The sequence below is a fragment of the Erpetoichthys calabaricus genome, chromosome 1, assembly GCF_900747795.2.
Source record: "Erpetoichthys calabaricus chromosome 1, fErpCal1.3, whole genome shotgun sequence".
NCBI classification, from domain to species: Eukaryota; Metazoa; Chordata; class Cladistia; order Polypteriformes; family Polypteridae; genus Erpetoichthys; species Erpetoichthys calabaricus.
Window position 1 is genome coordinate 70,984,380 of NC_041394.2, and position 66,589 is coordinate 71,050,968.

Here is a 66,589-nt window from a genome sequence, read left to right on the forward strand (position 1 = left end):
CTGTACAGCCATAACAGACGCTCCCTCACAATGCAGGTAATGTGCCACAATCGGGACTCCGTAAGCAACCGTTCATTCAACACAAAGTCAAACCAGCGACGAGACATGGTACTTATGGTAGATCAATGTACAGTCTTTAAAACATACACAGATATCATTCTTAAGTAAATATGCGTGCCTTACAATAAATTAACAGCCACCAATTAAATTTTCTATTACAGGGTCAGAAAGAGCCAGTACCTATCAGGGCAGCAGGGCACAAACATGCACTATGAAACAAACTATGAACTATCCCAAGTTTGTGTTGTGTGCAGCAAAAACAATCTGTATTTAGTATATCACTGTGATTTATAGCTTTAAATGGCTATACAGATATTATATATACAAATATATATATTTTTGCCATATTTATATGTTTACACATACAGTAGACATAACATGCTTACCTACATATATACATAAATACTGTGGGATATGGCCGGCCATTCATCCCGGCTAATACCCCCAGGCCGCTAGATGGAGCCCTCCTTGCAACGTGGAGATGCCCCAAATTCCAGCAGGGCATCATGGACTATGGAGTTTTAATACACAGCCCTACTGGATAACGTTGGGGTTGCCAGCGGATGCTGCAGGGAGACACAGAGATGTTTATTTTCCATACAGCCTGGAAGTAAATCTCAGTCACATGGTTGGAAGAAATAAAGTGCTTCCGGGCTGATGAAGAAAAGGAGAAGTTTTTATCTGACCCGGAAGTGATAGAAGTCACATGGACTGAGGGACAGAAACACTTCTGGGTCACGGACTATAAACGACTCTGGGAAATCCCAGACGGTCGAGCTGAGTTGGGAGGCAGGGTGGCTAAGCGTCTGGGAGTGGAGGATTATTGTGATTATAGAAAATTGTATTGTTTATTGAGTATTGTGGAGTGGAGGGTGCTTTGTGCACATTATTATTGTAATAAATAATTATTGGACTTTTTATCTGGTATCTGACGTCTGGTCTGAGGGTTCAAGGGGTCGACAGTGCTTCTATCTGTTATAATACACAACATTTTGCAGCTTACACTATGAATATGAACTGCAAAACAAAGTCCTTTTTGAAATGTAAACAGAAAGGCATTAAAAAATCTAACTTGCTAGAAGATGCATACAGTATATGGAATTGTCTCAATTATTGGGTAAATATAATACTTGCACAATACAATAAAAGGGGGGACTTTAACTGATGCCATGGGTTACTGTTTGTCACAATGGTTTAACACCCAAGTTCTGTGTTGTTGGAAGTCACCAAGCCATCCATCCAATTCAGCCTTATGGGTGTGGCTGGAGAGACAAAACCTGAACCTCTGACAGGATCCCTTGTTCCACTTATACTAATGAACCTTCTTTGCTTATGTTGATATGAAGCCTGCACAGCTGTTTGTTTCCAAAAATTAAATTGGCAATAAAAGTGTTATTTTTTCCCGGTTTTAAAATGGAAATTTCAAGCCAAATTTCCCCCTGGGGACATATAACTATCTACCTATCTGTTTTGTCCTTTACTTCCTGTTTTAATGTTTATCACGGTTAGTTATTTTGGTCTAGATTTAAGCAACAAGATAAAATACCTTGTTTTTCAGGGTGTTTGTGCTCCCTGCAAAGCACAGCAAAGGAAGGCACTCATGGACAGAAAGACAAAGTGCAAAATTCATACAGACAGTGACAGGGACAGTGGGTGACTCTTTGACATGGGTTTTAAATCTTTAAGGTTCCCAAAGTCTTGAACATTGTAAATAATACACAATTTTTTTGTTAAAAAAGGATAGCACAAACTGAATACAGAGTACCAGCAGGCCTCAGCAACAAAAAGAATGAGCTATTACAGTAACTCCAAATGAGCAGATGTGAAAAGTTAAAGCTTCTCTCAGCCTCAGAAACACTCGTTATAAAAACCACTGGTGTATGTCACCACACTCCATTTATGTTAGGTAGAACGCCTAGTGGGGGCTGGGTGGTCTCATGGCCTTGGAACCCCTGCAGATTTTGTTTTTTTTATTTGTTTGTTTAATCTGTCCTCCTTGGCCATTGTTCTTTGTTAATAAGTATTGAAAACATGCTATATAAATAAATGTTGTTGTTGTCATGGTATGTTCTATAAATATTTTGTAATAGTTGGGATGACCACAAATATTTTAAAAGATTTTATTGTTCAGAAAATAAATAATCAGAACCACCATTACTTTTAGTTCAATAGTAGACAAAGCGATTACAGCATATTGCTCCAGCTTGAGTTGCATTTGGCTGTTATGGAGTGTATAGTGCAGCGCACTGGCATCCCATCCAGAGCAACTTAAAGGTCTAATTGTATTATGTTCTGGGATACCATCACTGTGTCCAAGATAAATAATTTACCAAATGGATTGATGAATAGATTTATTCAGATTTGGAATATCTGAAAAACATTCAAAGCAGATGTCACTGAAGTATATCCACTACTCTGATCATTTTCCAAACATCTTTTCCAATACTAGGATGGAGGAAAACCAAAGCCAATCCTGGTAGCATCAGGTATCAGGTAGGAACCATCCTTGAATGGAATGACCACACCTCAGATGCACATCTGTGGAATGTAAGAAAACAAGGATACCAGCAGAAAACAATTTGGACATTGGGATAACAAATCAACTCTATATAAGTAGTAATTAAGCTAAGATTAAAACTGCTCTAGTTTATAAAAGCAGTGTTGAAAAATATGTTTTGTAGGTCCTTACAAAAAGTGGGAATTAATTACATTTATACTTTTATAAAAAAGACTTACCAATTCAATTCATAGAACAATATTTTTCATTGATAAACTTTCAGGTTAAATCTCTCACATATGAAACTCTATTTCCTCCTCCATTTGTGAGTCCTATGAAAAATTAATTTAAAAATGTAATATGTAAACTTTTCAAATAAATCCGCTATTATTTTTTATAAATTTCAGTATTTTAAAACTACAGAATGCCCAGTCACAAAAATATAGCATTACACTGTAAGCTACATTCTGCAGTATATGGCAAGGGTTGTCTCCTTTCTTGTGTTCCTTTCTGGTGGACTTGACCGTGGCTCCCAGAGATGTTGTATTGCACAAGGATGGTTAAGAAAAGGGGTGAAGAGATGAATGCTAAATAGCGCCATGTGTATATTTTACATGCTGTTGTGTTAATACTGCACAAATTAGGATACACAGGTTAAATAACTATAATATAATGCATTTCACTGTGTTTTGGCAGGATGCAGTAAGAAATTAGGGAGAACTCCATAGTAGAAAAATAAAGAGCAAAAAAAGAAGTTACAATGGAACAAAAGAGCCATATAAGAACACCAGTAAAAAATGTGGGGCATATGAGAGCAATGGTTGAAAGGGATATTAGGAAAGTTAAAAGGCAGTTGAAAAGAAATACTGCAGAAAAGGCAAAAGATGACCCAAGAAGATTCTTTCAATATTTTAGTAGTAAGGAGAAGGTGAAAAGAATAAAAAACAGTAAAGGCGTGCTAGAATATATATAGAAAGAGAGACTGAAGGAGTTGAACCTTTTCAGTTTAAGCAAACGTAGATTAAATGGTGACAAGACTAAAGTGTGTAAAATTGCAAAGGGAATTAGTACAATGGATTCCAGCTGTTGCTTTAAAATAAATTTTTCAACAAGAGTGCAGGAACAAAGGTGGAAACTTGTTAAATGCAGATTTCACAAAAATGTTAAAACATTTTTCTTCACATAAAGAACTACAGACAAATGGGATACATTCTCAAGTAGGACAGATGACTTAGATGGGCTGAATGGCCTATTTTCATCACAATTGTGTTAATGTTCTAATTAACTGAAAAATAATGCAGTAGATACATTGAAAGGCTGTGTGCTATGCCAGTCAGTTAAGTCATACCAAACTACATGAATATACAGTATGTGTATGTTCTGTCCTGTATAATATGCTGCAAAGTATATTTCAAAACATTAAAAGCTCGATTATATGGACTTTCTTTACTTTGAGAAGTCAGGATCAATTTAAAAAATAATGTGTCAATGCAAACTCCCAAATCATTTCTAGAGTTAGCCAGGATTATCCTTCAACTGCATGAATTGGCATTTAGTTGGCAAAGTTGTTTTTAGGGCTTTAGGTTTAACAATGTAATGTTTCTTGTGAATGGTTCATTATTCTACTTGTTCTTTGTGTTTTATATACCCAAAGCACAGTGAAAATTACAAAAAGGAACACAAGTACTTGCACCATCATATTTCTTGTTGATGCACTTTTATCTTAAAACAAAGCAGTAGAATAGCATGTTTAAAATTTAAAACAAAGAAACACATACCTCTTTGTCTTTTCATCCAATAGACCAATCCAGTTATGATGATGGCTATTATCACCACAGCAGCAACTACGACTCCGACTATGATTCCAGTAGAAGAACCTTAAAATAGGATTTATTTTTTTGTCAGTAACATTAACATACTGTATTGTCCATTCATCAGTCCACTTGATCTAAACAGAAAATAGCTATGGGCATGCTGTTAAAATAATGTGCTTTCAATAAATGCAATATTGTGAAGCTTCCATGCATATATATTTTTGTTTAGTTTCTGCTTGCTATGTATTTGGTAAATTATTCATGGATATGCATATTGTGGTGGATTGTCGGCATTTTACTCCGGCCCTCACCCCCAGGCCGCCAGGAGGAGCTCTCCTGACAGCATGATCGTGCCCCGAGTTCCAGCAGGGCCTCATGGACTATGTAGTGTTTATACACAGCCCTGTTGGATACCTTGGGGGCCACCGGGAGTCGCTGTAGGGGGGCTAGCGGGCTCTTATGTGCCCTATAACCCGGGAGTGCGTCATCATCACGTGACAGGAAGGAACGACATGCTCCCGGGCTGAAGAAAGGACTGTTTAAACTGAACCGGAGGGAATAAGGACTTGTGGGTTTGGCCAGGAACCACTTCCGGGTCAGGGGATATAAAAGGACTGTGGGAAAGCCCAGACGCTGAGCTGAGCTGGGAGGTAGGAGGGCGAAGTGTCTGGGCGAGGAGGATTGGTTAGTGAGAGAGAGAATTGTGTTTATGAGTGTGGAGTGGAGGGTGCTTTGTGCATGGTTTAATTATAAAATAAATAGTAATTATACATTCACCTGGTGTTCAGAGTGGTACCTGAGGGTTCAAGAGGTGGACCACGCCTCTATCTGTTACAATATGTATTGTGAACTGCATCACCACATAATCCTCATTACCTGAAGATAATCGTGTACATGATTGTCCTGTTTACCTCCAGTTTAAAATGTGAGAACACGCTGGGTATTTTATAAAATTATTACAAATACTTCACTTTAGAGCACAATTTTAAATGGCAAATTATTAATATACCCTGAATATATAGAAATAACTTTGATTTACCAAACTTATCCTTTAAGCAATTACTATTGTGGAAGTAACCTCCGAGGAAGACAGGAATGGTTCAATCAATGAGCTTTATTCAGTCACAGATGAGTACATGGATTCATGCTTTGCAAGGCAGAAGAGCGCAGTTTCCCCTTTTCGGTTGGCTTTAGTATTTTTGCTCCCTCCCCCTTCCCCTTACTTATCAATTAGCATGATATTGTTTATCTAAGCATTTCATCTTATATTGCGCAAATCGGCCAACCGTTTCTATTTTGTGTACGTGTCAGAAGGGGTCCTAAAGAAAGAAAGGTCATCTTTCTTGTGTCTAACAGACACCTTCCTAAAGAGGAGGTTGTCCTAGGTCAGCTTGTCTTATGACAGACGCCTGTATGAATAACCTGCCATTATAGCAAAACAGCTTTGTCAGCTTTTAACCCTTAGTAACTTGCAAGCAGTTAGTTACTGTACCAGAGAAATCCACCCCATCCATTTCCAATCTCATATTTTTCTACTATATTTGCTAGGAAATCTACCCCTGAAGCTATTGATGGGGCCAATAGCATATTACATTGAAACACTAACACAGCAGCACTCGCTCCAGTGTAACTCAACAACACCAGTCCTATTAGTAGTTTATTTTTGGTTTATAGTGGAAACCTCAAAGTAAGATCTCTAAAGTAACAAACTCCATTCAGAAGGCTCTAAATAGGGCACCGTCACTAAGAGACAGCAATTCAAACATCTATGCCAGTTGATGACCAGCAGTCAATCAAGAGACCTAACTGTTAAAAATCTGAACTTTATTTTGTTCAATCAGATATTCAAACCTGACGGCAGATTTTGGCACAGAGTCAATTAGTTCAACTGTCTGTAAAAAGTCCCTCAAAGTTGTTTTGCTAGGAAGAGAACTAAAGTAACAATGGGGCGATTAAATCAGTTTAGGTGTGCAGTTCCTCTACCTTTACTTTAACCTAATGTTCATAAGTTAACATCTCACTGACCTCAAAGTACTTCACTGATAGTTCTTCACTGAAAACTAAAGTCACAACTCATTTTTACAATATTTAAATTGTGTTTTTGACAGAATTAATTCTTTAAAGAACATTACGTTTTTGACATGTTTCTCAATGTAAATAACAGTATGCCATTAAGAACATACCCAGACATCTGACAATTTTATAAATTGATTGATAAAATGTAGATCATTTTAATAGAATAAAAGATAATTCATTAGACTTGCTCAATTGAACTCCTACCTTTGTAATTCCAAGGGACAATGAGTTTTCTTGGAAGGCTGGAATGATTCACCTGGCAGGAGTAGCCATATTTTTCAGCATCCATGAAACTCACATTTAGTACCTTCCTGACCTGGTAGGTGTTATCATCGTTCAATAAAACATCACCACTCAATGCTTGTACAGCTTGTCCTCCATCTCTGACCCACTCTACATCAATAAGTTGAGGGTAGAATCCGGTGACAAAACAAGTGACCTCTGTTTCTAATAATTCAGGAATGGTTTTCTGGAGGAGAAATACGCTGGGTTGAACTGCAGATGTAATAATAACTGTCAGAATTCAGAAGATGAACAATCAACTTCTTTGACATCTACCATTGTTATAAAATCTTAATATAAATGTAATTTTCAATACGAGGAGGAACTACGAATGTGCCCTGTAGTGGATTTTTGTATCTCACCCAGGTTTGGCTCCTGCATTGTACCCAACACTTCTAGGACAAACTCCGACTCTCCACAATTCTGTAGTGAAAAATGTACATGCAGAAAATGGATAGATATATGTATGAAAATGTTACTATCCTATAACAGTGGTTTCATGATTACAAATATAAATATCTAATAAGATAAACCAAAATTATCAGTGTTAATAGATTCTATTGTACAGCTAAAATGCAACATGGAGTTCAATTCCCAGTCCAGTCAATATATAAGTTGCATACATTTGTTTTTCCTGGATAATTTAGTTAACTCCCACATCCCAAAATTTGTATTAGGTTAGTTGATTAGCGTAACTCAGCCGGCTGTCAGTGTGCTTAAGCATGGCCTGTCACAAATGAAAAGTGAAGTGAGTGAGCCAACAGAAGACCAACTAAGTCAGGGCCTCAAACGCCAACCAATTTCATTCCAACAAGTTGCTTAATTCTTGTTGTTAATTAAACCCATTCTTTAATTCCATGGTTTGTTGCTGCTCTCATTGTGCATACATTTCCAAAATTGTTGATTTTCTCTTTTCTAAGACTGTTAAAATGTTTTGGGAACCTGAGCAGATCAGCATTTCTGTGACCTTCACCTTTCTTTATTTTCAGATATCGCATGATGGACACAGTTTGCTGGTCATGTTTTGACTCATTTTTTTTTTATCTCTTTATCATTTGGCTGCTAATTAATGAAAAGGAAACAATTAAGGGGTCTTAGACTTGAAGAGCAAGTTAAATATAATTAATTCAAAAGAAGTTAATTAGCAGCAAAAACAGGTCACTAATTAAGAAAAGACTTAGTATGAAAACCTGCAGCCCTCTAGGACCGGAGGTGGGAACCCCTGCAGAGTCTAGCAAGATATTTCTGAGAAAACTATAAACTTTATAACCAGTGTGATGAGGTTTTTGAACAACACTTGTAGTATTCGGCCATGTTTTCCACTTTCTTTAAATCAACAAAGGCTTGTGTGCCACACTTTAGTCTCTTACCTTGCCTATTCAGGGTTTCTCCTCCATAGAAAACAAATTCACTTAGCCAGCCAGAGCATAAAGTTTGAAAAATCTGCACAAAAACTTTTGAAATAACACAGTTGTGTAGAAGAAGGCTTGCCTGTTCTTGTGCAATGATACATTCCAGGGTGGTCATATTCAGAATGATCAGGTCCTCTCCATCATACCCTACTATAGCAAACAAACCTCCAGTCAAATCACAACCAAACAATCCCTGGAGAGTGTGAACTCCTGTATGAACAAATCCACAAAAGTAGTTAATAGTAAATGCTATAACTTAAAACTTTCTATGTGAAATATTTCATGAGATCATCTATTTTGTGAAGCCACCCCATCCCATACAGGTCTTGAAGAGCTGAATACTACTGCATGACAGCAATATGAGAAGGGCTGCCATTTTATCACAAGACACACTCAGGCACACACCTGTGCTGAGCCAATTAAGAGTCAACTTTTAAATTAATGAGGATATCTGAGACCTTCGGAATAAACCAGAATGTTCAGAATAAATTAGAAAGGACATGGGAAGACGGAGTACTAGGAATCACACCAGCATCCAGATACTGTGAAATGAAATTGGGGGAACATCTTTATTGTAAACTGTTTATTTCTGACTCAAGTTGTATTCCACAGATTGTCAGCAAACAGAAAATATCACACAAAATTGACCAGGAGCCATGCAAACAATAAATAAGCAATACAAATCTATTTATCAATCTTTTGTTTTTGAATTCTAGTTTAGTTTTTTATTTATAATTAGGATTTTGATGTTAGTACAGTTCTAAAATGAACTAGTATAACAAACCTTTACTTGAACTTAGACTGATCATTTGTTTTCTCCTTTAAATAAAGATGCTTGTTTATATCTGTTGCCCCTAAAATAACATTCAGTCCGATTAAACACTTCCTCCAGCCTAAGATGAACACAATTTTCACATACAGCACCAACCAAATAGTTTCATCTGGCGTACAAGCTTACTGATCATAAACAGCTCAAGCAAGTCATTCATTATGGTGTCATCATTACAGTGCAACCTCCGAGAAGCCAAAAGAGACAACATAAAAGAACATAAACATACTTAAATGACTGTAACCCAGAACAGCAGAGTGCTCTTCTTTTGTATACATTTAGCAAACAAGTGTTTTTAAATATTGCATTTTTATTTTGGGTAGTGTAGTAACATATTGTAGTGTTAAATGATGAGCCTTACAACCCCAGTGATCCATCCTGGTCACTGTCAGCATGGATTGATTGTTAGATAGAGAAGAACTTTATTAGTCCTAATGGAAATTGCAGGGTTACAGCAGCAGACAAAAAACAAGCCACAATTATACATACTGTAGAACTGTAATAATCTTAAGTATGCTAACAAGGTGTAGGTATTTATAAAGTGTAAACTGTTTAGAATTGCACACACTTATCAGTTACAGTTTCACAGAACAGGATGAACAGGATATTATTACAATATATTGTAAATAGCACCATTATATGTGAAGATGTCTACTAGACCTGCTCAGTTCCATTCAGCACACAGGGAACAATACCACCTCGGCTGAGGGGTGACTCATTATAGACCCTGATGCCTGAGGGTAGAAACGGCATCACATAGCGCTCCTTGGAGCAATGCAGTCTTCTCAGTCTGCTGCTAAATTGCTCCTCTGTTTAGTCAAAACCTCATACAAGGTAGTCATTTTAATCAGTTTATCACCATTTCCCTAGCACACTATTGCATAGAAAAATACACTGGCCACTACAGACCAGTAGAAAAATACACTTGCCACTTTCTTACAATTCCTCCAAAACTGTGCCATGTGTGAGTGAGTTTAGGCAAGTGAGTCTGTGGGCTCTGTGATGGAGTCTCATCAAGGCCTGGACCCTGTATTGCACTCAGTATTGAGTAAGTGTGTCCTCTGACTCATTGACATCATGTCCACTTTTGGTTTCTTCCCCACACCCAGTGCAACTCTGGCTTCCCATGAACTTGCACTGAAAAAACTGCTGACCCCAGAACATGCAGGATGCATTGATTTTAATTTGATTAATTTATTCTTTCAGAATGTGTTTGTTTTGCCTCATCACTTCCACCACACAGTATATCAACTGAACATATATAAATGAATATGCTTACCAGATATTTGATTTAAAATGTTCATTAAGGGCTTGATATTAGTAGCACTGGCATTCAGTAGATAATCTGAAATCTCCTTCTGGGTTGATAAGAAACTTGGACTCTCAACATTTTTTAGCCACTCGTATTGACGGATCCATATCGTAGTATTGGAGTTATAATAGTAAATCTCTATGTCATCTATGAATTCTTCCAATATGAATATTGGGAAATCACTGCTGTTTAAACCAGTTGTGTAAACAGATCTGAAAGAAAGTGTAACTAAAAAAGGAAAGCATGAGAAAAGTTAGTGGATTCCATAAAATGTGTCACCATTGCATGGATTCTTCAACTCCAGAGTCATGAAAAGTTCAATCATTCATTTGTTTCAAGCAGAGTTGACTATTCTGATATTTTATTGTCGAGCTGTTAGAATAATTCACTTGCTATTCTGCATTTTGTTTAAACCATGGCAGCAAGAATTACAACTAGAACTAAGAAATAATGACCACATAACTTCAGCTCTTAAATCACTTCACTGGGTTCCATATAAGCTTACAGCTGATTTTCATTCTCCTCATATATAAAGTTGTAAGTGGTTTAGAGATCCTTACCAAATGTACATACTGTAACTTATTAATGTCTATCCTTAAGGGCACATATTGTGATCTCAAGGGAAAGCCTCCCTTCTCTTTACTTTTTATTCCAACAATGGAGTGATCTGCTCACCAATATTAGAGAAGCCCGCTGGTCTCAGCATTTAAGTCAAGGCTGAGTGTACCCTTGTTTGATTCAGATTATTCTCTCTCACTGATTTTTAGTTATTGCAGGAATTAAGCATTTATTTTCATTCATATGTAAATAAGAATTTATTTTTATCTCAATGGTAAAAACTTAGGTGGAAGATAATTAAAATCAAAAGCATCTTTATATATAATCGGGGTGTATATATAATAATGAGGTGTATGTTAACTTTAAACAGCAAACTATGCTGGTGTTCTGAAATGACACCTGAGCACTAGTGTTGATTACCAAAGCGTTATTTGCTACGAATTGGCTGTGTTCACGTTTTCTCTCGTTCATTGAATTATCTTTCTATATAATACGCTACCATGGCTGTTCATTTGTCTGTCCAGGATTTGAAATCACCTGTAGCTTGCAAACCGTTGGACCTATTGACCTGAAATTTGGTACACATATACTACATGATGTCTACTATCTGCTTTCAGGGTGATGATTGACCTCCAAGGTTATTCCTCTTTTTATTTTTATTTTATTGTAGAATAAACGCTCGACAGTGGCCAGCAGGGCGGCCTTGCAGTATATGCGTATGGGCTCCGTTCTCATCCCTACCACCTTCTCCATCACTTCCCCTACCTCTTCATATCTTAAATCATTCTTGAGGCAGATTGACAATTTAACTGCCAGCTTAAGTGAAAAATTAAAGAAAACGTACTAAGTAATTGCATCACAAACACTGACTTAATCAGTTTTAACACAAAAATATGCCAACGAAAGAAGAAAAGAAGCGGGCCACTAGGTCCAGCACAGGGAGAATCTGTGAATCTTCAAATTCACTAATTGGTAGAACCTCCTTTAGGAAACAGTCTCAATCAATTGCTTCTTGTAAATGCTAACAAGACCTCTTAGGAGGTGTTTTGACATCTTCCTCTGTAGAGAAATGTTTCAGTTCGTTTCTGTCTCTGAAATGATTTCATGAATGGCTTGCTTCAGATCACATTACAACTCTGTGTAATTTCTTCTATTTAAGCCATTCTGATGTTAGTTTGTTCAGGTGTTTGGGGTCATCATAATATTGCATGACCTATCTTCTTATGAGTTTCATATTACAGGCAGAAGACCTGATGTTCACCTTTAGAATTTGTTTCCTTATTAACTTCAAGCTATTCATGGCCTGTATCTCTACACCATGATGCTCTCTTCATTATGTTTCGGAACTGGGATAAAGTTTTGGTGTATTGTGTTTTGTGTTCTCCAAACATAGCATACGCTTTGCCACATTTTATTTTCAGTGTGGTATCCATCAATCATCCAACTACCAACTAACACTCATAATATTGTCAGTAATGTAAGCTAATGTACCCCTCAAATGAAAATACTGCAATATGGCAAATTTCCAGGAAAATATTCTTCAAACATGAGCACCAGTGCTGCACAAAATGCATTGGTGAATTTAACCAATCAACACAAGTACTCAGGTTCTTCAGTTTGTACTCCATCTGCCTGACTGTGGATTGATGGAGGTTTAGGTCTAGAAATGCCCGTGTTTCTTCCACTTTATGAGCTTTTAACGTTTATTTTCTGAGGTGCTCTTTTAATGAGACTATGTTGTGTGATTCAAAGCATTTCTGATGTGTAGAGAAGAAAACAAAACTAATGTATTTTTTATATACAAGATAGTTTATATTTCAAATCCCCATCTGAATGTTATCTCATTGATTGTAGCTCAAATCACCTCCTTCCTATATGTTCACATTTCCAATGCTCGGCCTCCAATATTTAAACAATACATTAAATAGATGACAATATACAGTACAAACCTGGTAAGAGCTTTTTGTTTAATTTGATTATCTTTATCTATTATAATGATTTACTTGAAGACCATATCAGATTTCAGGAGCCATTCATACAAGAATTTAAAAGAATTACTAGGGTTGTCAAATTAATTTTGACATTGAGCCTATATTAAGAACATCATGACACTACATTACATAATATAGCATAAAAACCTACAAGTAATTTCAAGTGAAAAAAATATTAGTGAATTTAAAACTTACCAGCACAAGATACATGGAACCCATAAGCTATTCCAAATACCCTAAACCAAAACATAGCTGAACAAATTTAACAGAAGTGCTTCTAAAGGATCCGAAGGTATAAAATAAATACACTGCTGTGTGTCACATATCATATTCCACTGCCACAAGTGGGTTGAGCGTTAAGTTCTTTAGTTTCTCACTGAGCCAGTTTGACAGGGATTGGCACAGAAGCAGACATTTTTCATTAGTTTTGTGTTATTCATTTCTAATGGCGAGAGATTCCTGACTCCTGAGAGTATGTCTAGATTATTTAAAGGTATTATCTGTGAAAAAACAACACAGTATAAAACAAAACAAATATGTTTTTAAACCCAAGCAAATAAAATTATGTTTTTAATTTTTTTTGAGATGGCTTGTCAGTTATTTTTTCTGTTTTATGTCTTTTTAGATACATTTTTTTTTCTTTCTTCCCATTATAACTTAAAAAGGTACTGGGTAACACTGGATATTAAAGGTTTCTTATTACAGTGCACTTACACTGTAATTGCTCTGTAATTACCGATGTCACTGTAGTAAAACTAGTCATTATTAATGTGTACTAAATATAGAATCAGAGTGTAGATTGTGTGGCCTCTGACTCTATGTGGTTCACTTGTTTTTTCAGAGTTTGTTATTCAAAATTAATGACTTCAATTTTAATAATTAACTTTTCCATTTCAGGAACCCACATTTTAGTAATTTTAGTTTGCTGCGTGAGACAGAAAAGGATTTTAACGATAAGGATGAGTAAATGAAACATAGTCAGTTAACAAGCCAAAACCAGAGCCATAAGTCAAATTGAACAATCTGCAAGTTTAAATTAATACCTAAAAATCGAGGTACCAGAACGCAAGAGCTGAGTTCTAAGACAAGGAGCATAATTATCAACTAAAGAATCACGCACTAAGACAGGAATAATGCACAAACACAAATGAGAACATGGTCACCAGTGCCAACGTTTAAACCCATTGCATTAACAACATCAGATGATGCTACCTCCTAGACCACATCCCAGGCAAATGAGAACAACATCTCTGCAACAAGACTCACTAAATAACAGCATCCATATACAGCTTTGAAACTACTCGTATGCATGATAGAATCCCAGCTCATACTATGGGTTACCTATCCCTGACTGATGTAACTTGTTAGTGCCATTACATAGCCTTCATTTTGAAGTCGCTGTCCGCAAAGTCCACTTCCAGCTCCTTGAAGCAGTGCACGACTCTTCAAAATGGCATGCGATCTTCCCTCCCAGTGTGGATGTGCAGCAGGACAGGCAAGGTTAATGATAACACAAACAGAAACATGAAAATTAACTGGAAACAATCAGCAAACTTTATAGAGATGGGTACCATGGTCAGATTACAGTGTGTAAAAGAATTTATGGGCTACAAAGTAAATCCTAATCCAATTTCATTAGTTTTTTATCTCTTCTTGATGAACTTAATGCCTTTTATGTATACTTTGATTATGATAACAAGCCACCCAATATTTAAATTCCTGTAGCACCACATGATTCACTCAGCTCGCTTTCTGTATACATGAAGTAATCAGAACTTTTAAATGAATTCATTTCCATATGACATACTGTCCAGCTGAAATTTCAGTGCATGTTTTAAAAACTTGTGACAACCACTTACCTGATATCTCCATTGATGTCTTTGATATTTCATTGAGAAAATCTATGGTTGTGTGCCTGCTTCAAAGGGACAAGGATTATCCATATGACTAAGAAAATAACTGTGTGGGAATCTTAATACACACAACTATTTCATTTGTAGTATCAGATGTAGTATCTGATTCTGAAGGGCGATATGTAATGGTTATGGATAATTTATTTATTTGTAAAGTGATCTGATAAATATCTACTCACCCAATCCATCCATCCATTTTCCAACCTGCTGAATCTGAACACAGGGTCACGGGGGTCTGCCGGAGCCAATCCCAGCCAACACAGTGCACAAGGCAGGAACCAATCCCGGGCAGGGTGCCAACCCACTGCAGGACACACACAAACACACCCACATACCAAGCACACACTAGGGCCTATTTAGAATCGCCAATCCACCTAACCTGCATGTCTTTGGACTGTGGGAGGAAACCGGAGCGCCCAGAGGAAACCCACGCAGACACGGTGAGAACATGCAAACTCCACGCAGGGAGGACCCGGGAAGCGAACCCAGGCCCAGGTCTCCCAACTGTGAGGCAGCAGCGCTACCCACTGCGCCACCGTGCCGTCCACTCACCCAATGTGGATGATAGAAATGTTTTTGCACCCATTCCTAATGTGAAAATTCATAACAATATAATGGCCAGAGACTTTAATTGTGTTTTAAATTCAGACTTGGATAGGTCTTCAGCTATAGTAGTGATAACATATAACACTGCAAAAACAATTACACAGTTTGTATTCGATCATAGCTTGTCAGAAACATGGAGATTTCTAAATCCAAACTTTATTCCTTCATCTCACAAGTACATCACTGTTACTGAAGTATTGATTTTTTCTTTATAGATAACAATTTTCTGCCCACGATCAAATCCTTCAAGTATGACACTGTTGTTATCTCTGACCATGACCTCTGATCATGGAGCTCAAATCACACCACATACTTATCTTGCAGCTAGTGTCCTTACCTCCTATTATTACATGACAAGAACTGTACAGAATTTATATCCAAGCAAACTGATTATTTTTTGAGACAAATACATCCTCAGAGGTCTCTGCAGGAATACTCTGAGAAACTCTAAAGGCATTTTTAAGAGGACAGAATATTTCATATTTCTCACACAAAAATAAATTGGAAACCAAGGAGGTATCACAGTTAATCAGTGAAATTACCAGAATAGATCAAGAAAATGCCAAGTCTCCAAATTAGGTACTTTATAGGAAAAGACAGTCTTTATAATCAGAATTCAACCTCTTGACAACAAAAGAAACAGAACAATTCATTTTTAAATCTCACAATTATCATTGTGAACATTTACAGAAGGCTAATAAGATTTTAGCTCAGCAAATCCACAAGCAGGAGGTTTGCAATGCAATATCAGCAATTACCAACACAGACAAAGATAAAATCATTGACAAATTTAGAGAGAACTATAAGTCCTCATGTTCTACTCAGTTTAAAGAAGACAAGACACAATCTAATTCGTTTTTTGATGTATTATAGATACCACAGCTAGACACTCTCAGTCAGAGGAACTGGATAAACCTCTGACACTCTTAGAATTACTAGACATTATAAACTCACTTCAGAGTGGGAAAGCAGCAGGCCCTAATGGATACCCTACTGAATTTATAAGTAATTTCAAGTAAGTTTGCGTCCTTATTATTAACAACATATATAGGATCCAGAGACCATACAATTCTACCTCAAACTTTTTGCCAAGCATTAATTTCTGTCTTTCCTAAGAAAAATAAGGACTTATTACAATGTGCATCATACAGACCAATCTCACTTCTGAATAATGACGTTAAGATAGTCTCCAAAGTTCTACCTAGAAGAGTTGAGAAAGTGCTTCCTTTGGTTCTATCACAAGACCACACCGGATTTATTAAAGGCAGACACCTACCTTCTAAACTTCAATGCCTGTTTAATGTAACATATTCACCCATAAAGTCTAACACCCCAGAGATCTCATTATTTTTGGATGCAGAAAAAGCATTTGATATGGTTGAATGAGACTGCCTATTCACCACATTGCACAAATTTGGGTTTGGATCAAACTACTGTATAGCAGTCCAGAAGCTTCAGTTTGTATTAACTACATTATTTCAGATTACTTCAAACTAGAATAAGGCACTAAACAAGCATGCCCCTTATCACCACTGCTCTTTGCAATTACCATTGAGCCATTGGCTGTTCACTTTTGAAATGCATCTGTGATAAAGGGGATTATCAAAGAAGGGCTTGAACAGAAAATATCACTATATGCAGATGATATGATACTGTATGTATCAGACCCAAAAAATTCTGTACAAGCAGTCTTAGCAGCACTAGCAGAAATTCAAAAATATCTGGATTCAAAATTAATTTGAATAAAAGTGTGCTTTTTCCAGTGAACTGTCTAGCACACAATATTAGATTGGACACCATCCTATTTATCTACACAGATCTGTTTAAATACCTAGGGGTAAATCCAAGTAAATAATAAAATTCTGCTGTCTCCATGGAAAAACATAAACAGGAAGTGCATAGATGGTCTACCCTCCATCTCAGTTTAACAGGGATAATCAACGCTGTCAAGATGAATATCCTTCCCAAGCTTCTTTTTTTATTTCAAAGCTTCACCATATACATTAACAAATCTTTTTTTAAGAAATTAAATTCAATCATAGCCTGATTTTTCTGGAATTTGAAACATCCACATATCCAAAGGGCAACCCTACAATGACCTAAAGCAGAATGAGGCTTGGCACTACCAAAATTTAAATTTTATTACTGGGCGGCAAATATACAAGCTATGAAAACCTGGACAATGACACAAACTGATGACAACACAGAAGCTTGGTCCGCAAAAAAAATAAAATCCTGCAGTACTTTATATTCCTTGCTTTGTACCCCAATAAATACAAGTTATTGTCAGTATACTAACAACTCAATTGTCCTTCATTCACTCAGAATAGGGAACCAATGTAGGAAGCATTTCAAGATAGAGAAGTTTTTATCTGTTGCACCTCTACATGATAACCACCTTTGTTCACCCTCACCTTTGTCCACTTTTTCAAACTTACACAGCTTTTAATGTTTGGAAAACATATAGGATTAAATCATTTACAGAATTGTATATAGATAATGTTTTTGAATCCACAAACAATTACACTTCAAATTTAACTTCCCATCAACTCACCTTTTCTACTACTTTCAAATTAGAAACTTTGCTAAACTGAATCTGCCCAGTTTTCCTCACCTCCCACCTATTTCTATTTCAGAAGAAATATTGATTAATCTTGAACACATACAGCATTTCTATAATAAATAAAAACATTTTAAAGTCCCTTCCTTTCAAAGAACCCAGAGTACAGTGAGAAAATAATGTCTTCCTCAAAATTTCATAAAAGGAGTGGAAAGCAGCTATGCACAGAATTCACTCCACAGCTCCATATGTGCAAAGCATACAATTATTCAACTTAAAATCTTTTATCGAGAACACTCATTTACAATTGTCCAAAATGTTTCCAGGGCAAGATGCAACCTGCAAAAATTGCAATCTAGCTCCAGCCTTGCTGGGCCACATGTTTTGGCCGTGTACCAAATTAACATCATTCAGGACCAAAATCTTTAAATGCCTATCAGACAGCCTTGGTGTCACAATCATTCCTAATCCACTTAAAGCTGTGTTTGGTTTACTCCCAAATGGTCTTAAAGTGGAGAAGGACAAACAAACTGTAATTGTCTTTACCTCACTACTAGCACGTAGACTTATCCTGCTCAATTGGAAGAATCCTAACCCACCTCTTTTAAGTCAGTGGATATCTGATGTTATATACTACCTGAAATTGGAAAAAAAACAAATTCTCACTTAGAGGATCTTTTCAAAACTTTATTTAAAACCTGACAGGATCTACTGAATAACATTTTAGAATAAGCATTTAAATTAAGGAAAGAATTCACTCCCCTGTTTTCTACGTTTGAAGTTTTACTCTGGCTGTTGGCCTTCCTCTCTTTCTCTTGGGGGGATTGAATTTAGTTTTGTTAAGCTTGACTAGATTGTATGGAATGTTACCTGCCTTTAATTAAATCAATAAAAAAAAGTAAAAACTGAACTGTCTGAATGACTACAGACTGGCGGCACCCACTTTAATTGTAATGAAGTGGTTTTAGAGACTGATGCCGGGACACATTAAACAGAATTTTCTAGATAATCATGATAGCCTCAAGTTTACATATCTTCACAACTGGTCCACAGAGGATGTCATGTCTCAGTTTAAAACTTAGTGCCATCCTCTGCAGTTGGATTTTGGACTTCCTATCCAATAGACCTCACCATTTAAGTAATGACAGCATCATGTCCTCCACACTGACCCTCAACACAAGCACTCTACAGGTGCTCCTTGGTCACCTATGACTGTGTGGCCAGACAAAGCTCCAACTCCATCATTAAATTTGCTGATGACACCACCATTATTAGTTTGATCACCAACAAAGATGAGATGGCATACAGAGAAGAGGGCTTCCTACCGACTCAGTGGTGCCAGGCAATAACTTCAACCTTAATGTCAGCAAAACGAAGGAGCTGTTCATCCAAAATTACACCCAGAAATGCACTGTAAGGTTAAGATTGTACAAAGAACATAAGTACTGGTCTAATGAGCACTGGAGACATAAGAAGTGCTTGAGTCATCTTAGAGTGTCAACCTCAATTACACCAGAGTGCAGAAAACATGTGCCAGTCAGCTCTGTGGGATCATTCAGCAACTGTTCTCTCTTTAACTGAGTTCTACAACTGTGGGAAACATCCTGTGTAATCCCATTGCCAACAAAAGGGCACTCCAGTGATTCCAAGGATTTAGGACCAGTTGCTCTTATTCCATATTTCATAAAGACATTAGAAAGGCTAGTCCCTAAACATCTCTGACCCTGGTTTTAGAACATCTTGAACCTTTGCCATTTGCCTTTCAGGTACATATAGGTCTAGAGAATGCACTGATCTACATACTCCATGGAGCCTACGCCCACTAGGATAAAGATGGCACCACAGTCAGGATAATGATTTTTCCAGTGACTTTAACACCTTTCCTCCTCACTTACTGGGGAAAAAGCACAAGGCTATGCATCCTGATGCCCCCACAATCTCCAATGACCAAAAGACATTTGTGAGGCTGAGAGACTGTGTGTCAGAAATGATTGTGTGTAATACTGGAGTACCAAATGAAGCTGTCCTGTTTCTCTTTCTCTTTACCCTGCACACAACAGTCTTCCAGTAATCAGTGCTTGCCACCTACAGAAATTCTTGCATGACTCCTTCATCATTGTCCCTCACCTAGGAGGGTTATGGAGAACTTCATCTTATGGTACAGAAAAAAGCATCTTCAACTTAACATCAGCAAAACAAAAGAGTTGGTGGTGGGCTTCTGGAGTGCCCAGGAGCCTCTGAGGCCAGTCACCATTCAAAGGATGTTGAAGTGGTGCAGAGTGTAGAAGAAGAATGTTCTCCTAGGCACCATGTATTTTGTGTATTTAGTAAATTAGAATTTTTATAATAACTATTTTGTAACTTGCCAGTGTGAGAAGCTTGGCTTATGAACTAACAAAAATATGTTATTCCAGGGTTCAGGAGAAATAGTGTTCACATGAATAAAATCTAAGCTGTTTCTTGTTTTCCCTTTCTCAGAGTGAATGTTTCAGGGACAAGGTCACAAGGCTGCAGAAAAGTACATGTAGTTTATGCAAAGGCGTCTCTCCTGTGCTTAGGTTTGAGAACACAGATAATGCTTAGCTCAACAGACATATTGTTTAACTTTACTGTTTTTGATAAGGATGTTCTTTCTGTCTTATTAATCATGAAATGCTGAATTATAAAAACCCCTCCTACTTTTTTCTCGGTGTTCAAAATTGTGCTTTACGGCAATAAGTTATGCTCTTTTGAATCTCTACTTACTGTGACTCCGAATGAATAAAAAAGAGAATTGAGAAATATTATCTGCCTGTTGTCAGTGTGCCTTTTTCGTCCACAGTTTTTTGGCGCCTGACTGTGGGGCAGGAGACGGGCAGACGACTCCCTGAGCGGGTTCGTCCAAGTGGACCGATTTCCGCGGATCAAGGACCAGCTCCGGTAAAAGTTAGGACTGGCCTACCTCGGGCGTTTTCCTGCATAGGGAGTCGCTGACCTCCTCCTGACCGAAACGAAAAGCAACTGGACGGGATTTTTCCAGGCAGGCAGAAGGAGTCACGGTGAGTAGATTCGGGGGATTCCCGTTGTTTGACTGGTGTGCTGGAAGAAATAGATGTATATGCGGAAAAGGAAAAGATAAAGAAAGAAAAAAGCATGCGGAAAGAATAGAGAATCATACTGTATCGACATAGAAGGGTTTTAGGGATTCATAGAGAGTGACGGCACAGTGTTAATGTTAGTAAGTCACCCCTTAGGAATTCGAGTAGAAAGGAGCGAGTGGCACACTCCTAAAAATAAAGAGGAATAGGGGTGAAAGGGGCAATTAGAGTACGTGTGAAATTTGGAAGAGGGGAGATCGTGTTTTCCACTTGTCGACTGGTTGATTTCCGGGGACGACAAGTGGGACGAGAAATAATTAAGTTGCTCTCTGTTGAAGGCCTGCCGCCTACTATGGGAAATAAATAGCAACCCAGTCAAACAGGTCCCCCAGGGTCCTCAAAACCTAATGTTAGAAGGATTATTTTCAGAGAATCACCAGGCACCTAGTACACCGTCGGGATTGAAAGGCGGGTCCCCTAAACAGTTAATAGAGAAGCAGACTGGGTTGGATTTTTAAAAAGGCATGTAAGAAGTGGAATAAGCAGAGGCGTAACAACCTGCTGGCTGCTGAAGTCAAAACACGAAAAGACAAGGAAGAATTATTGCTAGAGTTGCAGAAAATAAAGATAGAGACAGCGCCCAAGCCTGAAAGTAAAAGAAAGCAGACCGAAAAGAAAGACAACCTATACCCCGTAATCTGTCCACCCCCTCCTTACCAAACTCCCCCGCTTCTACCTCCTGCACCCTCTCGTCCAACTGCACCCCTGTTAACAGACGAACCGTCTGGAGCAGGTTTTTACGATGAACAATATCATTATGACCCGTCCTCACATATTGACCCTGAGGAAGATAATTCAGATCATTCACAAGGTGCTACTGGGTTGCAATGGCAGAAACCAGAAGAGTCATCTGTCTCCCAGCGCACGAGCAGTCAGACCCTCCGCTCTAAAACTAATGAGTGGTTTTACTTCCCCCTTCGGCTCCCCTAAGCCTTCTGGCTCGACATTCTCTTGCCCCCTCTATGAAGTCTCACAACCCCCGACATGATCCCACACAACCTCCAGGCAATAATAATCCTACTACTGTAATGATTCACCAAAATTGGGACTTTCAAGAATTAAAAGATGTGGTGTCTGAACTGCCCGACCCCAAAGCAGTCGATGGACTGCAATTTTTGGAGCCGTTACAGCAGCTGGATAACATGTATAAAACAAATGCTGCATAGTGGACACAGGTGCTCCGTCGACAGCTGAGCACCACATGGGCAACTGTAAATCACAGTGATCATAACGGTGTCCCTTGGCGTTGGAATGAAGGTCCTTTCCTTGCCCAGTGAGAGCCTTTTAAAGGAGCCCTGGCAGAAAAATAAAAATAAAAAAGGGCATAAACTGGTCACTAATTTCAGCCAGCTCACCGATTGCAAGATCTGATGGCTAATCACTCTGGGCTAGACAATACAAACGATAGAACTCGTGCTGCAGTGCCTCCTTTCATCTCGGGACTGAGAAGTGACATTCAAAGCAAAGTCTGCACGTCCTGCAAAAGGCTGGAAGACCGCGACGTTCGAGAAAGTCAAGCGGAGCATGCTGACAGACAGACTAAATTAAAAGAGTCAGAGACACAGACCAAACTTTTGGCTGCACAAATAAATTACTATACTGGAAGAACTGACCTGGCTAGGGGGAGAGGACGTGGAAAAATTCTTTGGAGGTCGAGGGCGCGGAAGAGGACGCGGGTTCCATTTATCAAACCCTAATAATCCTTTCGCTCAGATGCCTAACCCTTCGGAGCAGACGCCAGCGTCATATGCCTGTTACGGCTGCGGTGAACTTGGACATTTCAGTCACAACTGCCCACACAAATGCCTCCGTCACCCCCTCTCCCTGAGCCTAATTACATTCCTTGGTCCTAAGAATTATCAGGGACCCCAGCCACTTTTTCCAGTTTCCTTTGCTTACTCGTCATGCTGAAACTGATCTTTTATTGACTTTAATGGCAAAGAAACTGCCTTTGAAATGGACACAGGAGCCACGCGCTGAAGGAGGTTCCTACCTCGAAAGATACAGTAAAAGTGCTTACTGCCTCAGGACAGCCTCATATTTTGCTGGTCTCAAAACCTCTGCAATTACAGCTCAGCACTAACAGTATCATTATTGACTCGTTGCTTTCTGTTAAATCATTTGTGCCCCGTGAAACTGCTGGGATGGGATCTTATGACTTAATTGTCAGTCTCAATTTCTTTAACTGAATAAGGATTTTTGCTGCTCCATTCCTAAGCTCCTGTGCCAAACTTCACACCCCAAGCCCTCTTTTACAGCCTGGACCCTGAACATCTCCCCACACACCTTCCTCTTGAAAGCCCTTCATTCTTTCCCCTCATGCCTATTTTTCCTCACTTACAAGTCCCGGACACCCTGCCTTGTACTGCCCAGTATTTCCCTACTGAAGTGGACACACCTTGGTTCGAATCTTTTCTTTCCTCCAGCGCATGCCCTGAAACTTTGCACATTCCATGTATTTTTGTTGTCTACTAAAGCTGTTGCTTCAGTGCACCTCACATATTCACAAAGCGTTTTCTATTTAGGAGATTCGGTTCCCCATGTTTCCTTAGCTCTGTGGTCCCAAGGGAAAAATGATTATAGAAGGATAGCACACTGTGAGCCACTGGTGATTTTCTCAAAATCTTCCTTCCGCCCGCACCGAGTCCAGTATCCTCTGTCCCCAGAGGCAGAGGCTGGCATCGCCGCCGTACATTCTGATCTCATGAGGCGAGGAGTGATTATTCCAATTACATACTCTCCAGTCAACTCCCCCATTTTACCTGTAAAAAAGGCTGATGGATCATGGCGTTTTGTTCAAGACCTACGACAAGTTAACTCTGTGGTTTTTCTTAGAACACCTATTGTTCCTAATCCTTCCACTATTCTTTCCACGATACCCCCGTCCGCCCAGTACTTCTCTGTTATTGACCTTGCTAACGCTTTCTTTTCCATTCCCGTGCACCCTGATTCTCAATTCTGGTTTGCTTTAACCTTTCAAAACTGCCGATGGACCTGGACCGTCATGCCTCAGGGATATACTGAAGCCCCTTGTGTTTATGGCCAAGCTCTTGCTCAAATTTAGAAGGCTTTTGGCTGGAAAAAGACAGTTTATTGATACAGTATGTAGATGATATAATGGTGTGTAGTACTACTGAGAAAACAGAAGAAAAAAAAAAACAACAAGTGCACATGACACTCAGAAAATTGCTATTCTTTTTAGGTGAAAATGGCCATAAAAAAAGTTTCGAGAAAAAAAAAAGAAAAACTGCAGTTAGTCCAAGCTACTGTTAAATATTTAGGTCATGACATTTCTTGCGATACAGGAGCTCTCTCTAGCGGCTGTTTAACCATCATTCAAAAACTTCCAAGACCGGTCACAAAATAACAGGTTAAGTCAGAATATTTCTCTGTGGCTGCATAGCTTTTGAGGGGCATGTCTTCTTGTTATGGAGTTGTGCTGTGTGTTTCCCGAAATGGATTGTCTTTGTTTGTCGCTGGCACTTGGGTCGCCATGGAAATTAGTGTTTTCTTGTTGTCGCTGACCCGGTTCCGCCACGGACTTTTCCATGATCTGGAAGCTAGCATGTATAGCACCACGGTAGGATGAATTCCTAATTTAAAAGTAGTACCAGCTTGCAGCCTGAGAAGTTGTTTGATTGTAAGTTTTTCAGGAGGAGCACAGCCTTTACAAAATCTAGCTAACACTGCCATCTGGCTGCATGCAGTGGAATAGCAGGCTGACAAGGCTCTATGTGATTTAAAAAAAAAAAAAAAAAAATGCACTACTCTCCCTGACTATATTCTCGTCCATTCACTCTGTTCGTGGACGGAAAGGGGGGATTAATGAATGCAGTTCTATGAATGAATACAGTTTTAACGCAACTACATGTAGACAAACAAAGGCCAATAGCCTATTTTTCGAAAAAATTGGATCCTGTAGCTACTGCTCTCCCACCTCGCCTTAGGGCTGTGGCTGCTATGACTGAAGCTGTACTGGCTAGTACGGATATTGTGCTCATGAGCCCCCTAACAGTAAAGGTACCTCACGCCGTTCATTCTATTTTAGTACAGGCTAAGACCTCACATCTCACAACTGAAGAAGAAGGGGAGCCCCACAACTGTCATGACGAAGATTATAAAACCTACGACTGGAAAATGGAACATCTTCAACCAGCTATATAGTGGTCAAAGGTGACCACCTGCTGGAAGCAAACCAAATTGTCCAAAGGGAAAATTATAGCAATTTATACGGATTCCAGATATGCTTTTGGAGTCTGCCATGATCATGGAGCCTTATGGAAATTAAGAGGATTTAAGACCAGCGCTGGCAAACCGATCCAACATCAAAAACTGATTGAATCCCTCTTAGAAGCCATAACTAAACCATCAAAGTTAGCGATCGTTAAATGTCAAGCTCATATAGGAAAACAAGATCCTGTCAGCAAAGAAAACAAATTAGCTGATCACTTTGCTAAACAGGCTGCATATAATAACACACCAATTTCTTTATTCCAACAGAGAAATAACCAGGACCCTGATAATCAACTTGTTTCTTTACAGAGTGCAGCCACGGACAGAGAAAAAAGAAAATGGTCCAAAGAAGGGTCCCTCTATGATGGAGTCTGGACCCATAGGCAAACTAACAAACCTTTCCTCCCAAAGGCTTCTTTCCCAGGTATGGCAAAAATCGCTCATGGCCTAGACCATGCTGGAAAGGACGCCATGATTCAAGATGTTGAAAAACACTGGGAAGCTGCAGGCTTCTCTACATATGCAGAGCAGTTCTGCAGGCGCTGTGCATTATGTCAAAAGTTTAATATAGGAAAGGGCACCCAGATAAGTCCAGGTTCATCCCGCTGTTACACCTAATCCAATGGGTCCGTTTGAACACCTCCAAATGGATTTCATTGAACTAACTCCGTCTAAAGGTTACCGTTATTGTCTAGTAATTGTTGATGTGTTCTCCCGATGGGTAGAAGCTTTTCCTTCTAAACATGCTGATGCTAAAACTGTAGCCAAAGCTTTAATCAAAGAAATTATTCCTAGGTGGGGCATACCACAGAAATTACAAACTGATAATGGCACTCATTTTGTAAATTCCATTATAAATGAATTAACCACCTGGCTCCAGATAAATGTGCATCATTATTGCAAATACCACCCCCAGAGTGGAGGCATTGTGGAATGGTGCAATGGCACCCTAAAATCTAAATTAGCCAAAATCTGTGAGCAGACAAATTTATCCTGGCCGGACGCTTTGCCTCTGGCCTTAATGGGGTTGAGAGGAAGAACGCACCGGCAATTAGGACTGTCGCCGTTTGAAATTCTGACCGGATGACCCATGCCTGTGGGCATGGTTATGGGAAATGTTAACCTGCATACTGTGGACAATGACCTTCTCTCTTGTCTTACAGGTCTCCGAGCTTCTCTGAAAGAAGTCCACGAGCAGGTTAACCAGGCCTGAAGGACTAGTCTTCCATCTAAAGACACGCCGATTCCCTTAGGCACTTGGATCCTCGTCCGTGACACTCGGAGGAAACATTGGCATCAGCCAAGGTGGAGAGGACCGTTCCAAGTTCTTCTGTCCACACCACATGCAGTGAAAATGGAAGGATTGCCCGCCTGGATTCACGACTCACATTGCAAGAGATGGCACCCTTGATTGCTGTGCCTCTATGCTTTTCTTTTCCCTTGTCTACTGCCCTGGTCACCTTGACTTTCCCATTAGGAATCACCACATCAGTGCAGGTTGATTTCTGCTCTATTATCAACTGTGGGACTGGTCGACAAGCCCAGTGGACCTGGTCTGACAAATACGTGTGTATGACTGTTACGAAGTATTATTGGGGAAGTAACTGCGACAACTGGCAATGAGTTTTTCCTAACACTGGAACTGAGGACTGGGGTTATCAACCCTTTGAGGCCCAAAAATACAGTTTGAAAAATCGGTTTTCTGTCATAAAAGGACATGCCTCTCATGAATGTACTGTAACCCCTTGATCATCACTTTGAAGAACCCCTCTTTACATGACTCAGTAACCTATATATTAGGGGCACATGTATCTGGAACAGACCCTTTAGGGAGATTTCTAATTAAGATTGACAATCCTGTTACTAACACCTCTCATTCTCCTGCACACACACCCGTCTCCCCAACTTCTGGTTCAGACTTTTCTCCTGTTAAGATTATGAATATTTCCACCCTTTCATCCACTTTTTCAATTGAAACTGGCTATGGCAATCAGAACCGTTGGTTGCAGTGGGTATTATATTCGGCTAAGCAAGTAAATCAATCTGATTGCTACGCCTGTGCTACGGCCAGGCCACATTTGACTACCGTCCCTTTCCCTCTTTCTAATATTTCTGACCCTGTTGGTCTTCCTTGTCTCCTTGCCCTTTTTACCTCTCCATCCACACCAAAAGACTCTAACTGCATTACACTTTCTCTCCTCTTTCCCCCCACTTCTCATATGACTCCCCCGATGTTCCAGTCTCATGAAGGCAATTATACCTGCTTCTCTAGTAATTATAGTTCCCCCTTCATGCTTCTCGCCGAAAAGGGGGGTGTATATGCTATGCTTGGTGATGTGTGCTGCACTTGCATCCCTAATAATACGGCTCCCGATGGATCAATCACCCGTGCTTTGACAGGTTTAACTGCCCTTTCAAATTAATTAGCTACCAATTCTGGCATTTCTAACCCCTGGGGCTGATGGCTCAGGTCAGTTTTATTTCACTGGCCGTTGCTTTTATCATTCTGTTGCTTGTGGCCTGCTGTATCGTTCCCCTGATCAGATATATTGTGTCCCAGTATTTCACTGCCTCTGTGGCCAAGGCTTATATGTTACACAAAGACTGCATGCTTCAAATTTCTTCCTCCTTTTCTTCCACTCCTTCCCCTTCTCCTACTCTTCCCCGCATTACCCCTATGTAACCCATATTTTTGTTGGTTCAAAAAGGGGGGAATGTAGAAGAAGAATGTTCTCCTCAGCACCATGTATTTTGTGTGTTTAGTAAATTAGAATTTTTATAATAACTATTTTGTAACTTGCCAGTGTGAGAAGCTTGGCTTATGAACTAACAAAAATATGTTATTCCAGGGTTCAGGAGAAATAGTGTCCAGATGAATAAAATCTAAGCTGTTTCTTGTTTTCCCTTTCTCAGAGTGAATGTTTCAGGGACAAGGTCACAAGGCTGCAGAACTGTACATGTAGTTTATGCAAAGGCGTCTCTCCTGTGCTTAGCTTTGAGAACACAGATAATGCTTAGCTCAACAGACATGTTGTTTAACTTTACTGTTTTGATAAGGATGTTCTTTCTGTCTTATTAATCATGAAATGCTGAATTATAAAAACCCCTCCTAATTTTTTCTCGGTGTTCAAAATTGAACTTTGCGGCAATAAGTTATGCTCTTTTGAATCTCTACTTACTGTGACTCCGAATGAATAAAAAAGAGAATTGAGAAATATTATCTGCCTGTTGTCAGTGTGCCTTTTTCGTCCACAAGAGCTACAAGAACCTGGGGGTTCACCTAAACAGGCAACTGGACTGGTCTGACAACACAGTGGCACTGTACAAGAAGGGCCAGAGCAGACTGTACTTCCAGAGGACACTGTAATGTTGCTGGTAATGTTTTATCAGTCCATAGTAGCCAGTGTATTGTTCTACACTGTGGTCTCCTGGGGAAGCAAATGTAGTTCAAAAGACACACAATGCCTGAACAAACTTATCAAGAAAGCCTGCTCCATTGCAAGGCTAACCTGGGACACACTTGAAGCTGTTGAGGAAAACAGAGTGGTGGCAAAATTGGAAGCTGTCATGAAAAATCCCCTCCATCCCCTCCAGGAGGTGCTCTCTTGGAACACTTTTAGCCACAGGGTCATTCTGTTGTAGTGTGCTAAGAGGCACCTCTTGTTATCCTACTGCTATCAGGAAATGTAATGCTTTCTCCCGACAACTTATTTCCTTAATCAGCAATTACATTTAGCTGTGATTCCCGCAATGTCTGTGGAAGATGCCATTGAGAAATGTTTCAGTGTATACAATATGCTTCACAAATTTTTCAGGGAACCTACAGTAGCCAGGCAGTACAAGGGCAATTAACTAAAATGCATACTGGACATGATAATGAAGAGTATTACTGAAATAACAACTGTTTTGACAGTTGGAGTAGAGATGTGCATCAAAGCCACAGATCTCATTCATGTCATTTCCCAGTTAAGTTTTCATTTTATTGCATGTGTTGTTCCGAAGCTTTTCTTAATCCTAAAGTTACCTAACCAAATGTTGCAGGCAGTAGACCTGGATTTATTTAATACAGTTGCCCTTGTGAACAGTGTCTCTAAATATATTCTATATTACAGATGTCATTGATGTTGTTCAAGGGGAGATGGAAATGTGATTTGGACAATGCAGTAGCCAGCTTATGGACACTTTGTCAGCCTTAAATCCAGAGGCCAAAAAAGGTTTCAAGGATTCATCCCAGTTGAGACCTCTGTTACTTTTATCAGGCTCTGAACTGGTTGACTGAGTACTCTGTACACAATAACAATGAACAAACAATAAAATGAACGAGAGCCCCGTTCTACTAAAGGAAGAGAACTGGATAATAGCCAATGTTCTTCAAACTTTTAGTTCCAGAACTTGCCAATTGTAATAACAGTTCTGACCTATGCAGTAACTCTGGGAGTTTCAACCACTATGTGCAAAAATTAATTGTTAGTGCTCAGTAGTGATGAGCGAACTCCATGATATTTTTGCATCGAGATTCGGAGAAATTACGGAAATATTCACAAATAGGGAAATGTCTGCCAACTTTACTGGACTGATTATTGTGGCCAAAAAGGTGACCTGAGCTGTGTGGCAGCAGTGCCAACCACTGCACCACCGTGTTTCCGTGAGATCAAAGAAGAAAAAACACAGTCAGAGACGTGCAATCATATTGTAGCCAAGTGCAGTGCAAGTGCATGTAGCTCATATGGATTGGAGCTCTTTTCTCATGGGTCTTATATTGGTTCACTATCCTGAAAAGGACTCGCTTCCCCAGCCATCAGCATTAAACTGAAGACAGACAGCTGTGCAGATGTTCCCCTTTTATAGAGTGTATTTGTGTGGGCTTTTTGATGGCTTCTTCATTCACATAACAGTCTGCCCAATTACCACTATGGGTTTTCCCAATCAGATGGTACTGCATTTATACTTGCCACTGCTCTCACAGTTGCCAGTACTGCTGTTACAATATATTTTGTCAAAACAAACTGGAAATGTCGAAATTGTAGTCAAAAGTCAGAAAACATACATAGGTCTTTTAAAGGGAGACAATTTGAAGAGGCATGTCATGATTGAAGCCTCTCCAAACTGTATGATGCTATCAAAAAGACAGAAACAGCTTGTAAATAGTAATAAATGTCTCGTTATTGTTATTTCATAAAGTCTCCTGTGTTTGGGGGGGTGGGGGTGGGGGGTCAGGCTGCTTCAAGGTTTGTTTATTATCTCCACATGGCTAATTATACATGCAGAGGACATCTCTTATACTGATGTGGAACACATAGATCGACCTGAACATTTGGCGACAAGCAGAGATAACGTGTTATTTGTGCTGTATATGTTTTATAAAAATAACATTTTGAGAACCCGCATTATTTACTTATCTGTTCTACCACTAAATAAGTCCCCCAGACTCTGTAATTCAAATAATCAGGATTATATACCCAGGGGCAGTCCCATCCAATGCTGGCTGTTACAGCTCCGGGGGATGTTCAGCTGGCCTCACAAAACATTATGGGGCACTACTAGTAAATAGTAAATAATTTGATAAACAAAAGCAAACACGAACGCAGCCAATTCTCTGCGAACCCTTTGGCAAAATTTGCTGATCAATACTAGTGCTCAGGTATTATTTCATAACACCAGCATAGTATGCTGTTTAAACTTAACATACACCTCATCCAATTTCATCTTTGAGAAAAATCTGACTCTGAAGTTCTCTGAAAAACTTTGCATTATTCGGTTTTACTAAGGGAGCTCCATGCAGAGTGAGTTATTATTTCCTTTCTCTGTCCTTTGTTAAGTGCATGTGTGATTATGCTGTTTATTCAGACATTCATGTTTATCTCTCTCCTTTTGTGATGCTTAAATCTTGTATTGAGTGTGATATTAATGCATTTGGTAGAATTTAATAAAATATTTGATTAATATAGTTTTATATTATGCCTGAAGCATTTACTGTGGCATTAAAAGCATTTAAAGTGTTTATGGGCTGGTAACATGGTCTGAAATATTTGAACAATACTGTATTTGATTAATAGAATTTTAGGTTGGAAGCATCTGCTGTGGTGTTCAAAGCTTTGCAAGCATTTTTAGGCTGATTAATTTTTCTTCATTTTTGCAGGCTTGGCCTTAATGCTGTTTTTTTTTTTTTTTGTTAATTCAGAGGTGGCTTCTGATTTTTAAGGCCTATTGTGCTGATGTTAATTCATCTGCTAGAGTGTAGCGTATCTGTTCATACTGACCTACACTGACAAACCTTGTCTTTATTCTAGTGCTTGATCACTTACAGCGTCGACATTGCTGACATTTGTTTAATTTAAATCAATATTTTATTAAAATATTGCTTGTAGCCATGACCAAGGTTAATTCAATTTTAGATTGGAAACTCATATTGACTAGTAGTGCCCACCCACAGAAATGCAAATGCCCATCATAAGATTTGGTTTGGGTGATGGTCTTCTTCTTAGGGAATGTGACATCACTTCTACTCATTCTGGGCTCCTCTCATTTTGGTTCCTGGACTATAAATTACCCAACACAGGAAGTCCAGCATCATTTGACTTGAAAATCCTTAAAGAATTATAGCTGTGGTGACTTGACACCCTTTTGATGAGGAAGGCAATCTCCTGCTATTTTTATTTTTTCTCAGTTCATTTGCTGTGGTGTAGTCAGTACAGTGCAGTTTAAAGGAGAAACACTAGAACCTTTCAGCTCTAGCAAACTCCCTCTAACAACGGAGGGAAAATTTACTATGCCCACCAATTTAAGACATGAATCAACAGTGTTCATGGAACCTCAGGTAAGTTGTTCAGCTGAGGAACTACTGCATATGGACAGAACTTTGGGTCTGGCACAGGTTTTGACACCTCTTAAACAGAAAATGACATAGAAGCTTATCTGATGTTTTACCGATTAATGATCTGCCATCACTGTCCCTGGCATGAGTGCACCAATATCCTTGAATGGTTTCTCAAGGGAGGGAGGGTTAAAAGCTTGTCTGACTATAGCATTTTTAAAAGAGAAACACAGCGTGATTCCAAAATTAAAAGCCAAGAAACGCTGAGACTGAAACTATATCTCGCAAAGGCAATGAAGTTTAAGTTTTTGACATATGGGACCAAATGGTGTGGAGGTTGAGGCCCACTGAGAATAGCAGTGAATAGGTTGTCATGATTGTCATGGTGGATGACGCTGTTTATTGTTTACCCTAAACTCTTAGTAAATTGGTGCAGCATTAGGCCTAGGACAACATCAAAGAATAAATAGAGGGGATTAAAGACATTGCACAACCCTCTAAACAGCAAAGAGCGAGACACTCTGAAAAGAGAAAGAGAAACCACCTGAAAGAAGGAGGCCTCCACCATTCTACTATTGCCCTTCTTAACCGAACCTCTGGAGTGTGCCTGGAGCTATGGCAAAAGGTATTGTTTTATTGCAGTGGAGCACCTTTTATCTAGTTACTTTTTAAATGAGCAGAGGGTATTGGGCCCCAGGTGAATTCAGTATTAAATTCTGGCCATAATATTACCATAGTTGATGCCCAATATGTTTTTCCATGACAGTATTTAAAAAATAAAAAGACCTCCCTTACCTGTGTCCATGGTGATGTACCCCGCTAACCGATGGCCTCATGTTGCCTTATGTTTGTGGGAATCACAGAGATGCACGTTGCAGTGGTGCTCAAAAGCCTCCCTATGGAGAGATTAAGTGTATGATTGTCCTATAGTCTATTTCATAAGACATGTGACACAAGCACCTTGTTGATTGTATTTCCTGCAAATACTGATCTTACGATGCTTGAAGTAGGAAAGCTAAAAGTCACTCACACTATTATGTCTAAAATTTTGTGTACTAAAACACCCATCCAAGGGAGTTGCCAATAGGCTTAACAAGAGTTCCTTAGAAGTCTCTAACACCACCTCCAGTACAGCCAGTGAAATCTCACCCTCACCTGAGCTGATGACAGAAGCGGGCGAGTCTAGTCACAAACCATGGCAGGAATTATTACTCTAATATTTATCGATCCCAGTTGCATTCAAAAAGGAGCAAAGAAATGACACTTTCGAAAAAAACAGAAAACCTTCTGTAGATTCCATACTACAGAGGCCTCACTTTATGTTGGTCAATGACTTACTGTAATGATGGGCTAAAGATTTAGGTGTAAAGCATCATCTACCCATGCTTGTTTCTCACCATCTTGAAATCTGCAAGCCTATTTTCTAAATAGACACTTAAAGTCTGACTAGACATTAGAATGTTGTAAAAACTCCTGTTTTGCTGGATTGGAATCAGTGAAGAGGTAAGGGACTATTGTTCCTCTTGTCCTGTAGGTAATTTACATCAAATACCACAAAAAATGAAGCGCGTCTATTGCTTCTATCTCTTATCATTATGCCTTCTAAAAGAGTAGCATTCAATATTGTGAGTTCCACACAATCAAAATACCAATATTTTGAAATTTCATACAACCTAAAAACTATGCCCCCATGTTCAAGTACGACTCTAGAAAGCTCAATAAATGCAGACTACTATATGACTGCAGCATTTTGCTCTACAAATCTCCACTATGGGGTTGAGTCGTGGTGCTTATTCCCTCCTCCCAGTCCAAGTTCCTAGTACAATGGCAAGGATTTATGAAAGTCTGGTAGATTATGTGGTGCACCCACCTAACTGGAGATCCCAGGAATGTGTCTATCATGTAAATATGCTAAAGCTGTGGTGAGGTCATGATGAGTCAATTGATACGATCAACCATTTGCTTACTTTAATTGCAGAGTGTCCAGACATTAATCTTTGGTGATAAATTTTGTCCCTTACAAACGTGCCAGTAGCATGTGTCAGATATTGTGAATATCAAAGTGTGAATGACCTGATTTCACACTGTATCTTCACCAACCCCTTTGTCATAGTGCATGAATACCCTTATTGTCACCCCGAGACAAGTTATAGAGGAAAGCAGCAGTCTTCATGCTCAAGTCCAATGGGTCCTGAAATCTTAAAATGATTTCTGTCAGTGCAACAGTTTGATGCTTACCTCATGCCTGGGGTTGACAGTCATATCGAGTGACTTACTACAGACATATGAAGTAGAAAATAATCTCCAGAGACATACTGTAAGCAAAAACACCATTTGCACCAGCAGTGGACATTGGAATTACTGTGTCTTTCTCTTTGGGTTTGGGTTTGAGATACTTTCTGGTATCTGGTGGGCAGCCTGCTTAAAACTCACAATGCCTGCAGTGCTGCATGTTGATAAGTTGTGTATTCATAACTAAATAGGGTCTGTAACACCCCGTATAGTGGGATTGTGGGCACCAAACTAAGCAATAGGAGTCCTTATAGTTGAGAATCAAGCAGGACCAGCATGAGAGAAGCAAGACGAAGGGACACAGACAAAAATGTTGGGTTTTAAACAAAAAATGGTGCAGTTTATGTACAGGTGCAAGCAAAAACAGAACAAGAATAGTGTCGTGCAGGTTTTCATTTATACTTCAGCAGCATTGACACACAAAACTAATAAAGAAGAAAAGTGATAACTACCGTATATACTCACGTATAAGTCAGGTCTTGAAACCCGAAACATCGATCATAAAATCAGACCTCGACTTATATGCCCATTCAAAAATATGACACTTTTTTTTTTTATATTTTTGCTTCCAATTATGCATCAGTTTCTCAGACGCATTGAATTGTGTGGCAGCAGCGCAGTTACCAATTTATTTCACCACTTCAACAACATTTAATTTAAAACCAGCTTCATATTTTCTTCTGATCCAACGCTCCATTAAGAGCATCTCTTAAGGTGCATGAGGGTGTAAGATAAAAAAAAAACAGAAATCAGTGCAAACATTGCTTCGGAATAGTTTGGGTATTACTGTGTGGTCATGTAGGCACAACAGAGAGAGAGGTTAGGAGTATGCGCTGATACAGTGCATTGCTGCACCCACATAGAAAACAAAGGCCGTGTGCTCTGTGGTTACTCTCTCAGGTGGGCATTAGCGTATATGGAATATGACCCGGACACAGCCAGGCAGACACGTTAAAATTACTCCACACACGTTTATTGTGGTCTTCCATTACAACAATGATGCTCTCACAAACCCCAATACCCCACAGTTCTGGCCAACACAATACCTTCAGACCGCCTCCTTCTGTCCTCCAGAGACCTCGTCCCCTCTTCTCTCCCGACTCCAGCCCCCCTGTGAAGGGAGGCGGCCCCTTTATATAAGCACCCGGATGTGTTCCAGGTGTGTTCCCGGCAATCTCCCACCGACACGCCCCAGTGTGGCGGAAGTGCCGGCTGTATCCCCAGAAGCACTCCGGGTGTCTCTGCTAATCTTCCCCCCAACACTTCCGGGTGTGGCAGAAGTGCTGAGGTCCAGGGTCCTCCACATATTGGGGTGCCCCCTGGCGGAGACACGGGCCCCTACAGGGTCAAGCTTCCCAGCTCTGTACCCGTGGCCCCCTGGGCGGTTGCCCCCTTGTGGTCTGGAGGAAGCACAAGCCCTCCTCCGGTCTTCTTGGGCGTCCCGGCTGGGTATCACCCCCATCCGGGTACCACACGTATCATAATCTCTTGTACCAATAGTGTGTCTTTTCCGCATTCAACTTATACGACCAACATTATAAAATACCAGAAATTGTACGTTAAAATCAATTCCCGACTTATCCGCAGGAGAACTTATCTGCAAGTATATACGGTATTTACAGCAATTACATTGAAAATCCAGATGTCAAAAAAGAAAAAAAAATATAGGAAAAATAAATACATTTACATATTTACAAATACATGGCAGTCTTTCTTGATGAAAATCCATGCATCCATCCATCGATTATCCAACCCACTATATCCTAACACAGGGTCACGGGGGTCTGCTGGAGCCAATCCCAGCCAGCATAGGGCACAAGGCAGGAACAAATCCTGGGCAGGGTGCCAACCCACCGCAGGACACACTGAAACACACCCACATACCACCGCAGTCTTGATGAAAGTGCTGGCAGGAAGTTACTCCACACTATCACAGTCTTAGAAATATGAAGAATCCACAAAAATATTTACAAACAAGAAAAAGAAGTATATATACAAAAAATGAAAAAGTGCACTAAAACCCAAATAACATAAATATCTCCACCATATAAGAACAATAACTAGGAGATATCTATAATACAAAGAAAATACATACAGAAGTAGGCACAAGCTGTAATTATTTATTACCCTGTAAAATGCTCTGCGATAAACTGCACCTCACACTCATGAATTGGCCAAAAGACAAACCCTTCAGGAAGTGCCTTTAATATTTTGCTGAAGAAGTTTAGTGCACGCTGTCTCTCCCAACCAATTGTGGATGATCTAAGCACGTCCACACAATCCATTCATCCATCCATCCATTTTCTAACCCGCTGAATCCGAACACAGGGTCACGGGGGTCTGCTGGAGCCAATCCCAGCCAACACAGGGCACAAGGCAGGAAACAATCCTGGGCAGGGTGCCAACCCACCGCAGGACACACACAAACACACCCACACACCAAGCACACACTAGGGCCAATTTAGAATCGCCAATCCACCTAACCTGCATGTCTTTGGACTGTGGGAGGAAACCGGAGTGCCCGGAGGAAACCGTCCACATAATGCCTCTGTTAATTTCATTACAGTCTCACGGGCTTTGGGCTTGACTACACTGCCACCTTCAAACAATACTGTAAGCTTTCACCTTTTATTTACTTTGGGATGATAACTAAGTGCTCCACAAACGTTTCACACTCCAGCAGCAGGTGGCCATGAGCCGTCACCTTTGGCCCAGACACTGTGTTATTTATTTGACATTTGCATGTTTCCTCCCACAGTCCAAAGACAGGCAGGTTAGGTGCATTGGCGATCCTAAATTGTCCCTAGTGTGTGCTTGGTGTGTGTGTGTGTGTGCCCTGCGCTGAGCTGACGCCCTGTCCGGGGTTTGTTTCCTGCCTTGCACCCTGTGTTGGCTGGGATTGGCTGCAGCAGACCCCCGTGACCCTGTAGTTAGGATATAGTGGGTTGGATAATGGATGGATGGACATCTGTGCTGCGCATGAGGCCCACAAGCCAAAAATTACATCAGATTTGGAGTTACACCCCTGCCATGGTTGCCTGATGGCAAGACTCCAAGGGGGGGGGGGGTGACTTTGATAGGTTCAATACTCCAAGGGGGACTCCCCATATCTACAACATCGATAGCAGCAGCAATTAAAATGGAACCCAATACAGAAATCTACAGCCACAAAACTCCCCCCAGTCATCAAAAGCGTCATTCATTGGTAAGGCCCACGGTGCTATTAGGCGGGTTATCAGCTGTCATTTCATTGTAAATAATTCCCGGACCGGGCAGCCCTGACCCCCCAACACTGTCTTTTCTAACTATACAGTGAACACAGCTTCAGTATATCAAAAATTGTGAGGCTGGTGATGTGGGTGCCATAATGATGAACGAAAGGCTGAAAATGGCACAACAGGTCACAGAAATGCATAGGTGCACCAAAAAGACATACAAAAACATCTAAAACGCATCTCCTCATCATGTAGGTTCCCCACTCACAAGAATGCTAAACTCGTCCTTCCTTTACCACTTTTGGTCAATAGGTCTGAGTCTCCAGCTTCACATTTTCTTCCTCCAGGTCAGTAATAGCAAGCACAGCTCTTCTTCCATCAGTAGAGTCTCACATCCTCTGCTGTTACGTTGTTAGCTCTTCGATAATGGTCAAACACTATTCCTTAACTGAAAGTCAGAATATCAACACACTGATCAAATGGGTCACAACAAGTATAAATGTGTAGACATACATTGGCTATGATTTGCCAAATCTGAGACAAAAACAGCTTAACTAAAGAATCAAACAGGTGAAATAAGAGCGGCCACAATAACTCAGGAACAACACGCAGTGAACATACACACTGCACGACCCAAACACAAGACTCTGAGGCTGTCCAATTGCAGTACTAGCCACCATCAGGCCAGATGTTGGTCGAAAAAAGTGTGGCCAGCAGATCATTGGAAAAGCAGATTTCTACATGTCCTTCTTTCTGCACCAGGGCCCTTTTATATTTCTTTGAAACAAAGATATTACACTGCTGGTGTCTTTTCTGTGAAGTTGAAGGAGCAAATGTAAAGCTTTCTTGGTGGCATTTTCATATTTAGTGCCACAAGGTAGTCCTCCATAGTGGTGTTTGGAGATAAGAATGTCACTCGTCACAATCTGTTCAGCATAATTCTTGTGATAGGCACACTCCTGATACTGATCAGCTTTTTTAATTACTGTGGCTACCTTTAAGAAGATAAATGGTATTCAACTTTTTCAACATCTTTGTTAGCATACTCTGTTTAACCTTAACTAGGAAACGTTCAATTGAGAACTGGAAACTTGTGATTAATAAAAAGGAAAGAAATGGCCCTCATTTTAATGCCAAGAATAAAGGGCTGTGTGTGGGCCTTTGTGATTTGCACTCCCTATAAAGTTAAGCCCCATCTATTACTCTGAAATACATTAAGATAAAGTTTGTTTAAAATCAATTAATTTATGTTAGGCATTGCAGGTATATGGTTCATGACAAGGGGTAAAATGCAAAGGTCAAACAAAAGGCAGCAGTTTAAAGGAGAAATGAACAAAAACAGTAAAAGTAAAAAAGTCTGTAGATACTGTGGTGAATGACCGGGGTCCATGCCTGGCACCCCTTCACCACATATACCAGGGGGACAAGGGTGGGAAACCCAGTATCTCCAACTGGACACTAGATGGCCGCCTGCCTGGGTTCCAGCGGTGCCTCGGACTCCCCCAGGGCTTCATGGGGGTTGGAGTTCTGTGCAGCCCTGTTGGGTTCTGCAGGCGCTGCCAGGGGGTGCTGCAGCAGGAACTGCTGGCCCTTTTGGGTATTGGTCTCGCCACACCCAGAAGTGCATCCGGATGTCGGCAATCAAGCACCTGGAGCACTTCCGGGTACCCAATAAAGGGAGCCAGCGACCACCACTCAGAGGCTGAAATCGGGAGGATGAGGACAAGTTTGCCAGGGAGGAGTGGTGAAGGAAGAGAAAGAGCTTGGCTACTTTGTGTGCTTAGGGTACTGTGCTTGCGACTGTGTTGTGGCTGGAGGGATTACGGGGAAGACGTGCCCTCCAGATGAAGAAAAATAAATATTTGTTTAATTTTACCCGTGCCTCTCATGTGAATCTGTGTCGGGTCGGGCTCAATAGAGCGCCTTTTCTTACAATACGTAAAAAGCATATGAAACAACGGGGCCGGCTCTACACTGGGGCAAGAAGGGGCAATGCCGCCTTAAACAAACGTCCTGCCCCCTTAAATCAAACTTTTAGAAGCTGAGAAAGAAAATAATTGATTACCACCAAACTGAATATGGACAACATTTACTACAGTAGCTGAAAAATCCACTGGAAAAGGCACAAATGAGATGATAGGTTTCACCTCTTGTTCGCTCTTTCCCTCTGTGCTCTGTTTGTACGCAGGCTCACACAGCATTCGGCAGAGATCCCCCACTCACCCTCCCCCCAGCTAAACATCCAATCACTGTTAATATGCAAATGAGCCGGTGTCAGGTTTCTCAGTAGGCAGGGCAGAGCAAAATGAGCTAGTGATGGGCGGAGTGAAGCCTCATGAAGCATCAACACGTTTGAAGCAATTGTGTCGGAAATCGTATCGAAGCTTCGAAGCATTTGACACTCACCTCTCTAGGGACACCTCCTGGCCATTTGTATTAACAGCACATTTTAACAGTAAACTCTTAGAGCATTGTGGACGAATACCGAATCTCTATGAAGTTGTGATATACACCTTTGAAGTCAAAAATTATAATTGGCAATTGTAAATCGACATACGCTTAGCAAGTAATTATTCTGCAGTAATCGGATCAACGTTGACTAGTTATGTTAGGCGCTAGCACGGATTACCGTTGTTTACAAGTAAATGTATGCGTAACGGTGGCTTGAACAATTACGCCAGTCGGACAGCGCCAGGTCTCGTGTTCAATAACAAACCTGGTCAGCATCTGTCTGGGGATTGCAGATTGCCGTTGCCTGATGCGTTTGATTGATAGTTCCGATTATGCGGCAATGTTCCTTGAAAACCTGGTTGGTGTTAGACTTCTAATCGGGAATTTAATCTGCATAATGTACATTCATATTCTAATTACAATGTAAAACCAGCATATATCAGTATTTGAATTAAACTCTTCAACCAAACTAGACTACACCTCGTGGAAATGCGATTGGTCCATCACTAACTGTCACTAAATTTTGCAATAACTATACTGATACGAACTGGCGCTACACATCCACATCATCACGTGCATTGGAAATAAGACGCTGAGCTTTTGACGCACAAATGTTTCAAAACGACACCTTGAAGCTTGTTTAAAAGTGCACGTGAGATGATGAAGGGGAGGTAAAGCCAAATGTCACTGAGATATGTCGTGTGTTTACTTTTATCAGCACTGTCAATTACTTCACCCCATGTTAGCCTTGTTAATGACGACGCTGTAGACTCTTCATCGATTGATACAGACGCCGGCATGAAGATCTACTAATGCACTGGAAACAAAGAGCAGGCAGCTATCCATATTTATAGTAATTTCAAAAAAAATCTGTCTTTGCCAGAAACATTTATTCTTGTTTACCGAAAGAGCAGCCCATACTAATCATTTATCTCGAAGCATGCGCAAATAAGACTTGATACACGTATATCACCTAACGTTCAAAGTACAAGACCTGCAGTTTACATATTGTAACATAATATAGCTAATACAACTAATGAAACCCTCTACGTTAGCTAGATCTACCATTTCATCATACACATGAAACAAGACACATATTTTCATTAGATACATCTTTATCACACTGCTGCCTCACAATAAGGAGACTCAGGTTAATTTCCCGGCTCCTCCCTGCGTGGTGTTTGCATGTTTTCCTCGTGTTTGCGTGGGTTTCCTTCGGGTGCTCCGGTTTCTTCCCACAGTCCAAAGACATGCAGGTTAGGTGCATTGGAGATCCTAACATGTCCCTAGTGTGTGCTTGGTGTATGTGTGTGTCCTGCGGTGGGCTGGCATGCTGCCGGGGATTTGTTCCTGCCTTGCGCTCTGTGCTGGCTGGGATTGACTTCAGCAGACCCCCGTGACCCTGTGTTTAGATATAGCAGGTTGGACAATGACTGACTGACTGACAGACATATTGAACATTAATGCAGTAATTATAGCAGTAATAATGAACCTGAGGAAGAAAAGGAATATTTATGAGAAGGGACAGAAACAGTGATATCGTAGCAAACAGTATAAAAACAACATATAACACAGTAAATAGAACATATAGAATATCAAACAAGATATTACACTTCATCAGCAGCCACCCGGTATCTCATAAACGGAGCTGTGTTAAAACTCTATTCAGAAGAGTCCACACCCACTGTAATACGAAGGAAACAAAAATGAATGAATAACTTCAAACGGATACTCAAAAACATTCATTAATCGGAGCTTACACAGAAGACGCCAAAAAACTCAGCAAACAATTGAACTGAATCAGAACCCCCACCCCACCTGGCACTCACTCCCTTATCACCACAATGTGTCAGAAGGTACAGCGGGCATCCTGGCCAAGTCAGGTGTCAGAATAGTGCACAAGTCAAGTCAACTTTATTTATAAAGCACTTTACATACAACAGCCGCTGACCAAAGTAAACCCACGAACAATCTGCGCACGGTCCTCTTTAATGCTAAAAACAAGAAATCGATAGCAGAAACACGAAACGCAGTTTATAGTATTCCACGCAGTTCTTGCTCAGCAGTATACATAGGACAAACTTCAAAAAGAATCGCAACACGTATACAGGAACATCGCAACAACAACAACAACAACATTTATTTATATAGCACATTTTCATACAAAAAGTAGCTCAAAGTGCTTTACATAACGAAGAAAAGAAGAATAAAAGACAAATAAGAAATTAAAATAAGACAACATTAGTTAACATAGAAAGGAGTAAGGTCCGATGGCCAGGGTGGACAGAAAAAACAAAAAAAAACTCCAGAAGGCTGGAGAAAAAAATAAAATCTGTAGGGGTTCCAGGCCACGAGACCGCCCAGTCCCCTTTGGGCATTCTACCTAACATAAATGAAATAGTCCTTTTTGTAGTTAGGGTTCTCACGGAGTCACTTGATGCTGATGGTTATACAGACTTCTGGCTTTTAATCCATCCATCATTGTTGGAACATCATGGTGCTTTGGGTAGATGGTGGTGGCACAAGCCACCACCAATAGGACACCGGAAAAGAAAACAGAAGAGAGAGTAGGGGTTAGTACAAATTTTGAATGAATAGTTATTATAATGAATTGGATATACAGAGTGTCAGGATTAAATTACAGTGAAGTTATGAGAAGGCCATGTTAAAGTAATGTGTTTTCAGTAGTTTTTTAAAGTGCTCCACTGTATTAGCCTGGCGAATTCCTACGCCAACGCCATCAGAAGAAAGGACTCACTTTCATTGATCTACACGCATACTAAATCAACAGGACATACATTTAACTGGGACAAGTCAACTTTAAGGCCAGTACTAAAAGTGGCAGAGAGCTGGCCGAATCTTGGCTATCAAATGAGAACGCCATCAACAGACACTTGGACGTAAATCCAGCATATGTAAACGTAATAATAATTCATTACATTTATATAGCGCTTTTCTCAGTACTCAAAGCGCTATCCACACAGGGAGAAACCGGGAAGCGAACCCACAATCTTCTTACTGCAAAGCAGAAGCACTACCGTTGCGCCACCTGTGAGGACACACACGAAGAACACGTTCATAATAAATAAACTGTACACCCAATACCCCCCCCCCCCCCAATCACACTGATTTAGCCACCCCCCATCCACATAATGTTTTGCTATATATTGCCTTTGATTCTTGCAAGTCTAAGCATTATCCTCTGATGAAGACCCCTGGCAGGGGTTGAAAGCTCAGGAATAAAAACTACTTTATGATACATTTTTTCTCCCTTTGTGGATCTCCAGCTGCAAATATATATATATATATATATATATATACAGTAATCCCTCACCTATCGCGGGGGTTACGTTCCAGAGCCCCCCGCGATAGGTGAAAATCCGCGAAGTAGCGACCTATATTTATTTTATTATTTATACATATTTTAAGGCTTTATAAACCCTTCCCACACTCTTACAAACCTTTCTCACTCTCTTGTTAACCTTTCCCACGCTCTTATAAACACTTCCTATGCTCTTAAACACTTTCTACATTCTTAAACACCTCAGACCAACACTGCACACTGCACACAGCGATCAGACGTCGATGTGTCTGCACTCGCTTTGTGAAGGGGGGCAGCTGAACTCTCAACAGAGCAGAAATGGACTTTGTGCTGCTTCTGCCAAAATGCCTGCTTGTCGCTCTGCTCGTTTGGAAGGAGGAGGAGTGTGTGTGTGGGTGTGTGTGTGAGAGCTGAACGCACCTTCGCTCAAACCCCCCCTCCCTGGAAGAGCAGTAAGCTCCTGCCACTTCGCATTGTCAAGGGGGTGGGGAGCAGAATGAACGCTAAGGAGAAGTGGACTTTGTGCTGGCTTTGTGCTGCTTGTCGCTCTGCGTGTCAATAATTTAAAAGCTTGTACATCACCAATTTTCCTGTCTCACTGTCTTGTCTTGCGTGAAGTGAAAATGTTTTATAATAGTGAGATGTTACTCATATCCTTAGCCCGACATTCACATATCATATGTGTTAACAAAGTGTGTTTTATAAGTTTACATGTGTTTAAAGCATGTGGGATGGGTATTTTAAGGCTTAAACTATAAAAATGTTTATTTATATGGTCTTTCTATATCGCGGATTTTCTCCTGTTGCTGATGGGTCTGGAACATAACTTCCGCGATAGGCGGGCAATCACTTGTATTTAAAAACCCGCGAAGTCGTGAATCCGCGAAAAGTGAACCGCGAAGTAGCGGTACAATCATATATATGTTGATTTCTATATTCAGTGAATACACGCATAACACTGTTCACTATAGAAGTGAGGCAGTGCAACACAGAGACTGGAATATTTATGAGAACAGCCAGAGTATTATGGTGAAGGAAGTGTTTTGAACCATATTAGTACAGCTGTTCTTATGCATTCTAATAGTCAGCATTTTAATATGCAAAATTTGTCATTTTATATTTTGACACTAAGTAATGTACTGCACAATAATTTCAGTTGTGTTGATGATCCAGAAAGATTTGTTTCACCAATCACAACTCTGTTGAAATTTTGTAACCTGGTGGTGGAATATGCAGTGTAATGTAATTAATATAACTTCCTAACTCTCTCGGGTCAAAGCAGTAAGCTGACATGAGGAATGGAGATGTCCCGCCCCCATGCATTGCGGTTCGAAGCAATGAGCAGACATGCGTAGTACTGAGATTGCATCCTGATGGGGTGCCGAAGCCTCAGACATGCTGAGTACTGAGATCGTGACGGGACACCGAAGCCTCTGACATGCGCACTAGGTTAACTGAGGCTTCGAAGCCTCGAGCAGATTCGAAGCCTCAGACATGCGTAGTACTACTGAGATTGCGTCATGACGGGCTTCGAAGGGGGATTTGAAGCCTCAGACATGCGTAGTACTACTGAGATTGCGTCATGACGGGCTTCAAACGGGGATTTGAAGCCTCAGACATGCGTAGTACTGAGCTCATGACGTGCCGCCGAAGTCTCAGACATGCGCACTGGGTTAACTGAGGCTTCGAAGCGTCGAGCAGATTCGAAGCCTCGGACATGCGCACTGGGTTAACTGAGGCTTCGAAGCGTCGAGCAGATTCGAAGCCTCGCACATGCGCACTGGGTTAACTGAGGCTTCGAAGCGTCGAGCAGATTCGAAGCCTCAGACATGCGCACTGGGGTAACTGAGGCTTCGAAGCCTCGAGCAGATTTGAAGCCTCAGACATGCGTAGTACTACTGAGATTGCGTCATGACTGGCTTCGAACGGGGATTTGAAGCCTCAGACATGCGTAGTACTACTGAGATTGCGTCATGACGGGCTTCAAACGGGGATTTGAAGCCTCAGACATGCGTAGTACTGAGCTCATGACGGAGCTCTGAAGCCTCAGACATGCGTAGTACAGAGATTGGATCATGATAGGGCTTCGAAGTCTCGAGCAGACATGGTTACTGAATCTTTGTGAAGCCTCAGCACACTCAAAGGCATTGACCTCTATATTTTGAGAGTCTATCTGACACTTAACTCTCTAGTTACATTTTGTAATTCGTATTGACATTACACACTTCACTTAATATAGTTAAACTACAATTCAAGTAGTTGCTGAGAAGTAATTATTGTTCTTGTGGTTTGCTGTGATTTCCTTTGTCTGATACATAGTGTCAAAGATATATTGTCATATATCAACTTTATATATATAAAAAGATTAGGTAAATCGTGCAACCTTTTTATGGAACGCTTAATTTTGTTCAAAACCGTACGTCATATAGTATACATCTATAAATATAATTTTTTTGTCTTCATTAGGAGAATACAACAATGATACTCTCGTTAAATTTAACCAATTTAACGTGCATATGTCAAATAACATATTTCCACATCCGCGGCAGTAAGAACAGTAGTAGTAGTTCAGTTGTGCGAAGCTTGTTGATTATCCTGATTAGGTGGCTCAATGGCATCGCAACTGTCTCTCGGTAAAAACGCCAGCGGTTCGCGTCATCGATCCTCCACTTGTTAAAGGTTTTTTTCAATTCCTCCATTTAACAATATTTTCGGCTTGGACGGATAGCGAGCGAATCGAGATGTCGAGGGAAGATTGGGCCGCCGTAGACGGGCAGGGGACACACGTCCCTAATTATATTGTGTATGTAAAGAGTTTCACTGTAAAACGTAATAAGCTTCATATTTGTGTGTTTGGAGACCCTGGTGTCGTACTGAATTTGTATTGTAGAAAAACAAACTACTGTCCAGCATGCCTAAATGTGTCTTTTCGTTTCTGATCGCTATACGGCACTACCAATTTAAGACAATTCGCTATAAACAGTTTCAGCCAATCAGCGCCTTCTAAACATGCAGAATGACAGTGTGAACCTTTATTGTAGCGGCGCAGCATCTTCGTTTCAGTCAGTCATTGTCCTGTTAGACTATGTACTGTTAAGTGCTGCTTGAGGTAGCGTTTATAGTACAACAGGTAGCCTACGTAGTTCTTAAATTGGTATTGAAATGCACACACAAGTCTCCTAAATTATTTATTGAAATGCCTACATTTACAGTGTCCGTTTTAGGAAATCGTAGTTTTTTACTTGTTCCCGTTATTAGGAATTACAATTTCTCAGTGTCATATATTATTCGTTACTACTCGCGAGTCCCGCATCATTGAGATTCTGATTTATATTCGGTATAAGCAATTTTTTAAAAGGAGCGTTCATTGAACTGACTATAGCAGACTTGTCATCTTCTTAAAATGACTTTATTGATTTGATGTTGACAATCATAAGGTCAAAAACCAAGGAGGCGATGAGTTTGCACGGACTGTGCTGTTTCTTTTTTTTTTGTGACATCGCATCAGTAGAGAGTGCATGATGTTAATAATGCATTCTGTCCTAAATGGCAGCGCATACGCTTTTTTATATTTCCTAAAGGCCAATGTGTCTCAGTTTGCTCATTAATATATTTTGACAGTGTATTTTAGTGAGAATGATTATAAACATATTACCCATGTTCATTTCCCATGTAGATATGTAACGTTTGGTGAGAATAAATAAAAAGTAACAACACATATAATAGTTATGTTGCATTGTTTATGATTAACAAAATTCATAGTTTATCTGAAATGTTCTACTTATACAGTCGATTTATTCCACTTCTGAAGGTGTACATTGTCGGTATTCTCCATTGCAATTGCCCCAGAGTGTAAGGTGTGCCAGTGCAACTGAAGGGTGGCAGACGAGCTCACGTAATGGGTGACAAGGCACATCCTCACCCTGATGCCGAGGCTCTTGTCATGAATATTCCCATCTTGTGCTTTTTCTCGTTCCTGCCAGTTTACTATTATTATTGGACACGTATGTATTGGGAATGTGTGTCTTATTTTATGTCTATGAAAGGAAGGATGGTAAAGCCTTGAATGACACTGAGTGTTGATACTTTGGGTGACACGACAGGTGAGGGGCAGGGAACGTTAAATGTGACAGTGACTGCGGGGGATTGTGGGACTGGAAGATGGTTTAAGAATACAGAAACGACAAAAGCTTACTCTATCTGCAATTCTATTTACATCAATGATTTACTCCGTTGTGCTGCAGTTCGGAAGATTACTTATTTACCCCCCGGCGCAGCCTTTGATAAGATGCATTCAGAAGGAAAGGATGTTGCTGACAAAGTCAGGTGCTTTTTTGAAAGTTTGGCTCCAGATGTGCTTATCCAGCTGCTCCTTCTTGTCAGTACTTGAGTGATCTTTATGTTCACCTCTGGATGATTTCGCAAAGTTTCTTTACAACGTTTTTGTCTCATTAACGCAAAACTCCCGAAGCTTTCCTAAAATTGCAGAAGACAGTTGTGATTAGTTATGCAGCGCATGCTTTTACTCACATTGCTTTTTGGAAATCACTAATACAAATCAGCTACAGATCTGGGAATCACTGAATAGTAAAAACGTTTAATGAGAGTGTCTTGCGCATATACTGGTGTAATGGCCACGTCGGCTTTAGTGAAGCGTTTCTTAGCCTCTCTGATATGATCGACATGGCGTAGAGTAGATTCTGGATTGTTATAATACGTGCTACCTTACGCAAAATATGCTCATTAATTTGTTACAGATTCTAGGTGGACACGATTCCACACCAAGGAAAAAGGTGCCCCATGTAAATCGTTCATAATGTCTCCAAAATATATTTGTTAACTTTCAGACAAGTACTACTTAACTGTTTTATACAAAATCCTTACTTCAACATATGCGAGCCTAAATTAGGATTTGATCTCGGGTTAGCGAACCTTATCGCTGTAGCAAGAACAACTGCTTTTACGCTTTGAGCCAAAGCGCTTCCACAGACTAGTGAATGACCAAATCGACTGCTGACTGCGCAGATATCAATGACGTCATTACGCAAGTGTGTCTCAAATCACGTGACGGGCGCATTTGAAGCAAGCCTCGAAGCGGCGCTTCGATCTCCAGTGCTTCGAAAGCTCGACACAGTGTCGAAACCTGAGTATCGAGCGGTCCATCACTAAAATGAGCTGAGCATCAGCGGGAGGTTTTGAGGAAGCAGGAAGTCTCTGTCGTCGAAATCATAGCGACTCGTCAGATAATTAACAACTAAAAAATACATCTATATTTGTACAGTCAATGGGGGACTAGTCCATTGTTCTTCTCACAATTTCAGTCTGGTAGAGAAGTGTTTCTTTCTCGATCCCACAAGCACTACTGTGAGCCTGTCTGCTGCATAGAGCCGACTGGAGGACCTGTGTCTGTCTGTCAGACCCGACACAACGACCCGCCACAGCTTTCAACTCTGCACCCAACAGTTTTCTCATTTCATATACTGATGTAATCACAGCGATTTTAGTAAAGCTTATTCACTTTCCACCCCAGCTTCCAGCAGCTCACAAACGGAAAGTTAATGCTGTGAGATGCATCCTTTTTTCCAAGCTTTTAAAAAGTGTGGTGCTGCTCCTGCCTGTACCAATAGCAGTAGCAATGATGCTGCTGCTGGTACATCAGAGACAGCAGCTGGCATGTCTACTCCTGTGGCATCAACAGGCACTGCTTCTCCTGTACCTCTGCCAACAATTCCTGCCCCAAAGCAAACCGCTCAGCTACCCAGTGACTTAAATGGCAATACACCATCCCAGCCAATACTGGGTAGTTACCCCAAGCGTTATTTGGTGGTACAACATTAAGATCATTCAATCCTGCCTGGCACCGCACGCGACCATGGCTGGAGTACTCTGTTGTGCAGGACGCATGCTTCTGTTTCCCCTGTCGGAAATATGACAGCACTGTTAATGAGAGGGATGTAGTTTTTACCTTAACTGGTTTTAACAACTGGAAAGCAGCACTTGATCAAGACAAGTGGCTACAGAGGCATGTGTCCAGCCACAACCATGTGCATGCTTCAACCATCTGGACTGAGCATAAAAGCAGAGAGGCCACAGGGGGGACTGTGGATTCAATGTTGGTTGGTAAAATATAACTTGAAAAAAAAATTACTATGTCAAGAGTATTGGTAGTGCTATAAGGTTTCTCTGTGTAAATGAGTTGGGGCTCTGTGGGACTGCAGAAACCTTGAGACATGATGCAGCGGGTAATGAAGATGACATTGCTTCAGGTATTTTTTCTAAAACTGATGGAATATACCTTAGAGAAGGATGAGAAGCTAGCAAGCATTGCTAAGGGTATCCCAAAAAATGCAAAATACTGTGCACATCTAAGGATATCCAAAATGAAATTACCCAAACACTGGCTGACATGGTGCTGAGAGAGGTCAGGAAAAAATATGAAAGTGCTGATTCTGCAGGGTTTTGCCTCAAAAGTGATGGGACCAGGGATAGGTGCAATGTGGAAAATTTGTCTGTGATAATACGGTTTGTCAGAAATTCCATGCCGGAGGAGCATCTTATTGGGTTGCTTGACTTGCAACAACTTGATGCAGAGTACATCACCTCTGAGATACTGTTACACCTTTCTGATGCTGGCTACAGTGATGACAGTATACTTAGCCAGTGTTATGATGGGGCTTCTGTGATGAGTGGGGTTAGAGGTGGTGTACAAGCTCTGCTCCAAAAGAGGCTTGACAGGAATGTCCCATACATCCACTGCTACAACCACCAACTGCACTTAGTGGCTGTGCATGTCATGCAGAGTGAGCTGTGTGCAAAAAGAGTTTTTAGCCTATCTAGTTCACTCTACAACTTTTTCACCACCACTATGTGCTCAATAAACATGATGCACCTTGTCTAAAAAGGCTGCTTGAGATCAGATGGACAAGCCACTATGAGGTGACAAGGTGCACTGTGGACAATCAAGAACAACTCCTTAGTATCCTATCTGAGATTGCAGAGGATGATGATGCTGCAGTTGACCTGTGCGCCGAGGCATCAGGCCTGCTATGCCAAATTAAGAGGCAACACTTCTTTGAGATTGGAAAGTTCCTAGTGCGGGTGCTTGGTGTCTTGAAACCAGCAAATGCTATTCTACAGTCTCAGTCAGTTGATCTGTGCTGTGCTTCTGAGGTTGTTAGTGCAGCACTTGACTCCTAATAAAACATCCATGAGGATGACTGTTGGGTAGTGTCATCTCCTGCTGAGGATGAGTCACATCCAACAAAGAGAAGGAGAACAATGAGCAAACACCTGGGTCAAAGTGTTGTGCTCTCAACATTGGGCCATACAGACTCTGGTGACCCTACCATTTCCCCCCATCAGTCTCTGAAAAGATGCCTACTCAACATCCTTGACAGGGCCATTTCAGAAATGGAAACTAGATTTTCACATAAGAATATTGACCTGATGAGACCCATATCTAGTCTTGCACCCAAATCTAGCGCATTTCTAGATCCCAGCCTGTTGCACCCTCTGGCTGTGATGGCTGCCTCTGCAGCAGATGTTGTAAGTCTGAAAAATGAAGTTCTTGTGGCATAACAGATGCTGCTCAAAAAATGTTTAAAGGAAACAGACCTGTCCACTGTGTGTAAACTCCTGCAGGAGTACAAGGAAGCCTTTCCTGAGTTGCATAAATTGTATGTCACAGCCCTGGTAATTGGTGTGTCTTCAGCATCGTGTGAAAGTTCCTTCTCCACTTTGTCACGGGTCCTAACTCCCTGTCGTCACACCATGCTACATAAAAGAAAGAGGAATTTGGTGATCTTGGCCCATGAGAAGTCCATAAGAAATAACTTGGATATGGATGAATTTGTAAGAGTGTTTGCAAAGGGAAACAGGAGACTGTTGTTGTAGAGTGGATTGAGGAGAAAGGAGAGTGGAGCTGTTCAGTTACAAACAGAGAGTTCAGTTGCTTCAAAACAAACAAGTTTAAAACAAGACACAAAGACAAAAACAGAAGAAAAAGTTCAAATGTTCTGTTCTAAATCTGTTGTGTTCTACAAATTACTTTGAGAATTGTAGGAAAAGACACGGGGAATTGTTCTTTTTTTAATTACTATGCCAACCCTTTTTAGTTTTGTAAATATTGGCTATATTGAGAGGTCTTATTTAATTCTTACTTTATTTTGCAAATTTATTTGAGAATTAGGCCATCAATTAAGATAAATTTTATGTTATTAGTTGTAAAGATCTGGATGGATATTTTATTTTATTCTTTATTTTATGTTATTTTTTATTCTATTTTTCAGTGTTATTTTTCAAGACTTGGTGAATTGATTTTTTTTTTTTATAACTTGGCCTACCCTTTTTAGTTTTGTTAATATTGGCAATAGTGAGAAGTGTTATTGTTGGGTTCGAATATATTTGATATAGGCCATCCAATTAAGGTAAATGTCATGTTTTTAGTTGTTATAATCTGATGAGGAATATTTTATTTTATTTTTTGTTGTTTTATTTCTCAGTTTTCCTCCTGAAGGATTGCCACCGTATCGTGGTCAGGGGGTTTGCGTGCCTCAGTGACCCTAAGAGCTACACCAGCAGAAGCTTAGCCTTCAGGTGGGACACCCAAGTTGGACAGGTCTTAGGGTAGAGGCCTGACAAAGTGCAATCCAATTACATGACAAAAACAGTTATCCAGAGCACCCCCACCACCACCACCACCTCATCCCTTTCCCGCCTCCGTCGCCACCATGTGCCCCCTTCACATTTCTGTCTGCCCCCTCATATATGCCTGTCTAGAACCTGCCCAGTGAAACAATTAAAAGTAAAAGAAGAAAGTACTTGGAAGTTCACCAAAGTGTTATAATTATTTTCCAAACAGGAAAGGCAACATCACAAAAATACTCTTCCACACTTCATGAATGCAAACAAATTTATTAAATGATTTAAGTAGATTGATATTTCAAGAAATTGAGTCAGTAGACAGTTTCCCTTTGCTCTCTCTATACTCTACAAGTTGTTTCCAAAGTGTTCTTTACTTTTAAGCTCCTTTTACTAACATTTAGATTTTTAACATAATCATTGTTAATATTTACTGAGATGCAGATACAATTAGATTAGACTGTAACTGAGCTAACCAAATTATAAAAATCTCTTCAAAAGAAGGTGTCCATGATTAGCCCAAAAAACCTTTAAAAATGTTCACTTCTAAAGTGACTTTGCAATTTCCAATAAGTGTGTGATTGGTGACCTATTGCCTTACAATGAAATATGAACACTGTACTTAGAATGAAGGAAAAATATTTATGAAGACTCCTCTTACAGAAGATCAGATGGACAGACATCTTTGCTAATAAGACCACCCAACAGTACCCATAATTTGTTTCCCACTGTTTGTTTTCTGACCTTGAACCTCGTTGATCCATTGTGTAGTTCAAAGGTTTGATTAAAATAGGACTGATCTCTTGACTTTGCTTGATTTTTTTCCTGCCAAAAAAAAGAAATGAAAAATTATACCCTGAAATGAATGAATAAAAGAAAAGGTGGCATATTAACAACAGACAAAAAGATTTCTTGAAAGTAAACGTAAAATTCTCTGTAAAATATTGCTCAGACTACCTGGCTTACAACAATTCCATTATCTAAGCCTGAACAGGGACACGGGGGCTGGAGCCCATCCCAGAAGGCGTAGGGCACAAGGCAGAAATAATCCCTGGGCAGGTTGCCAGTCTGTTGCAGGTTAACAGTAATACTCTGTTTGTATTTTATTATGTGAATAAATTATTACTGGTATATTTCATCAATTTCTTTGGAGGGCTCTACTTCCATAAATAGTGTAAGGATAGACAATGGCTTCATTCTATGTCAGCCTGCTGTGAGTACCACAGTGGGTGGACTGGTGTCCCAAATGGGGTGGAGGATGATTCCTTGTCTGGCCTGGATGCCATAATAAAGGAAAACGAGTGGAGAGGCTTTCCAGTCGCTAGGGTACAGGAACTGTCACCCAGCCAGGAGACCAATACAGTGGAATGACCAGAGGAGACAACAACATAAGAGTACTTTCTCCCACAATATGTTAGATGGCAGCATCCCTGGATTAGTATTCCCACACGGACACCCGCAGGGAATGCTGGGACCTGTATTCCAAGGTACAGCTCTGTTCAGTTCCATAGGGGCCTCCAGGATTCACAATCCCTACTTTCAGGGACTTCCATTTAATCCAGAAGTGCATCTGGTGGGAAATGCCCTAGCAATGGAAGTGCTCCTGGGTCATAGATAAAAGAAGCTGCTCGACTTCATCCAGGCAAGTTGGAGTCAGGAGTGGAGGATGAACAACGCTCGCCTGGGAGGAGTGGAGGAGAAGAAGAGAAAGAGGAAGACTTTGTTGCATTGAACATGAAGCCCATAACAAAAGGTACTTGTGTTGGTGAGGTTGTGTCTGGGGTTTGGGGTGTTGCAATGCCCCCTACTGGTCACAGTGCCTTTTATTAAATACCAGCTGAAATACCTGGTATTCCCTGGGTATATTTATATAACGGGTTCAGGTAAGAAAGCAAACATTTATGTGTTTTTGAAATGTGAACCCTTTTCTCATCGCTGGCTGAAATGCAAGTGTCCTGTCCATCATCTGCAATACATCTCTGATAATTATCAATTTCTCTGCTATCATGTAACCATTCTTAAAATTTTTAACTAATCATCACCATTTATGTCATTATCATGTTAAGATGAATTTTGTTCTGGTACAAGTTCTTTCTATTTTTATATCCTTGTATCATGCTTCTTCATTGCAAGGCTCTATAAATAGTATATAGTATTTAATAGAATATTTTCTCCTAATGTTGACATATTTGGATTTCACACTAATTTCTCCGTAAAGAAAATATTATTTTGTTTTTTTGTTGGGTGCACATATAAACAGTTTGCTACTGAGGAACAGAAGAGTTTCAAATCAGCACCAATTATTCTGACAGGTTGACGTTGAGACTTGTTAATTGTTATGGCAAAGCACAGGAAATACTTTATAACATACAAAAGTAACAATTGCAAGACTTAACACACTTTTTCTGCTAAAAATATTCAAGCTGCATATCATCAAGATACCTGGATTTTCAATTAAAGGAGATATTTATGTGTATACCTATGTGTAAGTGAAGAGTCTATTTTATTAAACAAGATGTAAAGAGATAAAAACAATCACAAGATGTGCTGTGATGCGGATTGAGGTCTTGGAGTAAATATCAAATAGGTAATAAATAGCACAGTTCTGTTAAGATCAGTCACAGACCCTGCCATCTTAAAAGTCGTTCTTTCCTTTTCACCATCCACAGCAATGTCTACACCTCTAGTGGTGCACCACTAAAAGTGAAAGTTACTGTGGATATCACCGTGATTGGCCAGAAAACTCATTGGGATAAAATACCACATCAGATAGAAGGGACAGATGTTGTGTACTGAACAATATGGATTTGAGTACTATGAAAAATGCTAAAAAAAGATTGTGGGTTTTAGGGGACATCCCCCTCCTTCTACAATCCTGGTTATGAATAGTGCCACCATCAATAGGCTGGAATCATTTCAGTACCTGGGCATTACTATTACAGTCTGAACTGGGGTGAAATCATAACTAATAAGAAATTCCTAATATCATATGATTTTACTCTATCACCATGAAAAGTTCTTTTTTGAAAGCCGCACTGATCTGTGTAATCGTTTCCTTCAGTTATTATCAGGGAAACATCATAGGTCTTTCAAATCAAGAACCACTCAATATGTCAAAGGTGTCTTTTCTATGGCAATCAATCTGTTCAGTCATAACGTCTGATTCACCTTCACCCCTCCTGGTTATCTGAGAGACTGTAAGAGGCCTGGACTTTGGGGCAGTTTGGTGCTTGAGGCACTGGGTTTTGCACTATGGACAATAAGAAGTATGTAAATAAGCGTGTCCGTCTGTCTGTGTCCGGGCTACTTGTTACACTGTTCAGTCATAACTTTGGATTCACCTTCACCCCTCCTGGTTATCCGGCTACTTCTGCCTGACCTAGACTATGCCTACCTTTCAAGATATATAGATTCCAGGCAATTCTGTATGTCTTTATATTGTTTTAATTGTGTGAAGTGTATCACATTTTCATTAGCTATTGTGACATGCAACTTTGTATTTGTTTAGTCTACTGATTATTTATATTGCTAAATGTATTGATGTAACAGCAAGGAAAAACTAGAAAATATGTTTTTTCCTGGAAATAAAGAAAAATTCACATGGTTTATGCATTCATCTATTTAAAGTTTAAATGCTGAGCAAGAGATATCCAAAGAGAGCAATGAGAGGATGAGGGTCTACTGAGGCATCAAAGGCATCAGACAGAAAGTTGGGGCAAAGCCAAACCCTGCACTGAGGGAAGCGGAGTACAGTGCACAGTTTTATATTGGATTAAATCACCCCCAGACGGAGGAAATGTGTGTTATATAGAAAGTGAGTGTCCACCTCAGCTCTCTCTGAATGTACATAAAGTGTTCTTCTCATCCAGCACTCTAAAAATTCTAAAGGCAAAGTTCCTTGCAAACATTGATATACGCTCACTGATCAAATAATTAGGAATTTCTGTACACTCAATTGTTCATGCAATTGTCTATTTATCCAATCATATGGAACCAACACAATACAATTTTTACATCAAACACCAGAAGAGGGATGAATGTGAACCTGTTAATTTCAAGTATGGCATGATTGTTTGTTCCAGATGTAATGTAACTGCTGATCTCCTGGGATTTTCCGACACAGCAGTCTCTAGAGTTTACGCAGAATGGTGTGAACAATATTAAAACTTCCTATGAATGTCAGTTCTGCAGACGGGAATGCCTTGTTAATGAGAGAGGTCATAGGAGAATAGCCAGACTAGTCTGAGCTGACAGAAAGGCTATGGTAACTCAGATAACCACTCTGTACAACTGTGGTGAGCAGAAAAGCATCTCAGAAATAATAACACAAAAGCTAAAACAGAAGAAGACCACTCCGGTCAGCTAAGAAGAGAAGACTGAGCCTGCAGTGGGTGCACTCTTACCAAACCTGGAAAGGTGAAGACTTGTGGTAGGGTCAAAATTTGACGCCAACATCTTGAACACATGACCCCAACCTGCCTTGAGTGAACTGTCCTGGATGGTAGTGGTGGTGTAATGGTGTGGGGAATGCTTTCTTAGCACACTTTGTGCCCATTAATATCAGTCATTCGTCACTTGAATGCCACTGCCCATTTCAGTGTTGTTGCTGACCATTTGCAGCCTTGCAAATGCAAGAAAATGTGACCACATTCCTCATCTCAAAATTGTAAATTAATGCATAATATTTCCAAAAGTTGTAAACACTTTAGCAACTTGAAAGTGCTTCCAGTTTCCACCTTTGTGATATTGTTTCTATTGTCCTTTCCTACCTGGCCCAAGAACTGGAAACTCATTGTTCCAAGGAAGCATCGCTTTATTGTTACTGCAAAGCTTGTGTGTTAGCATCCACTTTACAAACATATTCTTCAAAACATTGGTTAGACTTCTTTGTTAAACTGAACAAAAGGTTTTCATAGGTAAGATAATATAGGAGTGAATATAGCTTTATTTCTTCATGATGCCCAAAATACTTTATATTTTCCTAAACCCTGTTCTTATTCAAATATGTTAATTATTTCTTTTTTCTTAACCAATGGATAACACTGAGGTCGAGTAAAAAAAGAAGATGTTTGTTACACCAGTAAATGTGAATAAGCCTTTTTAATGTACTAATCATATATTTAGGAAAAATGCTGAAGATTAAATGATTGTAGCCAATGGTGTTTAATTAGAAATGTTGATATTTTTCTCAGGAAAGGAAAATGGACACTGGTCGATGTTTCTGGAGGAAAACAGGATCAAGAAACCTAAAGAAAAAATATTTTTTGTTAAGAATTTCCTTCTAATTAAGAAACTGATATGAAAACCTACAGTTAACAGCGCACTCTAGAACCCAGAAATCTACTATCAAATTTGGAAAATTTTAGTTCTAAATGGAAAGACTTGAGGAATACTCAACGGAGAGCTTCCTTTAATGCAGTGGCTTTCAATCTGTGGTATGCATACTGAGGAGTTACGGGGTGGTACCTGAAGAAGCAAAAAAATTAAAGTTGGGAGCTGCAAGCCCAAGGAGGGAACAGAGAGATAAACAGAACCAGTACCAGTTACACGTGAAGAAGGAAAAAGTCTTGCTGCTTTTTCAAGATTAAAAAATACTTTCATTATTAACATTTTATCAATTTATGGAATTGGTTCAGAAATAAAGAAATACTAGATTCTTATTAGGTCCTGACCAATCAACTGTCACTTTAGCAGTAGTTTTAACTTGCAGCATCTGAGTATTTGGATGAAAGATCTGAACTGACGGCCAGCTTAGTCGCCTTGTAATATAGCGCCATATATAGAGCTGATAAATGAAAGGAGCTTTGCATTCATCCTCTGATTGTAATGAATGTGGCTACAGTTGTGCATCCAATGCTCCATCCGTTTTATAACCAACTAATCCAGTTCAGTCTGACATGTACTGTGCTACATAACCATAACGTGTAGCTAGCAGGGCTGCTAAATTTAAGCTCTGAACTATACATACTTTTTAAATAAATATATGGAAATTGTAGGCTTTATCATTTTTATTCCATATCAAATCACACTGTTGTTTATACATTAAAAACATTATTCATTACAAAAATTAGCTGCACAAAAAATTGAAAGACACACCTGAAAAAGCTATGCGTAATATTATATCAAATTCTCAAATACAACATTTTCTTTGGCTGATAATGAAATACCATCTTTGGATTTACTTCATAAGAGTTCAATACTTAAACATTTTAAAACTAAAAAAAAAATGGTAGCACTTTGAAAAGTTTTCATTTCTTGGGGGTGGAAACTCCCAGAATAAAGATTCAGAATCACTGCTTTAAAGCCCCTGTGCATTACACAAATGAACTGTGAGGAAAGTAACATTTAACATTTACTGATTTTTATCACTATTCCAGTGCTGAAGCATTTTACTTTTGCAAAAACACATGCCTTGTAATAAAATAATACCCATCAGTCCAAAAAAATTCTTTTATATGATCAGAAACAGTCAGCAACTCTTTCACAATAGCATTAGGCACAAACAAATATCACTCTCCTATTATGGTGTAGTATACCACACGTAGAATCAAAAATTAGTTTGTCACTCTGATTTATGGTTTTAAATTATTAAGCAGATGTATGTTTAATTCTGTCAATATTACTGTATATATGTACATATTGAGAAAAGCAAAATAAATCTACACATTGTCACGTCCAGGCTCCTGAGTTGCACAAAAGACAGGCAGGAGAGGACTGAGCAAAGAGAACATTTATTTCAGCACTGGCAGGAACAGTACTCAGCCTTTATTCAGCAATGGTGCGTTAATTCAAATTCACAGCAAAGAGGACAAATTCCTAATTGTCTCCATTATAGAAACTCCAATTCTTGAGTTTAAAAGAACCTGTAGTTGTCTTCTTTGTGAGGGCTCGAGAGAGACACAGCAGAGTCTGGGACTTGGTCAGAGACAGAGAGGACCGGACAACAGGAGAGTGACACTGGCTTTAAGGACTCGCAGTAACGTATGATAAGTCCTTTACGTGGTAGAGCTGCTGCTGCTGAACTGACAACTGCCAACAACTTGACATTTCTTTAGCATTGGAATGCTGTAAAAAAGAGAGTTTCTCCATAACTGAAGTGGCTGAACCTGTGCTAGGGAACGGGATGCATTTCGAACAGTCATAATATTTATAAATCTATATTTTATACGAGAGAGAGAGAGTTAATTTCTGGCTGCAGACAGATAAAGTAGACGAGTTGCATCTGGAAATGTATCGCGTATTAAGGAAATGTAAATAATATTTGAATAAGATGACAGAAAGGGTGCAGCTACCACACCCTGCTGCTACTGCCACATGTCACAATGCTTTAACAATTCGAGCGCTGTTTTGTTGGAAGCCACCCAGCCATGCAGCCTTCAGACCCCTTTGTTCCTAACCAGGCCATGTGGGCACAGCTGGGGAAACAAAACATCAGCATCAGACGAGAATGTTGCCCTTGTCGCTGAGACTTTCTTCAAAGCTGTTCACATAGTGCCTGCACAGCGATTTGTTTCAAGAATTCAAATTAGTTAAAGTTTTAGTTAAAGGCTAGCATTACGATGCCAGTTAAAATAACATATTTTTCAGGGACTAATTCACATTGATATGGAGCACCAGTGAAAGCCACATAAACACAAAGAGAAAGTGCAAACTTTATGCAGACAGGGGCATTAAGATATTAAAGCAGACGTTTACATGAAAAAATAAAAGTTTCTCTGAAGTTCATAAACACTAAATATATTTCACAAGTAACAGCGGAATGCATGACAGCATGCAGTGAATACACTTGAGCATTCATAGTTTTCAAACTCTCTGTAGGTTTACCATTCGTTTGCTCAGAGGTTGATGCGCTTGCTGCTTCGTGAGCAGCTCTTCTTTTCTCCACACTAGCGGCCCTCTTCTTCTATTCTTCCGTTGCCATCTTTTCAGATTAAGTCAGATTTAGTCAGTTTTTGCGTTGCAATTACTTAGTACATTTTTTTTTATTTTTCACTAAAGCTGGCACTTAAGTGTTCAATCTGCCTCAAGAATGATTTAAGATATAAAGAGGTAGGGGAAGTGACAGTGAAGGTGTTAGCGATGAGAACGGCGCCCATACACACGCGGCCACCCACTGCTGAGAGTTGATTGTACAATAAAATAAAATAAAAACAAAAAGAGTAATAAAAATCATCACCCCAAAAGCGGATAGTAGACATCACATAGTATATGTGTACCAAATTACAGGTCAATAGGTCAAACGGTTTGCAAGCTGCAGGTGATTTAAAATCCTGGACAGACAAACGGACAGCCACGGTAGCGTATTATTTAAGAAAATAATCTGTTCCAAAAATTTCAACCATCAGTTTTTATAATTGGTATGACCGTTCATATTTTGTCTAGTTTAATTATACACAAAAGCCTATCAGAATATCACCAGTATGCTCAGCTGAACAACAGATAAAGGGTTTACAGTTAATTGCTAAAGCATGAGATGAATCTGACTGTTTTTGAGGGCACAGCTCAGTCTCCTGGCATCCATTCCCTAAAATAACAAACTCCATGGAGAAGGTAGTCCGGCAAAGACTCTAAACAGCATCCAGTTGTAACAGACATCAGTTTTAACATCTGCGTGAGTGTGTGAAGCAGCAGTCAATCATTGTGGTCGAACTGTTAAAGATGTGAACTTTAAACTATTCCGAAATTCATATTTGAGCTTTACACCTAGCTAATCAATACATTTTTAGGAAAGGAAAATAAGAAACACTTTCAAATGTTTGGAATTTTCTTTGCTGGGGTAAAGAAAATTTCAATAAAATTAATAAATGAGAGCACTCAGAAGCACAGTATGGCTCTCCTACCTTTCTTTTGTTTTAACCTAACCATTTTTTTTAGTATTTAAATCATATTAAGAATGAATTCTTTTTGAACATTAATTTCTCTCTCACATGTAACCATTTTATGAACTGACAATAACATACAGATCATTTGTACAGAATAAACATTCCTAATATTTCACATTTTGCATTTCTAAGTTTCTTGGAATATCTGTTTAAAACTCTTACCTTTTTAATTCAAGGGCACAATGAGTTCTGTTGGCAGGCTGGCATGATTTACGTGGCAGTAGTAGGAAGGTTTTTCATAATCTCTACGACTCACATTCACAGCCTTGCTGAACTTGTAGGTGTTATCATCATTCAGTAGAAGTTTTCCACTCTTTGCTGGTACAGGTTCTGCTTCACCTTTGTACCACTGTATGTCAATAGCTTTAGGGTAGAATCCATCAGCTTTACAAGTGAGCTGAACGGTTTCTTTAGGCATTGATTCCTTGAAGGTAGATACACTGAGCCGAGCTGTAGATTTAATTAATAAGTTTCAAAATTATTTTGCAGAAAATAGCAGATCTTAATATGCCATACTATAAATTGAAACATTAATTGAAAACTGGCAATTAATTACTCCTAATATAGTGTTTTATTTTACCTTATTAATGATATTCAAATATGTTTGATTTTACTTGTATTAATTAATCTTCCTCCTATAGGATTCATGCGTCTCTTTACTTTTTCAAGAAAATTATAGGGAAAATACAGTAAGAGCTTCTCTGGTTTCTAAAATGTTATTAAGTGGACAACCATCATTTTGAAACTGCAGGACCAATATTAAAAGTAATGACAGTCACATGAATTGAGGTGAGCTGTGCATGGCCTGCGAACTTTTTTCCTGCAAAGTTAAATATTTTCTCACACACGTCATACATAGAGCAATGACTGAGACTGTGTTTCATGTTTTCATTTACAATCCTATGTATTTTGTCTCAATGTGCATTATAAGTTATAATGGTGATAAGGTTAGAGTAACTCAAATGCCCGAACAGAGTAGCTATTTTTTAGGGAACTGAATGCCGTATACTTAAACACTCTTGATGTTTTGCACATGCTGTCATGAGTAAAGCTTTTAAAGCCAAGGTGTGCATCATAAGAGTGACTAGCCAACTCTTGTGAGTAAATTCACGAGATCCTGATCCCCAAGTGGAGAATTTAGCATAAGGAAATGATAGCCAAGAGAGAGAGTAAGGGGCTGTATTCCATCAGAGAGACACCATCAATCTGGACTTCAGAGAACCCATAAATGCATCAGCCTGACTTCTAAATCAAGACAAGCTGCCTGAAAGACAAGCTCCTCATACAGATGCTTCATTTGGTGCTGCTCTTCAGATTTCATATGCCTTCGTAAAATAATGTTTATTATTTGAAGATGTGAAGCTTTTTTGACTTGAAAGAAGGACATATTTTTATTAGGACTTTATATAAGACTTTCTGTGTTCATTTATATTCTATTATTAATACCTCTATTTTAGTAAATACTGTTTTGTTTTAAAACGTATAGTATAAGTATGCATTGTCTGGACATTGTGAGCTAATTAAGTAATAAAGTAGATACAGGACACCTGATGTGGGTGGATTGTCACCTTAAATCCAGAAGGGTTAGCAGGCTGAAGAAGGATGTCTCCAATAAAGAGCCCCACAGTTAGGAATACCAGAGCATTGGTTATTAAGTGGCAATAACTAAGGTATATCAGTCAGTCTTCAGTTAGTAGGGGACACACAGCGATATCTGTTTGGTCTGCTCCTGCCAAAGCTAGTGAGTCCGTATGTGAAGTACTGAGAAATGGCAGGATGTGCAGGCATGATTCAAAATCAGTAATTAAGTGGAGATAGTGTGTGTGTGTGCGTGTGTGTGTGTGTGTGTGTGTATCTTTATGAGCAAGACCTAAGCCCTGTCTGCACCAGAGTAGGCCAACTCAATAACAAATCTAGTAACCCCTGCTCATGCCGTAATACTACTGTACATAGTGTGATATATGGCCGGCAGTTTATCCCGGCCAATACCCCCAAGCCGCCAGATGGAGCCCTCCCTGCAACATGGAGGTGCCCCGAATTCCAGCAGGGCATCATGGACCTTGAAATTTTAATTCACAGCCCTGCTGGATACCGTGGGGGCCACCAGGGGATGCTGCATGGAAGAACAGTGAGTGGTATTTTCCGTATAGCCCGGAAGTACTTCCCAGTCATGGGAGCGGAACAAATGATGTACTTCCGGCTGAAGAAAAGAAGAGTTTTGATCTAACCCGGAAGTTCTAGGAAGTCACGTGGACTGAGGGACAGAAGCACTTCCGGGTCAAGGAGTTTAAAAGGATTGTGGGAGATCCCAGCAGGGACGCGAGTTGGGAGGAAGGGTGACTGAGCTGCTGGGAGTGGAGGAATTGTAGTGTGTTAATTAATTATTATTGAGTATTGTGGAGTGGAGTTGCTTTGTGCACCTTGTTATTATAATAAATAATAATATTGGACTTTTACCTGGTGTCAGAACTTGTTGTCTGAGGGTTCAAGGGGACGACAGCGCCCCCTATCTGTCACATTAGATAATAGTGACAATCTATAGATTACTTCTGAAATTCTGAATCTTATAATAGTACTTGCAGCAATAGCAACTAATGGCATATTTTTCAAAAATAAAATTTTCATGTCATTATTTATCAGGTTATTGTTATGTAAGTAGATACCTCATACTGAGCTATAGCATCCAATTTAACCCTCCGTGTGGCAGATTCAGATATCCTTCTATAGACGTATAGCAATGAATGATACAGAAGAAGATGCTATTAACTATGTGCCCCTAGGAGAAGGAGCTTTTTGAATTAACCTCTTATGCATGAGGTGTCTCATTGGCAGGACACCACCATATTTCAAAGTTGTTTGTTTACGATGCAGTAAACACACAAGTCATTCAGAAATAATAATTGTATTTCTACATAGCCAAATGTGTCTTCTATCAAAATAAAATCATAAGATGTTATGTTGTCTGCTCTCTTTCATTATTAAAATATGCAATTTGCACACGTATACCACAAGGGGTTACCCCTGCTTAGTTACTCTGCTTTTATCAAATATCCCACCTACGTCAAGCCAAATGCAGTGAAATACTCATTACCATTGGATAGCATCGATACACACAAAACTTGAGTTAGATTTGACTTTATTGAGAACATGTTTAATGAAGGACTCAAGGCTACACTTTATTTGTAAGTACTACTTAGCATGGCTTTGAAGCATCACCGCATACAGTTTTACAGTTTAAGTGTCATGGGTTCAATTAGCATACACAGATGCTGTCTGCTGCACATTCTCCCTATGTTAGTTTTCTGAATAGCGCTCTTTCAACGTTAACTTAGAGTACATCAAAAAATGTTTCTTAACTTCTTGATATAGCCATAAGTAATTGAAATATTGTACTCATGCTTCTCGGACTTTCACACAAGGAAGATTGAATATTGCTGTATCACATTGCTCACTTCTCTGTGTCACGAAGGGATAGACAGTGCTGTGCAGTATTTTCAATCCTGTTTCTAATCATGCTGGCTTCACCCCCAGTTCCCCAACTAACGCTACCCCATGGGAAAAAGACAAACAAGCACAATTACAAAAGGAAAATAAAATTAAACAGTGGCAACAGGGTCAGAGTGGTTGAAAGGAAATGTGGTTAGAAACAGGTAAAAAGTCTCACGAGGCTGAGATTAGACCATAAACAAGACTCATATGCTCACAAGCTGGCGACAGCCTCCTGAGACTCTAAAGTGCATGACAAATACTGGTTTAGATGTATGTGTCTGTATGACTAGCTCTGCACTCAGGGCTGTCAAGAAACGCATCGTCCTCTCTCAAGTAACCTAGCACTGGAAGAAGCTGGTGTGAAAATGTATTGTAATGGATTCATACCTGGCCGGGACACCTGTGTAATGGATGGCCCAGGGCAAGGAGCTTGCATGGGGCAATGCTTCTCCCGGTACAACAGAGATCACACCCCTTGGCTTGCTACAGTGCCACAGGTTTGGAGCACCAGGGAATGCATGGAGAGTGGCTGAGCCCTCCTCTGAAGGGCTGCCACCACACCTGGAAGTGCAGCCAGGAGATTGCCGGAAGGAAGACGCTAGAAAAGGGAGGGACTTCCAAGGTTAATTAGCCCCTGCCAAACCAGCGATCAGCACAATCGAAAACAAAAGGGGTGCAGACAGTGCTGGGACTCTCTTTATTCCACAGGGAGATCCAAACTGTCACCGCATCCCAGAGAAAAAAAAAAGAGGACACGTAAGAAAAAGAGCAGGTCTCCTGACACTGTAGCATGTGAGACAGGCAGAGGGATAAGCTGAACTTGGCTGGGTGTAGAGTAAAGCAGGACACTCCATCCTGTCCCGCACCAGGGCAGGGGCAGTTGTGCTACGAATGCCGCTGACCGGGTCATGGCTGGAGATGTTGTCCATACAGGGAACACAGGAGACAATACTGGCACAGCGTCTCCTTGCCACTCTGTTGTTTCTGTTTTTCAGGGCAAAGGTAGGGACTGGTCAACTGTGGACTCTCCTGGAGGAAGACAACCCTCGCAGGACTGAACACTTCACCCTACAGAGCTCAGCTGAGGGAGGGGCAGTGTAATGAATGGCCGGGAATCTTATCAAGCCGGGATGTATCCATAACATAAGGGCCAAGGGAAGGAGCTTGCATGGGGCAACACTTCCCCCAGGATGACAGAGTGCAGCCCTCTGGCTTGCTACAGTCCCATGGGTTTGGAGCATGGAAGCTCAGCCCTGATGTGGCTCATGGCCCCCACCAAGGGGCACATGGAGAGTGGCTGAGCCCTCCTCTGCAGGGCTGCCACCACACCCAGAAGTGTGGCCAGAAGGAGATTGTGGAACACCTGGAGCACTTCTGGGAACCCTATAAAAGGAGCCAGCTACCACTCCTCCGAGAGACAGATTCGGGAGGAAGGGAGACTAAGCTTGCCAGGAGGAGTGGAGGGGGATTGGACAGAAACAGAGGAAAGAAAAGAAAAGAAAAGAAAGTATTGTGTTTTTGCTTTGTTTACTAGTGGGAAATGGGGAAGAAAAAATAAAAGCATGTGTGTAGAACTTATGTCCTGTGTCTCTCTGTGTTGGGTCTGGACAGCAGGAGCACCCTCTGTAGGCCACAGTATATACAGTATGTACTTAGTTTATTCCAGATGTGAAATGCAAGAAAAACACAACAACAACAAAAAATGAATAAATAACACATTGAACTTCTGTAGGGCAACTGTAACAAAAGACAGAAGATGTGTGAACTGCAGCACAAAAAACCCAATCTAGTGTACAAAATGTAAGGTTCCCCTGTGCCTAATGGTAAACAAAATTGTTTCAAGGACTGGCATGAAAAATAATTTGAAAGTAAAAATAATAATTTTTAAAGACCCGCAAGACAAGACTTTATGCAAAGAGATTTAGAAAAGTCCTGCCCACATCTAATACATTTACAACCACGCGCATAGTTCAATCATTTCTCATTCGTGTGAATTCTTTTGTCAGACACAGTTCAAGTAGAGAGAAAGAAACGATATTCACTCACGGGCAGTTATACGTTGTGTTGTCACGATGTAATTCCAAACACAGCATCAGACTTCAATGTGATATTGATGAAGAGGTAATTCCAAACATTATTTTTACTGAAGTATTATAGTAAAAGTGTAAGTTTAAAAAGTATTTGAGTGTGAATTTCAAAGCCAA

At 40.0% G+C, this 66,589-nt stretch overlaps 2 protein-coding genes across 5 annotated transcripts in view; both read right to left on the reverse strand.

The window, feature by feature from the left end:
* Nucleotides 1-2,398: 2,398 nt before the first annotated feature.
* Nucleotides 2,399-13,159, reverse strand: LOC114669375 (zinc-alpha-2-glycoprotein-like). 3 transcript variants are annotated; one of them, XR_007936129.1, is made up of 7 exons: nt 13,027-13,159; nt 10,250-10,510; nt 8,100-8,351; nt 6,652-6,942; nt 4,336-4,434; nt 2,770-2,889; nt 2,399-2,598 (listed from the first exon to the last, which is right to left on the reverse strand). XR_007936129.1 is itself a non-coding variant. In XM_028825589.2 (7 exons), the coding sequence occupies exons 1-6, from the start codon at nt 13,079-13,081 to the stop codon at nt 2,837-2,839; spliced, it is 951 nt and encodes a 316-aa protein (XP_028681422.1). In that variant the 5' UTR covers nt 13,082-13,159; the 3' UTR covers nt 2,399-2,598; nt 2,797-2,836. The 3 variants fall into 3 exon arrangements, 2 of the variants coding, with proteins under 2 accessions (XP_028681422.1, XP_028681421.1); XM_028825589.2 differs by having other exon boundaries at nt 2,797-2,889; nt 8,100-8,291; XM_028825588.2 differs by having other exon boundaries at nt 2,797-2,889.
* A 39,112-nt stretch (nt 13,160-52,271) lies between these two features.
* LOC114669378 (zinc-alpha-2-glycoprotein-like) overlaps nt 52,272-66,589 on the reverse strand; it is a 15,748-nt gene continuing 1,430 nt past the window's right edge. Inside the window, exons 2-3 of one of the 2 annotated variants that reach the window (XR_003719034.2) lie at nt 61,059-61,346; nt 52,272-52,839 (exon numbers count right to left, since the gene is read on the reverse strand). Coding sequence is in view for 1 of the 2 variants with exons in the window: in XM_028825593.2 (XP_028681426.1) it covers nt 61,063-61,346 (284 nt within the window). In the remaining variant the exon portion in view is untranslated. Of the gene's footprint in view, nt 52,840-61,054; nt 61,347-66,589 lie in introns of those variants that run through there. The other variant, XM_028825593.2, reaches the window with a different exon arrangement.

Bases quoted from the DNA above. Each gene is read 5' to 3' on its own strand.
- LOC114669375 (XM_028825588.2), bottom strand. From the start codon at position 13,081: ATGTTTTGGTTTAGGGTATTTGGAATAGCTTATGGGTTCCATGTATCT. The intron at 10,511-13,026 runs GTAAGTTTTAAA...TTCCTTTTTTAG, and splicing joins GTTCCATGTATCTTGTGCTG to TTACACTTTCTTTCAGATCT. The intron at 6,943-8,099 runs GTAAGAGACTAA...TTACATCTGCAG, and splicing joins AGAAACCCTGAATAGGCAAG to TTCAACCCAGCGTATTTCTC.